At 55.3% G+C, this 69996-nt stretch overlaps 1 long non-coding RNA gene across 2 annotated transcripts; it reads left to right on the forward strand.

Moving 5' to 3' along the window:
- Positions 1–8065: 8065 nt before the first annotated feature.
- On the forward strand, positions 8066–48194 carry LOC149523482 (uncharacterized). 2 transcript variants are annotated; one of them, XR_016347067.1, is made up of 3 exons: positions 8066–10578; positions 10871–11716; positions 42423–48194. It is a non-coding gene; the product is annotated as an uncharacterized LOC149523482 (long non-coding RNA). The 2 variants fall into 2 exon arrangements; XR_016347066.1 differs by having other exon boundaries at positions 8066–11716.
- The last annotated feature ends 21802 nt before the right edge of the window (positions 48195–69996 follow it).

Consider the following 69996-nt stretch of genomic DNA (forward strand, 5'->3'; position numbering starts at 1 on the left):
GTGTGGAGAGGGCAGATAAAGAAAAGTTATTTATTAGTTCCCATAATAGAAGAACTAGAGGACACCAAATGAAATTAACGGGTAACAGGTTTAAAACTAATAAATGAAAGTTCTTCTTCACGCAGCATGTAGTCAACCTGTGGAACTCCTTGCCAGAGGAGGCTGTGAAGGCTAGCACTATAACAGAGTTTAAAGAGAAGCTAGATAATTTCATGGAGGTTAGGTCCATAAATGGCTATTAGCCAGGGGATACAATGGTGTCCTTGGCCTCTGTCTGTCAGAGGCTGGAGAAGGATGGCAGGAGACAAATGGCTTGATCATTGTCTTTGGTCCACCCTCTCCGGGGCACCTGGTGCTGGCCACTGTCGGCAGACAGGCTATTGGGCTAGATGGACCTTTGGTCTGATCCAGTACGTCCGTTCTTACGTAGATGGTATCCTGAGTCCACGAAAGCTCATGATCCTAGCTACATTGTTTGTTAGTCTATAAAGTGGTACCAGACCAGTTGTTGTTGTTGTTTTGTTTTATTTCCAGATGCTATGAACTAGCATCCCGTGGTTACCTGCCACCTCTTCAGTCATTTCAGCATTTTAGTGTTTAAGACGGTATTATCTAGGGTTATTTTTAGTTACATATGCTTAAGGCTTTTTACGCCTTGTGTCTTTATTTGGCTCGAGTACAGTCTTCGATACAGGCTCATTGCATTATTGCCTTAATTTATAAGCATCACCTAGCAAATACTTAGTCCTGCAGGCACCAGGTATTTCACTTGCGACCCCTCTCCCCCCGGCTGTGAAGAGCGGCAGGGAGGCGGAAGGCAGCTGCCAGAAAGCCGCACAGCGTGGCCGGGGCCATGGGGCTCCAGGAGCGTGGCTCAGCTACAGGAGGAGGCAAGGCAGCGGGAGAGTGGGATGCGGAGCAGAAAAGAGGCACAGAGGAGAAAGAGATGGGGGAAAGGAGCCTGCAGGGGGGAGGGTGTTAAGGACTGCACGTGCCATGAAGGAACCCCAGGAGGGCAAGGAGTCTGGTGAGAAGGGGGGAGGAAGCGACCCAGGGCAGTGAGGGTGGGTGGCCACACACATTCGTTTAGCATTTTAGGGGGTGGTGGTATCACGAATGTTGAGAACCCCTGCTGTAATCCATGTTCCAGCAATAACTTAATGAGTTGAACATCACGTTTTTATGTATGTTTTACCCTAGAAATACACAAGCCTTTTACTTTGGAAATAAATCTAAATGCCTGGTGTTCTGTTCATATTCTTTTGCACGGGTGTTGCAGTTTATTCATATTTAAGAGCTTCTGTTTTAATGTATTGCTCACCATTTTAGAGTTAGATGTTATCACTGACTTTTTAGCTGTTCTGTTCCCAGCACTTATCAGCTCAGCGGTATTGCTCGCTGCTGGCTGGTTAGGGGCTAAACTCTCCACACCAGATTTAGTGGTTTTCTCTTGGAATGTCAAGGTACAGACGACTACACGATTAACCAATAAGCCTCAAGTTATTGGTCAATCCTGTCGATTACACGCATTCTCCCCTCTTACCCGCTGTCTGTCAGAGGCAGCAAGGAGGGAGGAGGTGTGAGCTGATACCTGTGGGAAGCCAGCTTTTAAGTCAGCTTGTCGCAAGAGGGCGCGGTTGTACAGTTGATCAGCTCCCCACAAGCGTTGGATCGGCCTGTTCCCCCACCTCTGTGCTGCTGCCTCTGATACAGAGGAAGCAGTATGGTGGAAGGAGGCAGGCGGGAGCTGATATGCATGAGCACTGTGTGTGGTGGCTTCATGGACCCACCTGTCAAACCCCTTGCTGCCTCTTCTAGAGGCAAGAGGGGGAGACAGGAGCTGGTGCTGGCTTCGCAGAGCTGCCTGCCTGCCTGCCTGCCTGCCCACGCTGCTGCCTGTGCCTGAGGAGTGTGCAGAGAGGGGGCATGACAGTCAGACGGGGCCATGGCAGCGCGTTCCTGCATGGAAGCATTTGGCGCGGCGTGTGGCTTTTGCAGGGGCACGTGTTCGTGACGTATTCCAGTCAGACGGTGTCCTGGCTGCAGTGCCAGGCAGATCCTAGGGTCCCACTCCTGGAGAGCAACACCCCTCCCCTCCCCAGCCAGAGCCTGCAATGGCCCAGACAGTCTGAGAGGGCCAGAGGGAAGAGGCAGGCGGGACAGGGACTCGGGCTCAGGGCCCCACCCGTGACTGCAGCGGGAGCTGGCAGACACTGAGATGGACACGCGCCCTCTCAGGGGGTCTCTTGTTTTGACAGTTCACACCTGGCAACCCCACTCGGTCTCCCATGATGCACTGATGTGGGCGGGGGGATTGTAACTCCTTGGCGCGTTCTGGCACGAGGCAGGAGCTGTGCGTCTCACATCCCTCGCGGGGCAACAAACAGCAGTCACGTGGGCGCTGTGAGCTCTCACAATGTAGCGTCGTGCCGGCACGTGTGGCGCGGTGGACGCCCGCGCCCCGTCCCACGGACCGGAAGTGACGTTTGCTCGGTCCACGGCCTGACAGCAACCGACTGGGAACCGTGACCGGAAGGTGTCCAGGTACGTGCTCCAATCGCGCCCCCGGGAACAGGGCTCGGAGTCGATTGGGGGGGATTTGAGAGCAGCCTTCAACCTCCTGAAGGGAGGTTCCAAAGAGGCTGCAGAAAGGCTGTTCTCAGTGGTGACAGATGGCAGAACAAGGAGCAAAGGTCTCAAGTTGCGGTGGGAGAGGTCCAGGTTGGATATTAGGAAAAACTATTTCCCTAGGCGGGTGGGGAAACACTGGGATGGGTTCCCTAGGGAGGCAGTGGAGTCTCCATCCCTAGAGGTGTTTAAGTATCGGCTTGACACAGCCCTGGCCAGGTTGATTTAGTTGGGATTGGTCCTGCCTAGCGCAGGGGCTGGACTTGACCTTCTGAGGTCTCTTCCAGCTCTGTGGTTCTAGGATTCTGAGAGCGCGTCTGCACTGGCATGTGCTTTTACGCAAGAGCATCCGTGCCAGTGTGGACGCTCTCTTGCGCAATAAACTCCGATGGCCGTTTTAACCGTCGGCCTTTCTTGCGCAAGAAATTCCTGTTACCTGTCCGCACTGGCCTGTGCCGGAAGGGCTCTTGCGCAAGAGGCTTCTTCCTGAGCAGGAGCATCCTAGTTCTTGCGCCAGGAGCCCTGGTTGTACACAGGAGAAGGTCAGTTTCCTTGCGCAAGCACACACGGCCAGTGTAGACAGGCAGCAAGTTTCCGCGCAAGAGCGGCCGTTTTGGCGCGAGATGGCGCCAGTGCAGACACAGCCTCAGTGTGTTCAAACCGGACGCAGCCGAGGCAGCCCCCCCCAACCCGCCTCACGCTGCCCCGCTGCACTTTGTAAGGCAGCAGCAGCATCTGCCTGTCCCACACAAGCCCGCTGGGCAGTTGGGTGTGTGTGTGGGGGGGGGGGTATTTGGTGGGGGGAGCTGACTGCTGGGGGTAGGGAGGAGCAGAGTGGGGGGTTGGGGAGGAGCAGACTGAATGAAGAGTTTGGTGGGGGGAGCAGAGTGGGGGGGTTGGGGAGGAGCAGACTGAATGAAGAGTTTGGTGGGGGAGCAGAGTGGGAGGGTTTGGTGGTGCTGGAGTAGACTGCAGGGGGGGTTGGGGTGGAATAGAGTGCAGGGGGGGCAGAGTGGGGGAGTTTGGTGGGGGGCAGAGTGGGGGGGTTGGGGTGGAGTAGAGTGCGGGGGGCAGAGTGGTGGGGGGAGCTGACTGCTGGGGGTAGGGAGGAGCAGAGTGGGGGGTTGGGGAGGAGCAGACTGAATGAAGAGTTTGGTGGGGGGAGCAGAATAGGGGGGTTGGGGAGGAGCAGACTGAATGAAGAGTTTGGTGGGGGAGCAGAGTGGGGGGGTTTGGTGGTGCTGGAGTAGACTGCAGGGGGGGTTGGGGTGGAGTAGAGTGCAGGGGGGGCAGAGTGGGGAGTTGGGGGGCAGAGTGGGGGGTTGGGAGGCAGACTACAGGGGGGTTTGGTGGGGGGGCAGACTACAGGGGGGTTGGTGGGGGGCAGAGTGGGGGGGTTTAGTGGTGCTGGAGTAGACTGCGGGGGTTGGGGTGGAGTAGAGTGCGGGGGGGCAGAGTGGGGGGTTGGGGGGCAGACTACAGGGGGTTTGGTGGGGGGGCAGAGTGGGGGGTTGGGGGGCAGAGTGGGGGGTTTGGGGGCACTACAGGGGGTTTGGTGGGGGGGGCAAAGAGGGGGGTTTAGTGGGGGGCAGAGTGGGGGGTTGGGGGCAGACTACAGGGGGGTTTGGTGGGGGGGCAGAGTGGGGGGTTGGGGGGCAGACTACAGGGGGTTTGGTGGGGGGGCAGAGTGGGGGGCTGGGGGCAGAGTGGGGGGTTGGGGGGCAGACTACAGGGGGTTTGGTGGGGGGCAGAGTGGGGGGTTGGGGGGCAGAGTGGGGGGTTTGGGGGGCACTACAGGGAGGTTTGGTGGGGGGGCAGAGTGGGGGGTTGGGGGGCAGACTACAGGGGGGTTTGGTGGGGGGCAGAGTGGGGGGCGGGGGGGCAGAGTGGGGGGTTGGGGAGCAGACTACAGGGGGGTTTGGTGGGGGGCAGAGTGGGGGGCTGGGGGGCAGAGTGGGGGGCTGGGGGGCAGACTACAGGGGGTTTGGTGGGGGGGCAGAGTGGGGGGTTGGGGGGCAGACTACAGGGGGGTTTGGTGGGGGGGCAGAGTGGGGGGCTGGGGGGCAGAGTGGGGGGTTGGGGGGCAGACTACAGGGGGTTTGGTGGGGGGCAGAGTGGGGGGTTGGGGGGCAGACTACAGGGGGGTTTGGTGGGGGGGCAGAGTGGGGGGTTGGGGGGCAGACTACAGGGAGGTTTGGGGGGGCAGAGTGGGGGGGTTGGGGGTCAGAGTGGGGGGCTGGGGGGCAGACTACAGGGGGGTTTGGTGGGGGGCAGAGTGGGGGGTTGGCAGGTCCTGACGTCACAGGACAAGCCGGCTGGGCAGTTTGGGGGGGGGGCTCTCTGAGGCGGGGGGGGCCGAGGGGAGCAGGGAAAGTAGCCGCGGTGGCTTGTGGGAAACGTTCCGTGCCCCAATCCGCAGCTCCCATGGGCTGTCCGATTGGGCGGGAGCAGCGGAAGTGACATCACAATCCAGCCGCTGATCCAGGGGTTGGTCTCGCGCGGTGTTACGCCCAGCGTGAGCGATGCATCCTGGGAGTTGTAGTTCCCACAGTGCGGCCTCCCGGGGCGTGTCTAAGTCCGCCCCGCTCCAATCATAGCCACGCCCCTCCCGCCCCGGCCGTCATAGCCACGCCCAGCGTGTTCCAGCCTCTCCCCGCCCCCAACTGTATCGTAGGGCGCCCCCGCAGCGCTACTCAGGCCCCGCCCCTGTCTGCCCCCGCCCCGCGATCCTCAGCCCCCCCCCTCTGCACAGCCCACCCCCCCGCTCTGCACAGCCCCCCCCCCCCGAGCTGCATCCCCCTCCCCCACCTTCCACCCCACCTGCATCAACTGCTCCATTCTACACCCCCCCCCCAACCTGCACCTGTTACCCCCCCAGGCCATTCTACACCCCCCCCCCCAACCTGCACCTGTTACCCCCCCCAGGCCATTCTACACCCCCCCCAACCTGCACCTGTTACCCCCCCAGGCCATTCTACACCCCCCCCCAACCTGCACCTGTTACCCCCCCAGGCCATTCTACACCCCCCCCCAACCTGCACCTGTTACCCCCCCAGGCCATTCTACACCCCCCCAACCTGCACCTGTTACCCCCCCAGGCCATTCTACACCCCCCCCCCAACCTGCACCTGTTACCCCCCCAGGCCATTCTACACCCCCCCAACCTGCCCCTGTTACCCCCCCCTGCCATTCTACACCCCCCCCCCAACCTGCCCCTGTTACCCCCCCGGCCATTCTACCCCCCCCCCCAACCTGCACCTGTTACCCCCCCAGGCCATTCTACACCCCCCCCAACCTGCACCTGTTACCCCCCCCAGGCCATTCTACACCCCCACCCAACCTGCACCTGTTACCCCCCCCCAGGCCATTCTACACCCCCACCCAACCTGCACCTGTTACCCCCCCCCAGGCCATTCTACACCCCCACCCAACCTGCACCTGTTACCCCCCCCCCAGGCCATTCTACACCCCCCACCCAACCTGCACCTGTTACCCCCCCGGGCCATTCTACACCCCCCACCCAACCTGCACCTGTTACCCCCCCAGGCCATTCTACACCCCCCACCCAACCTGCACCTGTTACCCCCCCGGGCCATTCTACACCCCCCACCCAACCTGCACCTGTTACCCCCCCGGGCCATTCTACACCCCCCACCCAACCTGCACCTGTTACCCCCCCGGGCCATTCTACACCCCCCACCCAACCTGCACCTGTTACCCCCCCGGGCCATTCTACACCCCCCACCCAACCTGCACCTGTTATCCCCCCCCAGTCCTTTCAACACCCCCCTCTCAACCTGCAAGCCCCTCCCCCGGCCCCCAGGCCATTCTACACCCCCCACTCCAGTGCATGCTGAACCTCCCCTCCCCTGCCCTCCAGTCCATTCTACACCCGCCACCCAATCTGCACCCCCTCCCCCAGTCCTTTCAACACTCCCAGCGCAACCTGCACCCCTCTTCCCCAGTCCATTCAATACCCCCCTGCCCAGCCTGCACCCCCGTTACCCTACCCCCAGTTTATTCAATATCCTTAGCTCAACCTGCACCCTCCTCACACTCCCTGTGCACTCTACACCTCAACCCAACCTGCACCCCCATTCTTCTCACTCTTCACTCCATTCAGCACCCCTAGTCCAACGTACACCCCCATTCCCCCGCTTCCCAGTCCAACCTGCATCCCTAGCCCGACCTGCCCCTCTTCCTCTGCCCCCAGTGCTTCCCACACCCCCTTTCACTCCACCCCCAATCTATCACACCCCCAGTCCATCAGCACCCCCACTCCTCCTACCGCAGCCTATCCTGCCCCCCCATTATCTGTGCTGCAGCCGAACCGGCACCTCCCTTCCCTCACTTCCCCAGTGCATTACAACACCCCCAAGCCAATCTTATCCCCCATGAGTGCCCTCGCTCGCTTCAACCATATTTTTATCCTTCGGGTCCCTCGCTTTCCTTCCTCTCCACAACGCCCAAACCAACATGTCCCCTCTAGCCCCTTTCTCCATTCATGGGGTCTATCGGTCCCCCATTTTGCTCCCTGCAACACCCCCAAGCTCACCCCGACCTGCGCCCTCTTCCTGCCCATCCCCCGTACGTGGGACCTCTCAGCTCCCTGTTGGCTTCCTTCCCAACCCACACACCCTCCTCGCACACCCCTGTCTCGCCAGGTCTGCGACCTTCCAGCCTCCCTTCTTCCTTCCTTCCCAACCCACACACCCTGTCTCGCCAGGCCTGGAACCTGTCAGCCTCTGTTATTCCTTCGTCCGCGCCCTCAAGTTGCACTCCTACCCCCTCAGTCCTCCTTCTTCCCAACACTGGCAGCCTGCCATATCCTTCCCTAATCTGCTCCCCGCACCGGTTCTCCCTCCATTCATGGGATCCCTTAAGCCCCAGCTCTCCCCAGTTCCAATTATTGTTCCCCATGAACTTGCTGAGTTGACTTTGCCCGCCAACCAAGGGCCCTCAAACACTCCTCCATGCTATTCTTCAACTCTGGGGCCTCTAAATCCCCCAAACTGTCAGTGTCCCTGGGATCCTCAGACCTCTCCCCTCCACAGTGCAGCCCCCAATACCACGTATTCAAGACAGTCACACTTAGGGGCTGCGTCTAGACTGGCATGATTTTGTGAAATACTTTTAACGGAAAAGTTCTTCCGTTAAAAGTATTTCCGCAAAAGAGCGTCTAGATTGGCAGGGATGCTTTTGCACAAAAAGTGCTTTTGCGCAAGAAAGCTCCGATAGCCATTTTAGCCATCGGGGCTTTCTTGCAGAAAAAATGACGGTGCCTGTCTACACTGGCCTTGTTGTGCGAGTATTCCTGCGCAAGAGGGCTTATCCCTGAGCGGGAGTGTCAAAGTGTTTGCGCAAGAAGGACTGAATTCTTCCATTAGAACGTCAGTGCTCTTGCGCAAATTCAAGCGGCCAGTGTAGACAGCTGGGAAGTTTTTGCACAAGCGGCCGCTTTTGCGCAAAATCTTGCTAGTCTAGATGCGCCCACGTAGAGACCAAAATAGGAAATGAACTTCTCCACTGATCAGCCCCTTTGAGACTCTATTCTTCGCAGTGCTGCTGTCTCCATCCACAGGACATGGGCAGGTCTGCTGGGTGAACATCTCCACAGATGTGGTCTTGGGAGCCTTCAAAAAAGTAGGGGACAACTAGCAGTCGGTTTCATCACAGGCCATGAGCTTCCTTTTGGGTACGAAGAATTCTGCTGGGTATGCTCTGTAAGGAGACTATTTGGATGTGGGCTCAAAGCGCTCTTCTCCACTGGTATTTCTGCAGTGCCAGGGAGAGGCGGAGTGGGAGGGTGGAAGACAGCAGCATAATTTAGATGTGAGAAGAGGTTACGCGACATTACGGACTGACATGCCAACGTATTCCCTTTTACGTTGTCAGGTGTACTGGTTTCCCTGGTACAGAGAGACTGAAAAGTAAGTTGCTTGGTTTGATTTCCCCCTTTGCTGGGTTGGGTAGCGAGCGATAGGAAGTCAACCCTCCCGGTGTCCTCCCGTCTGGGGACGGAACAGAAACGAGAACAGCGAGCTCTGGAGCTTGGTCGAAGCGAGGAGAGAACCGTGCGGCTGGGAGCGGAGCAGCCGTCACTGTCACGGAGATAAGTGTCAGGTCTGGAAATCTCTCGGCTTACGGCCCACTCGTCCCTAGGAAGGGAAGTCACGTTTTCTTAGACAGCGAGTCCGAGCGGAGGTTCGCGAGGTGCTTCCTTGGTGGTGGGAGAAACAGGGCTCCCGTGGGTCAGGGGTGCTGGTTTCTCTGGAACACGGTGTCCTTTTCAGCAGACGCTTGGCTCGAGGAGGAAGATGCAGGGTGGTAAGGTTGCTGGCTCCCTCTCATGTGTTTCTCTCTTGTTGCTCTCTAGTATTGGCCAATACGTTCTGTCTGTCTGTTTCTGTCTGTGTCTTTGTCCTTGCTCTGCTTCTGCCGTGTCCTTGTACAGCACACTTGCAGGCATTCCAGGTGAGCATCTCCAAGGGTTAAGGGCTCACGAGCCAACGGGAATTCTGCAGGTACGCAAGTCGCGCAAGGGAGAGCGGTGGTGCGTCATGGCTGACCTGACTCAGTGTTCTTGTAGAGGACCCGATACATAGGCGAGAGGGGGGGAAAGGGCTAAAGGATAGAATTCCCAGAGCCACAGACCTTAGTGAGTGAGAGCTCACGCTGGGGTTTTTCTTCCGCGCTTGCAGACGAATCGGCGCGGGGCCGTGTCCGGAGAAGAAACCGTCCGAGATGGACTGGAGCTGCCTGGACGTGATTTTTGGAACACAGGAGGGGTTCTTAGCGTTCGGCCTTCCTATGGCTCTGCGTGAGTAGGAGACGGGTGCTCTGAAATCTTCAAGCGTCCTGGCAGTAGGTTTCTTCTGAGGCAGAGAGCTTCCTGCTGGGGCACGGAGCCTGGTGGCTTGGGGACTGGGGAACGGGCAGTAGTCGGTTCAACAGAGCGTGGATAGAGATTCAAGGCCTCCTTTCTCTCCGTGTTTCTACAGTTGCAGCGGGAGGGGGTGGCTGCGGTGGGTTATAGGGGAGGAAAAGCGATGCCGCGGACTGAAGGGCTAAGTTTGTTTTTTCCCTCTTTGCTGGGTTCGGTAGCAAGCGATAAGAAGTCAGTCGTCCCGGTGTCCTCCCGTCTGGGGATGGAACGAAAAGGAGAACAGCGAGCTCGGGAGCTTGGTCGAAGCGAGGCGAGAACCGTCCGGCTGGGAGCGGAGCAGCCATCGCTGTCACGGAGATAAGTGTCGGGTCTGGAAATCTCTCGGCTTACGGCCCGCTCGGTTCTAGGAAGGGAAGTCACGTTTTCTGAGACAGCGAGTCCGAGCGGAGGTTTCCGAGGTGCTGCCTTGGTTGTGGGAGAAAGAGCTCTCCCGTTTGTCAGTGGTGCTGGTTTCTCTGGACCACGGTGTCCTTCTCAGCAGACGCTCGGCTCGAGGAGGGAGACGCAAGGTGGTAAGGTTTCTGGCTGCCTCTCGTGTGTTTCTCTCTTGTTGCTCTCCCGTATTGGCCAATACGTTCTGTCTGTCTGTTTCTGTCTGTGTCTCTGTCCTTGTTCTGCTTCTGCCGTGTCCTTCTACGGGACACTTGCAGGCATTCCAGGTGAGCATCTCCACGGGTTAAGGGCTCCGGAGACAACGGGAATCATGCAGGTACGCAAGGTAGAGCAAGGGAAAGTGGTGGTGCATCAGGGGTGACTGACTCAGTGTTCTTGTAGCGGTCCCGATAGAGAGGGGAGGGAGGGGCAAGGTCTAAAGGATAGAAGTCCCGCAGCCAGAGACCTTAGTGAGTGAGAGCTCACGCTGGGGTTTTTCTTCCGCGCTTGCAGACGAATCGGCGCGGGGCCGTGTCCGGAGAAGAGACCGTCCGAGATGAACTGGAGCTGCCTGGACGTGATTTTTGGGACACAGGAGGGGTTCTTAGCGTTCGGCCTTCCCATGGCTCTGCGTGAGTAGGAGATGGGTGCTTTGAAATCTTCAAGCGTCCTGGCAGTAGGTTTCTTCTGAGGCAGAGAGCTTCCTGCTGGGGCACGGAGCCTGGTGGCTTGGGGACTGGGGAAGGGGCAGTAGTCGGTTCAACAGAGCGTGGATAGAGATTCAAGGCCTCCTTTCTCTCCGTGTTTCTACAGTTGCAGCGGGAGGGGGTGGCTGCGGTGGGTTATAGGGGAGGAAAAGCGATGCCGCGTCCTTGCGGACTGAAGGGCTAAGTTTGTTTTTGCCCTCTTTGCTGGGTTCGGTAGCAAGCGATAAGAAGTCAGTCGTCCCGGTGTCCTCCCGTCTGGGGATGGAACGAAAAGGAGAACAGCGAGCTCGGGAGCTTGGTCGAAGCGAGGCGAGAACCGTCCGGCTGGGAGCGGAGCAGCCATCGCTGTCACGGAGATAAGTGTCGGGTCTGGAAATCTCTCGGCTTACGGCCCGCTCAGTTCTAGGAAGGGAAGTCACATTTTCTGAGACAGCGAGTCCGAGCGGAGGTTTCCGAGGTGCTGCCTTGGTTGTGGGAGAAAGAGCTCTCCCGTTTGTCAGTGGTGCTGGTTTCTCTGGACCACCGTGTCCTTCTCAGCAGACGCTCGGCTCGAGGAGGGAGACGCAAGGTGGTAAGGTTTCTGGCTGCGCCTCGTGTGTTTCTCTCTTGTTGCTCTCCCGTATTGGCCAATAGGTTCTGTCTGTCTGTTTCTGTCTGTGTCTCTGTCCTTGCTCTGCTTCTTCGGTGTCCTTCTACGGGACACTTGCAGGCATTCCAGGTGAGCATCTCCATGGGTTAAGGGCTCCGGAGCCAACGGGAATCATGCAGGTACGCAAGGTAGAGCAAGGGAAAGTGGTGGTGCATCAGGGGTGACTGACTCAGTGTTCTTGTAGCGGTCCCGATAGAGAGGGGAGGGAGGGGCAAGGTCTAAAGGATAGAAGTCCCGCAGCCAGAGACCTTAGTGAGTGAGAGCTCACGCTGGGGTTTTTCTTCCGCGCTTGCAGACGAATCGGCGCGGGGCCGTGTCCGGAGAAGAGACCGTCCGAGATGGACTGGAGCTGCCTGGACGTGATTTTTGGGACACAGGAGGGGTTCTTAGCGTTCGGCCTTCCCATGGCTCTGCGTGAGCAGGAGATGGGTGCTTTGAAATCTTCAAGCGTCCTGGCAGTAGGTTTCTTCTGAGGCAGAGAGCTTCCTGCTGGGGCACGGAGCCTGGTGGCTTGGGGACTGGGGAAGGGGCAGTAGGCGGTTCAACAGAGCGTGGATAGAGATTCAAGGCCTCCTTTCTCTCACGTTTGCTGAGACAGCGAGTCCGAACGGAGGTTCCACTCCCGCAGTACATTTCAACATCCCCCTCACACAAGCTGCACCCCCACCAGTGCTCTTCCCTAGCCCATACCCCCTATTCCTGGTGTCCCTCAGTTTCCCTTCTTCTCTCCACAGACTCAGAGCAACGTGTAACCCCAGAGCATCCCTCCCTTCACGGGGCCCATCAGCCCCTCTTTTTCCTCCCTAGAACACTCCCCCATCCCGCAGTCTATCCCTATCCCTACCTTTCCCCCGTCTATAGGACCCTTAAACCCCGTTTCTTTCCTTCCCAACCCACAGTCCCTCCCCCCACACTCCCATCCCGCGTGCCATGTGACCCCCATCACTACCTTCCCCCCAGGCCTCCTTCCACACGTAAGGACTCCCTCAACCACTCTCCTCTTCCTCCTCAACAAGCCCCCATCCCAAGCCATCCCACACTCCAGACCCTTCCAATCCATGCTCCCATCCATTGGGTCCCACCCCCCTTCTCTTCCTTTCTACACCCACATCCCATAGCAACCTGCACTCCTAACGCTGCCCTTCCTCCATCCATGCCTACACCCATACACGGTATGCGTGCTTTAGTTTGTTTTGATAAACAACAGCAATCTCTCAACTGTAAAAGCTAGATTTTAATTAAACAAATGTAGTTTGTGTAATTTCTAACAGCAGGAGGGGAGCGGGAGAAGTTGTGCGTATGTTACTCCTCATTGAGGGGATGGGCAAACGTATGAGCTTGCATTGTAGTGATTTCTCTCCCGCGTCAGATAATATTATTTTGGGTGTACTTTCCGGAGGGGAACTGCAATTGAGTGCTGGACGATTTTCTAGGTAAGCCTTACGGTATAGAGCTGTTTGCAGACTCTGTGTTTCTACACTTGGTGCTTCCCAACCTGTGTGGGCTCCCAGAGGCCAGAGAGCCTAAGTCAGCAAAACAGGGAGAGGCAGCCAAGGCTAGTGGAGCAAGTAGTCTCAGTGAAATCCCAGCACATCCGGTGGCATCCCAGAAGGAGGACCAAACCCATCAGAAGCTGGGCCTTTGAAAAAAGGTCTCTCCATGTACTGGGTAAGCTTGGAGGCCTCTCAAGGCGTACCTGCTCCCGGCAATGCACTTACTGCGTTACAGAAATGCTAACAGTGACACTCGGTGAATGGGATGTTAGCGTATAGTCGTGTATAGGATTAACTGATAAGCCTGGGCTTATCGGTTAATCCTGACAACTACACACGCTTCCCTCCCCCTTGCTGTCTCTAATACAGAGTCAGCAAGGGCTGGGGGGAGGTGAGAGCCTGTGCGCGTGGGGAGCTGGCTTTTAAGTCATCGCCCCAGAAGCACCAGATCCCGCGGAGCTACGTGCTCCGTATCCATGGGTGCACTTCTGATACTGATAAGAACATAAGAATGGCTATACTGGGTCAGACCAAAGGGCCATCTAGCCCAGTAGCCTGTCTGCCAACAGTGGCCAGTGCCAGGTGCCCCAGAGGGGGTGGACCGAAGACAGTGATCAAGCAATTTGTCTCCTGCCATCCTTCTCCAGCCTCTGACAAACAGAGGCCAGGGGCACCATTTCTTCCTTCCCCCAGGCTAATAGCCTTTTATGGACCTAACCTCCATGAATTTATCTAGTTGTTTTTTAAACTCTGTTATAGTCCTAGCCTTCACAGCATCCTCTGGCAAGGAGTTCCACAGGTTGACTGTGCACTGTGTGAAGACCTTTCTTGTATTAGGTTTAAGCCTGCTACCCATTAATTTCATTTGGTGTCCTCTAGTTCTTATATTATGGGAACAAGTAAAGAACTTTTCTATATTCACCCTCTCCACACCACTCATGATTTTATAGACCTCTGTCATATCCCCCTCAGTCTCCTCTTTTCTAAGCTGAAAAGTCCCAGTCTCTTTAGCCTCTCTTCATATGGGACCTGCTCCAAACCCCTAATCATTGTAGTTGCCCTTTTCTGAACCCTTTCCAAGGCCAAAATATCTTTTTTGAGGTGAGGAGACCACATCTGTACACAGTACTGAAGATATGGCGTACCATAGTTTTATACTTCCCCTCCTTCCCCTGGCTTCCCCCTTCCAGCTCCCTCCTCCTCCTTCCCCTGGCTTCCCTCTTCCAGCTCCCTCCTCCCAGGTTTCCACCTCCCCTCTCTCACCACCTTTTACCAGTCTCCCCAGAGGTTAATCCCCACCCCTCAGTTTTCAAAAATAGAAACTCTCTTTATTTAACAACACACGTGTCATTTATTTTTTACATCAGGAAGGGTAAGTGGAAGGAGGTTAGGGAGGAATGGGGCATGAGCCCCCGATGGGGAGGACTGGGGTGGCTCTACGGGCTCCTCGGGGTGGAAGCTCTCCTGCAGGGCCTCCTGGATCCTGACAGCCTCCCAATTGATCCCCTTGGATGGCAGCCTGCGGCAAGTGCAGCCGGGCTGATGGCTAAGTGCTTTGATGTGCCGAGTGTGGGCACTCCAAGACACGACTGCTTTGCTGTCCCTTATCGAGGTAGACAAGCAAGCGGGGAACCCTGAGAACTGTCTGTCCGGGGTGGGGGTCGGGTTTCTTTAAACACAACTCTCGGCTAGACGGAGGCAGCAGCTCCACACTCTAAGTCCTAACCTGATGCCCTGCAGGCACTGGTTCTGGCCAGCCTTAACTTCGGTTCAGGGTCCACTCAATGTGGATACGCTATTTCCAATTAGCAAAATGCTAATTCGAATTAGTTTTTAGGTCTAGATGCACTAATTCGAATTAGCTTAGGGTATGTCTACACTGCAGCACTAATTTGAACTAAGGGTGTGTCTACACTGTACCATTTTTCTGGAATAAGGGACATTATTCTGGCAGAACAACAGTAGCATCCACACAGCAATTGCATTATTTCAAAAGAAAATGGAAACAATTGAAACAATGGAGGGCTTATTCCTCATGGAATGAGGTTTATCAGTGTCGGAAAAACTTGTTTGATCAAGAGCGTGTTGGGCTGGGGGCCGTTAAGGACCCCCTCACCCACCCTCCTCTTCCTCCCTATGTGTTGAAAGATGACTGGGGAGAAGGTAGGGTGAGGGTTGAGGTGAGCTGGGAAGGTGGCTCTGACGGACCGAGCCAGGTCTTGGCACAGCTGAGGGCGTCCGCTCAGGGCGAATTGCTCAAAACTCGGGGCTCCTTACAGCCCCAGACTGGAAGCCTTTCCCAAATAGGCCATACACCGGTCACACTGAGTGCTTTAGCTGCCAATCTGGCCAGCCAGAAGCCTCAGGAGCAAAACCCCTCAGACACCCCAGCTCTCCCTGTGCCACAATTAGCCCCGGGCCTGCACACAGGTGAGGGGGTTGTAGAACCCAATCTCACCTTCCCCGAACGGGTCTTTCCGGTCCCAAAGAACCAGCCACAAATCCCCGGTCAGTTTACACTTTGGATCTTACCCACAAGATCACGCAGGGCCAATCCTTTAGAATCTAAAATCTAAAGGTTTATTAATAGAAGAAAGAAAAGCATGGATTGATATTTTGGGATTCTTGGGTCTATGGAAATAGCCAAACATTACAGCTACAATGTAATGCTTGGCTATGTTCACACTGGGGAATTATTTCAAATAAGGTATTTTGGGGGTTAAAGTATTTGAAAATATTTTTCAAAATAGTGTGTTCCCACAACAGGGAAGCATCAACATTTGAGAGAGGTAGGCTCCCTTAGTAAGGACATGCTACTTTGTAATGGGGAAATGCTAAAACAAGTGTGTAGTGTAGACATACTTTATGCTATTCTGAAATTGAGTCATTCTATTTCAGAATACAAGGCTTCTCAGATATTTTGGCTGGTTTTAATTACTCTGAGGCAGGCTTCCCTAAAGTGGCTGTGCTACCTTGACTTAGAGCCCCAGGAAACACTAGAGCGTAATTACTTTAATGGCCCTGGGAAGGAGCTATTTGTAAATAGCGACAGTGGAGCACACACAATATTGCTATTTAAAAAGAGCAATTTCTACAATGGCATTATTCTGGAACAATAAACTCTCATGTCACAAAAAATAAGAAGCCTGTTATTCTGAAATACATCACTTTAGAAAAGTGATAACGTGAGCATCCACAAGGCAAGCCCGTTATTTCGAACGTCTTATAGAGGTGCGGTTAGTTACTCCCCAGTGCTTCCCGGGACTCCATTGGGAGTGACTGCGGGGAGTACGTACTTTGTAAGGCTTGTGCTGTGGAACATTTCCATTGAAATACCATTTCCTGTGTGACATGGATTCAGTGTCTGTGCTCAGAGGGTCTTAGTTCGGAATGGGGCATTTCTACCCTAAGGACAATCTTTTTTATTTGGAAATAACGGCCCTTAGCAGAGCAACAGTGCCGCTCGGTGGTCTTTGCCGGTAATGCACGTGTAATTCCGAAGCGCCTCCACAGTGCCACTCGGTGGTCATTGCGGGTAATAAGTATCAGAGGGGTAGCCGTGTTAGTCTGAATCTGCAAAAGCGACGAGGAGTCCTGTGGCACCTTATAGACTAACTGAAGTGTAGGAGCATAAGCTTTCGTGGGCAAAGACCCACTTCGTCACATGCATCTGACGAAGTGGGTCTTTGCCCACGAAAGCTTATGCTCCTACACTTCAGTTAGTCTATAAGGTGCCACAGGACTCCTCGTCGCTATTGCGGGTAATGCACGTGTAATTCCGAAGCGCCTCCACAGTGCCACTCGGTGGTCATTGCGGGTAATGCACGTGTAATTCCGTAGCGCCTCCACAGTGCCCCTCGGTGGTCATTGCGGGTAATGCACGTGTAATTCCGTAGCGCCTCCACAGTGCCACTCGGTGGTCATTGCCGGTAATGCACGTGTAATTCCGTAGCGCCTCCACAGTGCCGCTCGGTGGTCATTGCGGGTAATGCACGTGTAATTCCGAAGCGCCTCCACAGTGCCACTCGGTGGTCATTGCGGGTAATGCACGTGTAATTCCGAAGCGCCTCCACAGTGCCGCTCGGTGGTCATTGCCGGTAATGCACGTGTAATTCCATCGCCCCCAGCTGCTGTCCCTCCTTCGCACCCCACGTGGCCCCAGTCTTGCCCTTTTACAGCAGGCAAAGTAAGAAGCTCGTTATTTCCAGGCTCTGCGCAGCCCTCTCCCCTCCTGCCTCCGGCCCCCTCATCCCGCACTCCAGGCTCCGCGCAGCCCTCTCCCCCCCTGCCCACGGCCCCCTCATCCCGCACTCCAGGCTCCGCGCAGCCCTCTCCCCTCCTGCCCACGGCCCCCTCATCCCGCACTCCAGGCTCCGCGCAGCCCTCTCCCCTCCTGCCCCCGGCCCCCTCATCCCACACACCAGGCTCCGCGCAGCTCTCTCCCCTCCTGCCCACGGCCCCCTCATCCCGCACTCCAGGCTCCGCGCAGCCCTCTCCCCTGCTGCCCACGGCCCCCTCATCCCACACACCAGGCTCCGCGCAGCCCTCTCCCCTCCTGCCCACGGCCCCCTCATCCCGCACTCCAGGCTCCATGCAGCCCTTTCCCCTCCTGCCCACGGCCCCCTCATCCCGCACTCCAGGCTCCGCGCAGCCCTCTCCCCTCCTGCCCACGGCCCCCTCATCCCACACTCCAGGCTCCGCGCAGTCCTCTCCCCTCCTGCCCACGGCCCCCTCATCCCGCACTCCAGGCTCCGCGCAGCCCCCTCCCCTCCTGCTTCCTCACCCCAGCCTGCACCCCGTCCATACTCTTATCCTGGGGCCCTTCCTCACCCCAGTCTGCACCCCCATTCATGGGAGCCATCAGTCCACCTTTTCCCTGCACCACATTCAGTAAAGTGTCTGATCAGGGTATGAGAGCAGCCCTGAGCCTTTGTCTCCACTCAGCAGGTTGCACCACACAGGATATGTGGATGGTCCTGGGCTCTGTACAGCACTCCAGACTGACCCCGGGCACGGCTTCTGGGTCCTAGACCTTTGCTGTCACTCCTGCCCGAGGGCTTTGCTGGCTCCAGACTGGGTAACAGCTGGGAAACTGGCTGGGCAGGGGGCTAATGACAGGGAGCAGAAGTCTTCCCAATCAGCATTGAGACTTGATGGGAGGCTGAGAGGTCACAGCAGATGTCCTAAAGGATGGGCCAGCTCACCATCTGAGGGGATCAGTCTCAGAGCAATTCCAACCCTGCCTCTTTGGGAGAGCCTCCCACAAAGCCATAAGGCGGGGTCTCTGAGGTTGCCCCCACCTTGCACCTCTGTCCCGTGTGTCTGATGTCAGGATCTCTCTACGAGGTCACCGCCTCCCCATCGCCTTTCCCCAATAGACTGAGATTCTACAACAGGCCTTTGAGATGTCATCGCCCCCCCCACCCCAACCGTCTCCTGCAAGGATGGCGTTCTGCCCCTAGTCCGCCCCTGCCCCTCGGGACACACTGACTGATAAGAATACAGTACTCTCAGATAGACATGGAAAGGGGTAACGGGTTAATGAGCGCTGGAGCAATTCCACCCACAGGATCCTGCTCAACCTTAACTTAGTGATTTCTATGCCTAGAGCTCAGGTGGATCAGACAGAACAGGCTCCAAACCTCTCTGCGGCTCTTACCTTCTGAACAGGTAACATCAACTCCGTGGGTAGGGAAGGAGAAAACTCTGACGAGATTCCTCCTCGTGCTCCCATAATTAATCCTAATTCTTTCTCCGCCCTCGACGAGAGACCTTGAGAAGGAGCCTTGCTGCTGCAAAGCCATTAGAATCTCTGAGCTTGTCCCTGCCTTGCACCTCTCTTCTGATTGGCTGATGTCAGGTTAGGGTCTCTCTGTGAGGTCACCACCGACCTATCACTATCTCCCAGTAGGCTGAGATCCTGCAACAGGCCTTTGTGATGTCACTACCCCCTTCCATCCCCTGCAACGCTGGTTTCCTGGCGCTGGTGAGCCTCTTTGGATGTGTGAGTGGGATGATGTAGGGCAGTGGTCTCCAACCTTTTTACACCCAAGATCACTTTTTAAATGACAGAACAAGCCAAGATCTACCGTCTTGCCCCTTCCTTGAAGCCTTGCCCTCTCTATTCTCCTCCTCTCCATCACTTGCTATCCCCAACCCTTATACTGCTGCTTTTTTTTTTTTCAATTCTTCTGTAGGAAGAGGTTTTTCCAACATTTGGCCTGTCTAGACTGGACCAAATGTCAGAAAAAACCCTTCTTTTGGAAGCTCCCTTATTCCTCGTGGAAAGAGGAATATAGGGGTGACCAAAAGAGCATGTTTGCTCTTCCACTAAAAAAAGCAGAAGAACAAATGCATCCCTGGATGCAGAAGAGTTTTTCTGGGATATTTCCAGAATCCTGAAAAACTCCTGGGCTGTGTCTAGACTGGCAAGTTTTTCCGCAAAATCATCTGCTTTTGCGGAAAAACTTGCCAGCTGTCTACACTGGCTGCTTGAATTTCCGCAAGAACACTGACGCTCTCATGTAAGATCGTCGGTGTCCTTGCGGAAATACTGTGCTGCTCCCGTTCGGGCAAACGCCCTCTTGCACAAATCATTTGTGCAAGAGGGCCAGTGTAGACAGCACAGTACTGTTTTGCGCAAAAAAGCCCCGATGGCTAAGATGGCGATTGGGGCTTTTTTGCGCAAAACCACGTCTAGATTGGCCACGGACACTTTTCTGCAAAAAGTGCTTTTTCGGAAAAGCGTCCTGCCAATCTAGACGCGCTTTTCCGAAAATGCTTTTAACGGAAAACTCTTCCGTTAAAAGCATTTCTGGAAAATCATGCCCGTGTAGACGTAGCCCTGCAGTCTAGCCGTACACTTGCTGGGTTGAGACAGGGTGTGTAGGATTTGAGTGTGGGAAGGGGTGAGAGGTGCAAGCTCTGGGAGGAAATCTGGACGCAGGAGGAGGTGGAGAAGGGGACGCTGGCTCGGGGAGGGGGCTCTAGGCCGGACGGTGTTGGGGTCAGATGGAGGGTTGGGGTACTAAGCAAGCTACAGGCTTGTGGATGTGAGGGTTCAGGAATTTGGTTTGGGGTATATGAGGGGCTCAGGGCAGGGGGTTTCAGTGTATGATTGGCTCAGATCTGGGGTCTGGTGGAAGGGGGAGTGCAGGAGTGTTATGATGCTGTGGCCAAATGGGGGCATGGCCCCAGTTGGGGGCTTGACAGTATTTTATTTAAAAATGAAGCCTGGCCAACAAACACAAAAACTTTCTGCGTTGTCTTTATTTCTGAGAAGGGCAGGGAACCTGTTTTGAGTCAGGGGTCACTGACCCAAGAAAAGTCAGTTGGGGCCACCCAAGTGAGATGCAAAGAAAACCTCCTCCAACACTCCCCCCCCCCCCAGCTTCACTAATGTGGCCCCAACTGTGTTGGTGGGAGCAGGGGACATAGTACTGGGAAGGGTGGTAGTGGGTGCTTTGGCAGGGGACAGGGTGCCAGTGGGGACAGAGTTCTGCGGCTGGGGGTAGGGGAGAGGGAACAGGGTGCTGGGAGGACAGAGGACGGTTCTGCAGCAGGGGACAGAGTTCCAGTGGGACAGAGTTCTGTGGCTCGGGACAGAGGAGTGGGGACAGAGTTCGGGGAGTGGGGATGGGAATGGGGACAGAGTTCTATGGCAGGAGAGTGGGGACAGAGTTCTGTGGCTGGGGAGAGGGGAGTGGGGACAGGGTGCCAGTGGAGACAGAGAGTCCCCTGCATCTGCCTCCTCCCAGGATTCCTCCCCCTGAGGGAAGCCAGCACGTGCCTCCTCCGGGCCCGACTCCCCTTCCCCCCCCCGCGGCGCAGGGAAACCCCCGCACACGCCTGCCCCGGGGCCGAAACCCCCGCGCGCGCCTGCCCCAGGGCCGACTCCTCCCTCCTGCGCCGGTGCAGGGAAGTGGCTGTGCTCCTCCTCCGGGGCCGACGCCCCCTCCCACAGTGTGCCCGGCAGAGCAGCCAGTGAACTTCCGGAACCCCCGGAAGTGGCGCTAAGCTGCGGGACTTCCGTCCACCTGCGGGGAGCTGGCACTACCTCCATTTTCGCTGGCGGTAGGTAGTGGGGCTCCTCGGGGGTGGGAGGAAAAAGGGGGGGCGGTCTGCGTGCTTCATGATCGACTGGTCGAGGCCTCGTGATCGACCTGTTGGTGACCACGGCCCTAACCCTCTGGTTGCCAGAATCTGGGATTTGATTGTGGGATGCATCATTGACTGCCTGGATTGTTAATTCCCTCTGAAGTATCGAGCACTAGTCACTGCTGCAAGACAGGATACAAGACTGGAGCAATCATTAGTCTGATCCAGTAGAGCCGTTCTAAGTACCATATGTCTTAAAGCTGCCCCAATGCCAAGCTATCCCTGCACACTTCTACCCATGCCTGGGCTTTTTTGTGTGTCGGCTCCTCTTGATGTTGGTGATACTCTGTATGACATCCCCTCCCCCATATAGCCCTTCATCTGGCTGGTGAAGGCCAAAATCTGCATTGACTGAGAGGCTTAAAGGGAACTCTCTCCCTACAAGCAGCTGATAGGCAGGATGGGAACAATATGGCTGTATCCCCTCTAGCCCACCTGGATGCCATGGCTGGAGCTGAATTGGCTGTCACTTCCACACCCTCCCGTGAAGTGGTCTGGTTTCAGACACCAGTGTGTTAGGGGGATACATTTTTAAAAGGATTGCACAACTGAGGGATGGTGCCAAGACTGTTTTAGGACTGAAAAGCTGTTTGAACAGATGGCTGCACCGAGGTACGGTGGAGATAATGACCAGTAAGAACCTGATAGAAAATGCAGTGGAGAAAGTTTATTGCTCATCCGCCCTGGCAGTCACTTCTCCCCAGTTGGTCCCAAGAGCCTCTGGACAGAAACTCTCAAGGAGCAGCCAAGCACCCTGGCATGGCCACACCCAACTGCAGAAATGTATAGACCAGGTCTGGGCAAAGTACAGCTACGGTTCGGACAATCCAGTATTTTTGCCGCCTGTCTGGTAAAAAAATTCAGAAAATACCGGACACCTAAAATGTCTGGTATTTTCTGATTTTTTGATCTGAGGAAGTGGGTCTGGCCCACGAAAGCTCATCATCTAATAAACCATCTTGTTAGTCTTTAAAGTGCTACATTGTCCTGCATTTTGCTTCTCCAGTAACAGTCTGCGGGGGGAGGTTTTTGCCATTCCAGGCTATGACAAGGGGGTGGCGGAAGAGGACGTGACATCAGCAGTCTGGATGCCAAGCCTGGGTCGCTAGGGGCTTGGTCTCGTTGTGCGTGAGTCACTCCCTGCATGAGCGGTGCATGCCGGGAGTTGTAGTTTTGACAATGCTGGTTCCTCGGGTCCGACGTCACTAGTGTGTTGCAGCCCCCACCCCACCCAGCATGACAGCCCAGCCCTGCCCACAAACTGCATCACAGGCTGGCTCCATCCGACCCCTCCCTTCCTTAGCCAACCCCAGCCCAGCCTGCATCCCAATCCCCCCCTCTTCTCCAGTCCATTTCTAATAACCCCCAGCCCGCCTGCACCCACATCAGTGTCCTTCCCTCCAGTCCATACTCTTATCCCAGGGGCCCCTCAGTTTCCCTTCCTCTCCACAACACCCAGCCCCACATGCACCCCCAGTCCATGCCCCCATTTGTGGGGTCCATCAGCCCTTTTCCTCCCTACGACATCCCCCAGCTCACCTTAACCTGCACCCTAGCTCTGTCCCTACGTTTCCCCTGTTCGTAGGACCCCCTTGGTCTAATTTGCTTCTTTCCCAACCCACAGTCCCTCCTCCCACGCTCCTATCCTACCAGCCATGGGACCTGTCAGCCTCCCTTATTCATTCTGTTCCTAGCACCCTGAACTTCCCCCCTCAGTCCTCCTCTTCCTCCCTGACATCCTCCAGCCTGCCATATCCTTCCCTAATCTGCCTCTAGTGGATCCCTCCATTCATGGGATCCCTTAACCCCCAACACTCCCCAATTCTTGTTCCCCCTTGCCAAGTTCACCTTCCCTGCCAATGTGGGGTCCTCAAACACTCCTCCACCCTGCCCTTCATCATGGGGCCTCTAAATCACCCCAATCCCTCAGTGCCCTTGTGTACTTAGATCCTTCCACGCAACAGTATAGCCGCCAATACAGGCAGTCCCCGGGCTACGTACAAGATAAGGACTGTAGGTTTGTTCTTACATACAGATTCAACTTAAGTCGGAACTGGCATCCAGATTCAGCCGCTGAATCTGGACACCAGTTCTGACTTACATACAGATTCAACTTAAGAGCCCCAGGCGTCCCCAAGTCAGCTGCTGCTGAAACTGATCAGCAGCTGATTCCAGGAAGCCCAGGGCAGAGCAACTCTGCCTCGGGCTTCCTGTAGTCAGCCGCTGGTCAGTTTCAGCAGCGGCTAACTTGGGGACGCCTGGGGCAGAGCAGCTCTGGTGCTGCTGGGTTGGTCCAGTAGCGTGGCCGCACCTCGGCGCTACTGGACCAACCCAGCAGCACCCCAGCTGCTCTGCCCCAGGCGTCCTGATTCAGCCGCTGCTGAAACTGATCAGCAGCGGCTGAATCAGGACTCCTGGGGCTGAGCAGCTGGGGTGCTGCCGGGTTGGTCCAGTAGCGCCAAGGAGCGGTGCTGCGGGACCAACCGGCAGCGTCCCACCTGCTCTACCACAGGCCCCGGGCTTTGCTCCACATCTCCCTGGTCTGCTGGGGGGGGGCACTAGCTGTGTCCCCCCCCCAGCAGACCAGGGAGACGCGGAGCAAAGCGGCGGAGGACCCGGGCCGGACCGTGGCGCTCCCCGTGAGAAAATCCCCGTTCGACATAAGTCGGATCCGCGTAACTCGGGGACTGCCTGTATCATAAATTCAAGATAGACATATTGATGTGGGGAACCTAAATTGCTTATTGAATGTCTCCATTGTTCAGCCCAGCTAAGACTCTCCCCTTTCCTGTCCTGCTGTCTCCCTCCACAGAACAGGGGGGAGTTTGCTTGGCATGCATTCCCCACAGAGGTGGTCTCAGGAACCACAAAAAAGTAGGGCACACCTGGCAGTAGATGTCTTCACAGGCCATGAGCTTCTTTTATGGCATGGGGCCCTGTGGCATTGAGGCTGGGAAAGGGACAGTAGTCTACTCTGTAGAGTCACTGTTTTGGATACCGGCTCAATGTAGTCTACTCTAGCGTTACTAATTTGGATACCTTTCTACTCTAGCTGTATTCCTGCAGTGGCCATGAAAGGGCATGGCTGGTGGTAGGAGTCTGTGATACCTTATATGCGAGAAGAAGAGGTTATGCACCATTGCTGACTGAGCTGCTAACTTGTTTGTTCTTTCCTCCTTGTGCTGACTTCAATATCAAGGCATAAGAAGTCAGCCATTCGAGTCTCTTCCCATCACACGAAGGAAAGACAGCATGAATGAGAGCAGTAAGGTTGGGAGAATGATGAATGGGAGGCAAGAACTGTCCAGTTGAGAGCAGAGCTACCACCGCTGTCACTGAGATAAGTGTTTAATTTAGAGAAATCTGAGCTTATGGCCCACCTGGATGCAGGTAGTGACGTGCTGTTTGCTTAGGAAGCCAGCCCTAGCTGAGGTTCCCGACTAGCAACTTTGGTTATGAGAGAAACGGGGTTTCCATTTGTAGGTGCTGCTCATTTCTTTGGGGAACAGTGTGTCCACCTTAGCAGAGACTTGGATTGAGGATGATGATGCTCAGTGGTGAGTTGTTTGCCTTCCTCCCACGTGTTTCTCTCTCCTCGTTCTGTTGTGTTGGCCAGCAAGTTCTGTCTGTCTGTCTCTGTCTGTGTCTGTGTCTTTGTCCTTGCTCTGCTTCTGCCGTGTCCTTGTACGGGACACTTGCAGGCATTCCAGGTGAGCATCTCCACGGGTTAAGGGCTCAGGAGCCAACGGGAATTCTGCAGGTACGCTAGTCGCGCAAGGGAGAGCGGTGGTGCGTCATGGCTGACTGACTCAGTGTTCTTGTAGAGGGCCCTATACATAGGCGAGGGGGGGGGAAGGGCTAAAGGATAGAATTCCCACAGCCACAGACCTTAGTGAGTGAGAGGTCTCTTCAGTCACGCCGCTCTCGGGTCTCGCTGCAGGGAGGGATTCTGGCGCCGCTCTCTGGTCGTGCAGCTTGGGGGTGTCTCTAGCGCCGCTCTCGGGTCTCGCTGCTGGGGGGGAGGGGTCTTTGGGGCCACTCTCAGGTCGTGCTTGCAGATGATACCAAACTGGGTGGGGTTGCGACTTCTTTGGAGGATAGGGACATAATTCAAAATGACCTTAGCAAGTTAGAGAAATGGTCAGAGGTAAACAGGATGAGGTTTAATAAAGAGAAATGCAAAGTGCTCCACTTAGGAAGGAACAATCAGTTCCATACATACAAGATGGGAAGCGACTGTCTAGGAAGGAGCATGGTGGAAAGGGATCTAGGGGTCATAGTGGACCACTAGTTGAATATGAGTCAACAGTGTGATGCTGTTGCAAAAAAAGCAAATATGGTTCTAGGTTGTATCAACAGGTGTGTTGTAAGCAAAACTCGTGAAGTCATTCTGCCGCTCTACTCTGCACTAGTTAGGCCTCAGCTGGAGTACTGTGTCCAGTTCTGGGCGCCACATTTCAAGAAAGATGTGGAGAAATTGGAAAGGGTACAGAGAAGAGCGACAAGAATGATTAAAGGTCTAGAGAACATGACCTATGAAGCCAGGCTTCATGAACTGGGCTTGTTTAGTTTGGAAAAAAGAAGATTAAGGGGGGACATGATAGCGGTTTTCAAATATCTAAAAGGGTGTCACAAGGAGGAAGGAGAAAATTTGTTCCTCTTGGTTTCTGAGGACAGGACAAGGAGTAATGGGCTTAAAGTGCAGCAGGGGAGGTTTAGATTGGACATTAGGAAAAAATTCCTAACTGTCAGGGTGGTCAAATATTGGAATAAATTGCCAAGGGAGGTGGTGGAATCTCCCTCTCTGGAGATATTTAAGAACAGGTTAGATAGACATCTGTCAGGGATGGTGTAGACGGAGCTTGGTCCTGCCTTGAGGGCGGGGGGCTAGACTCGATGACCTCTCGAGGTCCCTTCCAGTCCTATTATTCTATGAGGGAGTCTGGCGCCTCTCTCGGGTCGTGCTGCTGGGCGCTGTCTCTGGCGCCTCTCACGGGTCGTGCTGCTGGGGGGGGTCTCTGGCGCCGCTCTCGGGTCGCGCTGCTGGGGGGTCTCTGGCGCCTCTCTCGGGTTGCGCTGCTGGGGGGTCTCTGGTGCCGCTCTCGGGTCGCGCTGCTGGGGGGTCTCTGGTGCCGCTCTCGGGTCATGCTGCTGGGCGCCGTCTCTGGCGCCTCGCTGGGGTGATGCTGCTGGGGATGACTCTGGCGCCTCTATTGGGTCCTGCTGCTGGGGGGGGGGGGTCTCTGGCTCCGCTATCCGGTCGTGCTGCCGGCGGGGGTCTCCGTCACCACTCTCGGGTCATGCTGCTGTGGGGAATCTCTGGCGCCGCTCTCGAGTCACGCTGCTGGGGGGGGTCTCCGGCGTCGCTCTCGAGTCGCGGTGCTGGGGGGGTCTCCGGCGCCTCCTTGGGATCATGCTGCTGGGGGGGTCTCTGGCTTCGCTCTCCGGTCGTGCTGCTGGGGGTGGGGTCTCTGTCTCCAGTCTCGGGTCGCGCTGCTGGGGGGGTCTCTGGTACCGCTCTCGGGTCGCGCTCTTGGGGGGGTCTCTGGCGCCGCTCTCGGGTCGCGCTACTGGGGGTGGTCTCTGGAGCCTCTCTCCGGTCGCGCTGCAGAGGGGGGGTGTCACTGGCCCCGCTATCAGGTGATGCTGCTGCGGGGGGTCTCTGGCACCTCTCTCGGGTTTTGCTGCTGGGTGGGTGTCTGGGACCACTCGCGGGTCGCGCTGCTGTGGGGGGGGTCTCTGGCGCCGCTCTCGGGTCGCGCTGCTGGGGGGGGGGGGGTCTCTGGCGCCGCTCTCGGGTGATGCTGCTCGGGGAGGTCTCTGGCGCCGCTCTCGGGTGATGCTGCTCGGGGAGGTCTCTGGCGCCGCTCTCAGGTGATGCTGCTCGGGGAGGTCTCTGGCGCCGCTCTCGGGTGATGCTGCTCGGGGAGGTCTCTGGCGCCGCTCTCGGGTGATGCTGCTCGGGGAGGTCTCTGGCGCCGCTCTCGGGTGATGCTGTTCGGGGAGGTCTCTGGCGCCGCTCTCGGGTGATGCTGCTCGGGGAGGTCTCTGGTGCTGCTCTCCGGTAGCGGTGCTGGGGGTGGGGTTTCTGTCTCCACTCTCAGGTAATGCTTCTGGGGGGGTCTCTGGCGCCGCTCTCGGGTGATGCTGCTCGGGGAGGTCCCTGGCGCCGCTCTCGGGTGATGCTGCTCGGGGAGGTCTCTGGCGCCGCTCTCGGGTGATGCTGCTCGGGGAGGTCTCTGGCGCCGCTCTCGGGTGATGCTGTTCGGGGAGGTCTCTGGCGCCGCTCTCTGGTGATGCTGCTCGGGGAGGTCTCTGGTGCCGCTCTCCGGTAGCGGTGCTGGGGGTGGGGTTTCTGTCTCCACTCTCAGGTAATGCTTCTGGGGGGGTCTCTGGCGCCGCTCTCAGGTCGCGCTCCTTGGAGGTGGGGTCTCTGTCGCCACTTTCAGCTCATGCTGCTGGGGGGGCCTCTGGTGCCGCTTTCGGGTGATGCTGCTGGGCGGGGTCTCTGGCACCGTTTTCGGGTCACTCTGCTGGGGGGGGTCTCTGGTGCCGCCCTCGGGACTTGCTGCTCGGGGGTCTCTGGCGCCGCCCTCAGGTCGCAATGCTGGGGGGGTTCTTTCGCTTTGCTCTCCGGTCGCGCTGCTGGGGGGGGACTTTGCAAGCGGGGCCGGGTACTAAAGGCACCAAGCAGCTGGCGGAATCACTGAGAACAAGGGTCATGGGGTTGGGGGTTGGTTGAGACCCTTTGGACCAGAGGCAGGGGGTCCAGGCTGCCAAATGTGTCGCGGAGAACCTCCATCTATCGGAAGCGGCTTCCTCTCCGCGCTTGCAGAACCGAGCAGCTAAAAGTGTTAGAAGCCAAATCAGAGCGGCTCGTGTGTGTGTCAGAAACGGCTACGGGGAGCCAATTGCGACCGCAGCTGTTTGTGACGTCACACCGGCCCCGGGACTGCGGCGTCATCGAGTAGCCGCTGAGAATTCAGGAGTCCATCGGCTGCTCTGTGAACCGACATGGACCGGCCTCAGCCCCACCAGCTCTGCTTTCCCTGGCTCTCCCCCCCGTGCCTCAGTTTCCTCCTCTGCAATCACCTCATCCCCTCCCCTGGACCTGGCACCTGCCTCTCGCTCCCCAGTGGGGCCCAGGCTGCGCTTCAGCCCGGCCGGCCACTGCCGCCCGTCACCCGCAGGACCAGCCGCGGCCCCGCCCCCTAAACTGCGCCGTGGCCGGTGGTCCTGCCCAGCTCCAACCAGTCAATCTTAACGGACTGCTCTGTCAGCAAATGGGCTGTGATTAAAGGGCGCGTCCTTTATCTGAGGCGACCAATAAGCTGACCCGGGAATGATCTTAAAGGACACCTTTTGGTTGCACTGGCACCTGACGCCTTCTTCAGCCCTTTGTTGCTGCATTCTCAGGCTGGCACCTCTCAGAACCATTCATTCATCGTCCAAGCACTCTCTCTCTTACGTACATTCCCGAAGTAATGTTTCCCATACAGTATTTTGCATAATAATACAAGAGTTGTAGTTACAAAAAGTTACAAAAGTTTCTGGGTGGCATTTCTTAAAACATTCTCTCTCTGAGTGCTGAGTTAGTTATAGTTACAATGCTTCACTTTGCGATTAGGGTTAAGTGCTTCACAATGCTTTGAAGAGAACGGTTGTCAATTGTGTAACAATAAGTTTGAGCGTGCCCTGGCACACAGCGAGGGGAGCTGTTTCTGGCTACATTGTTAAAAATATACTACTGTTTGAAGTTACATGACCTAATATTACATTCCTAACCAATTATATTCTAGAGGGGCAAAAATGTTTAGATTTATAATTAAACAATCCTAACATTATTATTATTATTTAAGTGTTTAGATTTAGTGTTACCAAGCTTGATAACACTAAATCTAAACACTTTCACAAGAATAAATCTAAACACTTCTATGCTTCTTCTACTTAACAAACTTCTCCTCCTTAGACTTTTAGTTGTGGGGAACAAATTCTGGGGAGTCACTTCCACTTGGGGAATCATGTTTAATACGTGACTATGTTATCCCTACACTAAGGCTGGCCGAGAGACTGTCCCGGACTGATCGTAACAGACTGTTCTGTCCGCGAATGGGCTGAGAGTACAGGGCGTGTTCGGAATCTGTGGCGGCCAATCTGAGGCTGTCCGAGGTGAATCTTAACGGACTGCTCCGTGCGCCAATGGGCGGTGACTAACGGCGTGTTCTGGGGCTGCTGGCGACCAATAGGTTGTCCGGGGTGGATTATAACAGACTCTTCTGTCCGCGAATGGGCTGTGACTAAGGGGCGTGTTCTGAATCAGAGGCACCCAATAGGCTGACCCGGCTGCATCTTAACGGACAGCTCTGTCTGCGAATGCGGTGTGACTAGGGGGAATGACCTGCCACTGCTCTCGACCAATAGGCTGTCCGGGGTGGATCTTAATGGACTGCTCTGTCCTCGAATTGTCTGTGACTTAGGGGTGGTTCCTGGCTGTGTGCCAGCCAATGGGCTTTCGGAAGACAGCCTTGGCGGAGGATAGTATCGCCCAATGGGCTGTCAGCAAAGGGGATCCTGCCTCTGGTTCGGCCAATGGGCTGTCGCAGGGGGGCGTGGTCTGACTGGGCGGCCGGCGCCGCCATGACAGGAAGGTCCGAGGAGCGCGCGGGGGCGCGAGCGAATCCTGGGTCCGAGTGCGAAGCTGCCCCGCCCCCAGCCCGCCCCTTGTTGGTGTCTGGCCCGGGGGGGGAGGGGGCGCGAGGGAAGGTGGGGGAGCGGGCTGGGGGAGGGGTGTCTGGCCCGGGGGAGGAGGGGGCGCGAGGGAAGGTGGGGGAGCGGGCTGGGGGAGGGGTGTCTGGCCCGGGGGAGGAGGAGGGGGCGCGAGGGAAGGTGGGGGAGCGGGCTGGGGGAGGGGTGTCTGGCCCGGGGGAGGAGGAGGGGGCGCGAGGGAAGGTGGGGGAGCGGGCTGGGGGAGGGGCGTCTGGGCCGGGGGAGGAGGAGGGGGCGCGAGGGAAGGTGGGGGAGCGGGCTGGGGGAGGGGTGTCTGGCCCGGGGGAGGAGGAGGGGGCGCGAGGGAAGGTGGGGGAGCGGGCTGGGGGAGGGGGGCGTCTGGGCCGGGGGGGGGAGGGGGCGCGAGGGAAGGTGGGGGAGCGGGCTGGGGGAGGGGCGTCTGGCCCGGGGGAGGAGGAGGGGGCGCGAGGGAAGGTGGGGGAGCGGGCTGGGGGTGGGGTGTCTAGCCCGGGGGAGGAGGGGGCGCGAGGGAAGGTGGGGGAGCGGGCTGGGGGAGGGGTGTCTGGCCCGGGGGAGGAGGAGGGGGCGCGAGGGAAGGTGGGGGAGCGGGCTGGGGGTGGGGTGTCTGGCCCGGGGGGGAGGAGGGGGGGGCGCGAGGGAAGGTGGGGGAGCGGGCTGGGGGAGGGGCGTCTGGCCTGGGGGAGGAGGAGGGGGCGCGAGGGAAGGTGGGGGAGCGGGCTGGGGGTGGGGTGTCTGGACAGGGGTGAGGTGTAGGAGCAGGCTGGGTGTGAGGGGTCTCAGTGGAGGGTGTGTGTGAGCAGGCTGGGGGCGTGGGGTCTCAGCCTGGGTGAGTGAGGGGCCACTAACTTCTTTCACAGTGCTGCCAGCACCATGGCCCAGGATCAGCCTCCCGCTGCTCCCATTGGCAGGATATTGGCAAATGGGAGTAGCAGGAAAATCCTCCAGGAAGCGGGTCCATGCCCTGCTGTGGGAGGGGGAGGAGGAAGGGAAGCAGCAGTGTGCGGAGCCGATTCTAGCTCCGCTTCTTCCTTGCAAGTTGGATCCGGCAGGGAGCCTTGGGGCTTTTCCCCCACCCCCGCCCTTTCATCTCCCCTGCGGGGGGAGGGGGGGATAGCCACTCACCGCCCCAGGTTCCAGCACAGCCGCTAGCCTCCGGGCGGGGGAGCGCTCACCGCCCAGTTCCTGCCCAGCCTCAGGAAGGGGCAGGGGCGTGAGCACAGGAGGGAGGGGCGGGGGCACAGGTGGCTCTCCATGGCACTGGCTCCCATTCCCCCCACTTTACTGCTGATAGAGAGGCGTGGCGCGGAGGGTGTGGGGGGCAGACGGAGCCGGTACCTCCACGAAGCTTTCCAGCCAGCTCCCCGCATGTGCCAGCTATCGCAGGCAGCAGTGGCAGGCGGGGTGGGGGTCGCCAGGGCTCACTGCGGACGGAGGCAGCTGCGTGAGATGCCGGGGCAGCGTCAAAGGAAGCAGTCCGTGCTGGGGGTGGGGGGGCTTCCTGGGAGTGGGGGCTGGGAGCGCACTGGCTGCCGGCCCCACCTCAGGAGACTATCGAATAGTCGTGGAACCGACAGTATTTTGTGCGCTTCCAGGACTATTCACTTCATGGCTGCCTAACGTCCCTGCTTGCCTTGCGGTCAGCGCGGGCTGGGGATTTGGATGGGGAGGGTTTGAAGGGGATATGCTGGTAGGGGTCCTGGATTTCATTTCTGTTGCTATTGGGTTGGAAATAGCAGAGTAAATATGCCTTATCAAGGTAACGTCACAGCCAGATCCCAAGGGAAGTATGGTTCTGAGGCTAGCTAGACCATCGGGTCTGACTTCGGTAGCAGGCAAGTTAGTTGAAACAATAGTAAAGAATAAAATTGTGAGGCATGTAGACGAACCTAGTTTGTTGGACAAAAGTCAACATGGTTTCTGTAAAGGGAAATCATGTCTTATTAATCTATTAGTGTTCTCTGAAGGGGTTAACAAACATGCAGACAAGGGGGATCCAGTAGTAGTTCTTCGCGTAGTGTCCCAGTGGGTGCTCCACTGTAGGTGAAGGGTCGCCCTGAGCCTCAGATCGGAGCTTTGTATAGCAGTTTCCCCTGTTGAGCCACGCATGCCCAGGAGGCGTCTCGAGCCCTTCCCGCCTCCTGAGGTTCCTCACAAGGTTCCTCACCAAAGGCTCTTGTGTCAATTCCATGGCCATGGGAGAAGAGGGAAGGTCCTTTCTTGGATTGAGAACTGGTTAAAAGGCAGGAAACAAAGGGTAGGAAGAAATGGTAAATTTTCAGAATGGAGAGGGGTAACTAGTGGTGTCCCCCAAGGGTCAGTCCTGGGACCAATCCTTTTCAACTTATTCGTAAATGATCTGGAGAAAGGGGTAAGGAGTGAGGTGGTAAAGTTTGCAGATGATACCAAACTGTTCAGGATAGTCAAGACAGAAGCAGACTGTGAGAGACTCCAAAAAGATCTCACCAAACGGAGTGATTGGGCAACAAAATGGCAAATGAAATTTCATGTGGATAAGTGTAAAGTAATGCACATCGGGAAAAATAACCCCAACTATACGTACAGAATGACGGGGGCTACTTTGGCTATGACAAATCAGGAAAGAGATCTTGGAGTTATCGTGGACAGTTCTTTGAAAACTTCCACACGGTGTGCAACGGCGGCCAAAAAGGCAAATAGGATGCTAGGAATTACTAGGAAAGGGATAGAAAATAAGACCCAGAATCTCTTACTGCCCCTGTATAAAACTATGGTACACCCACATCTTGAATACTGTGTACAGATGTGGTCTCCTCACCTCAAAAAAGATATTTTGGCCTTGGAAAGGGTCCAGAAAAGGGCAACTAAAATGATGAGGGGTTTGGAACGGGTCCCATATGAAGAGAGGTTAAAGCGATTGGGACTTTTCAGTTTAGAAAAGAGGAGACCGAGGGGGGATATGATAGAGGTCTATAAAGTCATGAGTGGTGTGGAGAGGGCAGATAAAGAAAAGTTATTTATTAGTTCCCATAATAGAAGAACTAGAGGACACCAAATGAAATTAACGGGTAACAGGTTTAAAACTAATAAATGAAAGTTCTTCTTCACGCAGCATGTAGTCAACCTGTGGAACTCCTTGCCAGAGGAGGCTGTGAAGGCTAGCACTATAACAGAGTTTAAAGAGAAGCTAGATAATTTCATGGAGGTTAGGTCCATAAATGGCTATTAGCCAGGGGATACAATGGTGTCCTTGGCCTCTGTCTGTCAGAGGCTGGAGAAGGATGGCAGGAGACAAATGGCTTGATCATTGTCTTTGGTCCACCCTCTCCGGGGCACCTGGTGCTGGCCACTGTCGGCAGACAGGCTATTGGGCTAGATGGACCTTTGGTCTGATCCAGTACGGCCGTTCTTACGTAGATGGTATCCTGAGTCCACGAAAGCTCATGATCCTAGCTACATTGTTTGTTAGTCTATAAAGTGGTACCAGACCAGTTGTTGTTGTTGTTTTGTTTTATTTCCAGATGCTATGAACTAGCATCCCGTGGCTACCTGCCACCTCTTCAGTCATTTCAGCATTTTAGTGTTTAAGACGGTATTATCTAGGGTTATTTTTAGTTACATATGCTTAAGGCTTTTTACGCCTTGTGTCTTTATTTGGCTCGAGTACAGTCTTCGATACAGGCTCATTGCATTATTGCCTTAATTTATAAGCATCACCTAGCAAATACTTAGTCCTGCAGGCACCAGGTATTTCACTTGCGACCCCTCTCCCCCCGGCTGTGAAGAGCGGCAGGGAGGCGGAAGGCAGCTGCCAGAAAGCCGCACAGCGTGGCCGGGGCCATGGGGCTCCAGGAGCGTGGCTCAGCTACAGGAGGAGGCAAGGCAGCGGGAGAGTGGGATGCGGAGCAGAAAAGAGGCACAGAGGAGAAAGAGATGGGGGAAAGGAGCCTGCAGGGGGGAGGGTGTTAAGGACTGCACGTGCCATGAAGGAACCCCAGGAGGGCAAGGAGTCTGGTGAGAAGGGGGGGAGGAAGCGACCCAGGGCAGTGAGGGTGGGTGGCCACACACATTCGTTTAGCATTTTAGGGGGTGGTGGTATCACGAATGTTGAGAACCCCTGCTGTAATCCATGTTCCAGCAATAACTTAATGAGTTGAACATCACGTTTTTATGTATGTTTTACCCTAGAAATACACAAGCCTTTTACTTTGGAAATAAATCTAAATGCCTGGTGTTCTGTTCATATTCTTTTGCACGGGTGTTGCAGTTTATTCATATTTAAGAGCTTCTGTTTTAATGTATTGCTCACCATTTTAGAGTTAGATGTTATCACTGACTTTTTAGCTGTTCTGTTCCCAGCACTTATCAGCTCAGCGGTATTGCTCGCTGCTGGCTGGTTAGGGGCTAAACTCTCCACACCAGATTTAGTGGTTTTCTCTTGGAATGTCAAGGTACAGACGACTACACGATTAACCAATAAGCCTCAAGTTATTGGTCAATCCTGTCGATTACACGCATTCTCCCCTCTTACCCGCTGTCTGTCAGAGGCAGCAAGGAGGGAGGAGGTGTGAGCTGATACCTGTGGGAAGCCAGCTTTTAAGTCAGCTTGTCGCAAGAGGGCGCGGTTGTACAGTTGATCAGCTCCCCACAAGCGTTGGATCGGCCTGTTCCCCCACCTCTGTGCTGCTGCCTCTGATACAGAGGAAGCAGTATGGTGGAAGGAGGCAGGCGGGAGCTGATATGCATGAGCACTGTGTGTGGTGGCTTCATGGACCCACCTGTCAAACCCCTTGCTGCCTCTTCTAGAGGCAAGAGGGGGAGACAGGAGCTGGTGCTGGCTTCGCAGAGCTGCCTGCCTGCCTGCCCACGCTGCTGCCTGTGCCTGAGGAGTGTGCAGAGAGGGGGCATGACAGTCAGACGGGGCCATGGCAGCGCGTTCCTGCATGGAAGCATTTGGCGCGGCGTGTGGCTTTTGCAGGGGCACGTGTTCGTGACGTATTCCAGTCAGACGGTGTCCTGGCTGCAGTGCCAGGCAGATCCTAGGGTCCCACTCCTGGAGAGCAACACCCCTCCCCTCCCCAGCCAGAGCCTGCAATGGCCCAGACAGTCTGAGAGGGCCAGAGGGAAGAGGCAGGCGGGACAGGGACTCGGGCTCAGGGCCCCACCCGTGACTGCAGCGGGAGCTGGCAGACACTGAGATGGACACGCGCCCTCTCAGGGGGTCTCTTGTTTTGACAGTTCACACCTGGCAACCCCACTCGGTCTCCCATGATGCACTGATGTGGGCGGGGGGATTGTAACTCCTTGGCGCGTTCTGGCACGAGGCAGGAGCTGTGCGTCTCACATCCCTCGCGGGGCAACAAACAGCAGTCACGTGGGCGCTGTGAGCTCTCACAATGTAGCGTCGTGCCGGCACGTGTGGCGCGGTGGACGCCCGCGCCCCGTCCCACGGACCGGAAGTGACGTTTGCTCGGTCCACGGCCTGACAGCAACCGACTGGGAACCGTGACCGGAAGGTGTCCAGGTACGTGCTCCAATCGCGCCCCCCGGGAACAGGGCTCGGAGTCGATTGGGGGGGATTTGAGAGCAGCCTTCAACCTCCTGAAGGGAGGTTCCAAAGAGGCTGCAGAAAGGCTGTTCTCAGTGGTGACAGATGGCAGAACAAGGAGCAAAGGTCTCAAGTTGCGGTGGGAGAGGTCCAGGTTGGATATTAGGAAAAACTATTTCCCTAGGCGGGTGGGGAAACACTGGGATGGGTTCCCTAGGGAGGCAGTGGAGTCTCCATCCCTAGAGGTGTTTAAGTGTCGGCTTGACACAGCCCTGGCCGGGTTGATTTAGTTGGGATTGGTCCTGCCTAGCGCAGGGGGCTGGACTTGACCTTCTGAGGTCTCTTCCAGCTCTGTGGTTCTAGGATTCTGAGAGCGCGTCTGCACTGGCATGTGCTTTTACGCAAGAGCATCCGTGCCAGTGTGGACGCTCTCTTGCGCAATAAACTCCGATGGCCGTTTTAACCGTCGGCCTTTCTTGCGCAAGAAATTCCTGTTACCTGTCCGCACTGGCCTGTGCCGGAAGGGCTCTTGCGCAAGAGGCTTCTTCCTGAGCAGGAGCATCCTAGTTCTTGCGCCAGGAGCCCTGGTTGTACACAGGAGAAGGTCAGTTTCCTTGCGCAAGCACACACGGCCAGTGTAGACAGGCAGCAAGTTTCCGCGCAAGAGCGGCCGTTTTGGCGCGAGATGGCGCCAGTGCAGACACAGCCTCAGTGTTTTCAAACCGGACGCAGCCGAGGCAGCCCCCCCCAACCCGCCTCACGCTGCCCCGCTGCACTTTGTAAGGCAGCAGCAGCATCTGCCTGTCCCACACAAGCCCGCTGGGCAGTTGGGTGTGTGTGTGGGGGGGGGGGGTATTTGGTGGGGGGAGCTGACTGCTGGGGGTAGGGAGGAGCAGAGTGGGGGGTTGGGGAGGAGCAGACTGAATGAAGAGTTTGGTGGGGGGAGCAGAGTGGGGGGGTTGGGGAGGAGCAGACTGAATGAAGAGTTTGGTGGGGGAGCAGAGTGGGAGGGTTTGGTGGTGCTGGAGTAGACTGCAGGGGGGGTTGGGGTGGAATAGAGTGCAGGGGGGGCAGAGTGGGGGAGTTTGGTGGGGGGCAGAGTGGGGGGGTTGGGGTGGAGTAGAGTGCGGGGGGCAGAGTGGTGGGGGGAGCTGACTGCTGGGGGTAGGGAGGAGCAGAGTGGGGGGTTGGGGAGGAGCAGACTGAATGAAGAGTTTGGTGGGGGGAGCAGAATAGGGGGGTTGGGGAGGAGCAGACTGAATGAAGAGTTTGGTGGGGGAGCAGAGTGGGGGGGTTTGGTGGTGCTGGAGTAGACTGCAGGGGGGGTTGGGGTGGAGTAGAGTGCAGGGGGGGCAGAGTGGGGAGTTGGGGGGCAGAGTGGGGGGTTGGGGGGGGGCAGGGGGGGGTTGGTGGGGGGCAGACTACAGGGGGGTTTGGTGGGGGGGTGGGGGGGCAGAGGGGGGGTGGGGGGGAGCAGGGGGTTGGGGGGCAGACTACAGGGGGGTTTGGTGGGGGGCAGAGTGGGGGGTTGGGGGGCAGACTACAGGGGGGTTTGGTGGGGGGGCAGTGGGGGGTGGGGGGCAGACTACAGGGGGTTTGGTGGGGGGCAGAGTGGGGGGTTGGGGGGCAGACTACAGGGAGGTTTGGTGGGGGGGCGGGGGGGGTTGGGGTGGGGGGTTTGGTGGGGGGGCAGAGTGGGGGGCGGGGGGGCAGAGTGCGGGGGGGGGTGGGGGGGCAGAGTGGGGGGTTGGGGGGCAGACTACAGGGGGTTTGGTGGGGGGCAGAGTGGGGGGTTTGGGGGGCACTACAGGGGGTTTGGTGGGGGGGCAAAGAGGGGGGTTGGGGGGCAGACTACAGGGGGGTTTAGTGGGGGGCAGAGTGGGGGGCTGGGGGGCAGAGTGGGGGGTTGGGGAGCAGACTACAGGGGGTTTTGGTGGGGGGGCAGAGTGGGGGGCTGGGGGGCAGAGTGGGGGGTTGGGGGGCAGACTACAGGGGGTTTGGTGGGGGGCAGAGTGGGGGGTTGGGGGGCAGAGTGGGGGGTTTGGGGGGCACTACAGGGAGGTTTGGTGGGGGGGCAGAGTGGGGGGCTGGGGGGCAGAGTGGGGGGTTGGGGGGCAGACTACAGGGGGTTTGGTGGGGGGGCAGAGTGGGGGGTTGGGGGGCAGACTACAGGGGGTTTGGTGGGGGGGCAGAGTGGGGGGTTGGGGGGCACTACAGGGGGTTTGGTGGGGGGGCAGAGTGGGGGGTTGGGGGGCAGACTACAGGGGGGTTTAGTGGGGGGCAGAGTGGGGGGCTGGGGGGCAGAGTGGGGGGTTGGGGGGCAGACTACAGGGGGGTTTGGTGGGGGGTTGGGGGGCAGACTACAGGGGGGTTTGGTGGGGGGCAGAGTGGGGGGCTGGGGGGCAGACTACAGGGGGTTTGGTGGGGGGCAGAGTGGGGGGTTGGGGGGCAGAGTGGGGGGTTTGGGGGGCACTACAGGGAGGTTTGGTGGGGGGGCAGAGTGGGGGGTTGGGGGGCAGACTACAGGGGGGTTTGGTGGGGGGGCAGAGTGGGGGGCGGGGGGGCAGAGTGGGGGGTTGGGGGGCAGACTACAGGGGGGTTTGGTGGGGGGCAGAGTGGGGGGTTGGGGGGCAGACTACAGGGGGTTTGGTGGGGGGCAGAGTGGGGGGCTGGGGGGCAGAGTGGGGGGTTGGGGGGCAGACTACAGGGGGTTTGGTGGGGGGCAGAGTGGGGGGTTGGGGGGCAGAGTGGGGGGTTTGGGGGGCACTACAGGGAGGTTTGGTGGGGGGGCAGAGTGGGGGGTTGGGGGGCAGACTACAGGGGGGTTTGGTGGGGGGGCAGAGTGGGGGGCGGGGGGGCAGAGTGGGGGGCGGGGAGCAGACTACAGGGGGGTTTGGTGGGGGGCAGAGTGGGGGGCTGGGGGGCAGACTACAGGGGGTTTGGTGGGGGGCAGAGTGGGGGGTTGGGGGGCAGACTACAGGGGGGTTTGGTGGGGGGGCAGAGTGGGGGGCTGGGGGGCAGAGTGGGGGGTTGGGGGGCAGACTACAGGGGGTTTGGTGGGGGGGCAGAGTGGGGGGTTGGGGGGCAGACTACAGGGGGGTTTGGTGGGGGGGGCAGAGTGGGGGGCTGGGGGGCAGACTACAGGGGGTTTGGTGGGGGGCAGAGTGGGGGGTTGGCAGGTCCTGACGTCACAGGACAAGCCGGCTGGGCAGTTTGGGGGGGGGGTCTCTGAGGCGGAGGGGCCGAGGGGAGCAGGGAAAGTAGCCGCGGTGGCTTGTGGGAAACGTTCCGTGCCCCAATCCGCAGCTCCCATGGGCTGTTCGATTGGGCGGGAGCAGCGGAAGTGACATCACAATCCAGCCGCTGATCCAGGGGTTGGTCTCGCGCGGTGTTACGCCCACGCGGTGTTACGCCCAGCGTGAGCGATGCATCCTGGGAGTTGTAGTTCCCACAGTGCGGCCTCCCGGGGCGTGTCTAAGTCCGCCCCGCCCCAATCATAGCCACGCCCCTCCCGCCCCGGCCGTCATAGCCACGCCCAGCGTGTTCCAGCCTCTCCCCGCCCCCAACTGTATCGTAGGGCGCCCCCGCAGCGCTACTCAGGCCCCGCCCCTGTCTGCCCCCCCCCCGCTCTGCACAGCCCCCCCCCGCTCTGCACAGCCCCCCCCCCCGAGCTGCATCCCCCTCCCCCACCCCCCCCCTGCTCCCCCTGCTCCCCCCCACAGCCCCCCCCCCCCCCCCCCGAGCTGCATCCCCCTCCCCCCCCCCACCTTCCACCCCCCCCCCACCTGCACCTCCCCCCCCCAACTGCTCCCCCCCCCCACCACCCCCCCCCCCAGGCCATTCTACACCCCCCCCAACCTGCACCTGTTACCCCCCCCCAGTCCTTTCAACACCCCCCTCTCAACCTGCAAGCCCCTCCCCCGGCCCCCAGGCCATTCTACACCCCCCACTCCAGTGCATGCTGAACCTCCCCTCCCCTGCCCTCCAGTCCATTCTACACCCGCCACCCAATCTGCACCCCCTCCCCCAGTCCTTTCAACACTCCCAGCGCAACCTGCACCCCTCTTCCCCAGTCCATTCAATACCCCCCTGCCCAGCCTGCACCCCCGTTACCCTACCCCCAGTTTATTCAATATCCTTAGCTCAACCTGCACTCTCCTCACACTCCCTGTGCACTCTACACCTCAACCCAACCTGCACCCCCATTCTTCTCACTCTTCACTCCATTCAGCACCCCTAGTCCAACGTACACCCCCATTCCCCCGCTTCCCAGTCCAACCTGCATCCCTAGCCCGAACTGCCCCTCTTCCTCTGCCCCCAGTGCTTCCCACACCCCCTTTCACTCCACCCCCAGTCCAACAGCACCCCTACTCCTCCTACCGCAGCCTAACCTGCCCCCCCATTATCTGTGCTGCAGCCGAACCGGCACCTCCCTTCCCTCACTTCCCCAGTGCATTACAACACCCCCAAGCCAATCTTATCCCCCATGAGTGCCCTCGCTCGCTTCAACCATATTTTTATCCTTCGGGTCCCTCGCTTTCCTTCCTCTCCACAACGCCCAAACCAACATGTCCCCTCTAGCCCCTTTCTCCATTCATGGGGTCTATCGGTCCCCCATTTTGCTCCCTGCAACACCCCCAAGCTCACCCCGACCTGCGCCCTATTCCTGCCCATCCCCCGTACGTGGGACCTCTCAGCTCCCTGTTGGCTTCCTTCCCAACCCACACACCCTCCTCGCACACCCCTGTCTCGCCAGGTCTGCGACCTTCCAGCCTCCCTTCTTCCTTCCTTCCCAACCCACACACCCCTGTCTCGCCAGGCCTGGAACCTGTCAGCCTCTGTTATTCCTTCGTCCGCGCCCTCAAGTTGCACTCCTACCCCCTCAGTCCTCCTTCTTCCCAACACTGGCAGCCTGCCATATCGTTCCCTAATCTGCTCCCCGCACCGGTTCTCCCTCCATTCATGGGATCCCTTAAGCCCCAGCTCTCCCCAGTTCCAATTATTGTTCCCCATGAACTTGCTGAGTTGACTTTGCCCGCCAACCAAGGGCCCTCAAACACTCCTCCATGCTATTCTTCAACTCTGGGGCCTCTAAATCCCCCAAACTGTCAGTGTCCCTGGGATCCTCAGACCTCTCCCCTCCACAGTGCAGCCCCCAATACCATGTATTCAAGACAGTCACACTTAGGGGCTGCGTCTAGACTGGCATGATTTTGTGAAATACTTTTAACGGAAAAGTTCTTCCGTTAAAAGTATTTCCGCAAAAGAGCGTCTAGATTGGCAGGGATGCTTTTGCACAAAAAGTGCTTTTGCGCAAGAAAGCTCCGATAGCCATTTTAGCCATCGGGGCTTTCTTGCAGAAAAAATGACGGTGCCTGTCTACACTGGCCTTGTTGTGCGAGTATTCCTGCGCAAGAGGGCTTATCCCTGAGCGGGAGCGTCAAAGTGTTTGCGCAAGAAGGACTGAATTCTTCCATTAGAACGTCAGTGCTCTTGCGCAAATTCAAGCGGCCAGTGTAGACAGCTGGGAAGTTTTTGCACAAGCGGCCGCTTTTGCGCAAAATCTTGCTAGTCTAGATGCGCCCACGTAGAGACCAAAATAGGAAATGAACTTCTCCACTGATCAGCCCCTTTGAGACTCTATTCTTCGCAGTGCTGCTGTCTCCATCCACAGGACATGGGCAGGTCTGCTGGGTGAACATCTCCACAGATGTGGTCTTGGGAGCCTTCAAAAAAGTAGGGGACAACTAGCAGTCGGTTTCATCACAGGCCATGAGCTTCCTTTTGGGTACGAAGAATTCTGCTGGGTATGCTCTGTAAGGAGACTATTTGGATGTGGGCTCAAAGCGCTCTTCTCCACTGGTATTTCTGCAGTGCCAGGGAGAGGCGGAGTGGGAGGGTGGAAGACAGCAGCATAATTTAGATGTGAGAAGAGGTTACGCGACATTACGGACTGACATGCCAACGTATTCCCTTTTACATTGTCAGGTGTACTGGTTTCCCTGGTACAGAGAGACTGAAAAGTAAGTTGCTTGGTTTGATTTCCCCCTTTGCTGGGTTGGGTAGCGAGCGATAGGAAGTCAACCCTCCCGGTGTCCTCCCGTCTGGGGACGGAACAGAAACGAGAACAGCGAGCTCTGGAGCTTGGTCGAAGCGAGGAGAGAACCGTGCAGCTGGGAGCGGAGCAGCCGTCACTGTCACGGAGATAAGTGTCAGGTCTGGAAATCTCTCGGCTTACGGCCCACTCGTCCCTAGGAAGGGAAGTCACGTTTTCTTAGACAGCGAGTCCGAGCGGAGGTTCGCGAGGTGCTTCCTTGGTGGTGGGAGAAACAGGGCTCCCGTGGGTCAGGGGTGCTGGTTTCTCTGGAACACGGTGTCCTTTTCAGCAGACGCTTGGCTCGAGGAGGAAGATGCAGGGTGGTAAGGTTGCTGGCTCCCTCTCATGTGTTTCTCTCTTGTTGCTCTCTAGTATTGGCCAATACGTTCTGTCTGTCTGTTTCTGTCTGTGTCTTTGTCCTTGCTCTGCTTCTGCCGTGTCCTTGTACAGCACACTTGCAGGCATTCCAGGTGAGCATCTCCAAGGGTTAAGGGCTCACGAGCCAACGGGAATTCTGCAGGTACGCAAGTCGCGCAAGGGAGAGCGGTGGTGCGTCATGGCTGACCTGACTCAGTGTTCTTGTAGAGGACCCGATACATAGGCGAGAGGGGGGGAAAAGGGCTAAAGGATAGAATTCCCAGAGCCACAGACCTTAGTGAGTGAGAGCTCACGCTGGGGTTTTTCTTCCGCGCTTGCAGACGAATCGGCGCGGGGCCGTGTCCGGAGAAGAAACCGTCCGAGATGGACTGGAGCTGCCTGGACGTGATTTTTGGAACACAGGAGGGGTTCTTAGCGTTCGGCCTTCCTATGGCTCTGCGTGAGTAGGAGACGGGTGCTCTGAAATCTTCAAGCGTCCTGGCAGTAGGTTTCTTCTGAGGCAGAGAGCTTCCTGCTGGGGCATGGAGCCTGGTGGCTTGGGGACTGGGGAACGGGCAGTAGTCGGTTCAACAGAGCGTGGATAGAGATTCAAGGCCTCCTTTCTCTCCGTGTTTCTACAGTTGCAGCGGGAGGGGGTGGCTGCGGTGGGTTATAGGGGAGGAAAAGCGATGCCGCGGACTGAAGGGCTAAGTTTGTTTTTTCCCTCTTTGCTGGGTTCGGTAGCAAGCGATAAGAAGTCAGTCGTCCCGGTGTCCTCCCGTCTGGGGATGGAACGAAAAGGAGAACAGCGAGCTCGGGAGCTTGGTCGAAGCGAGGCGAGAACCGTCCGGCTGGTAGCGGAGCAGCCATCGCTGACCGGGAGATAAGTGTCGGGTCTGGAAATCTCTCGGCTTACGGCCCGCTCGGGTCTAGGAAGGGAAGTCGCGTTTTCTGAGACAGCGAGTCCGAGCGGAGGTTTCCGAGGTGCTGCCTTGGTTGTGGGAGAAAGAGCTCTCCCGTTTGTCAGTGGTGCTGGTTTCTCTGGACCACGGTGTCCTTCTCAGCAGACGCTCGGCTCGAGGAGGGAGACGCAAGGTGGTAAGGTTTCTGGCTGCCTCTCGTGTGTTTCTCTCTTGTTGCTCTCTCGTATTGGCCAATACGTTCTGTCTGTCTGTTTCTGTCTGTGTCTCTGTCCTTGTTCTGCTTCTGCCGTGTCCTTCTACGGGACACTTGCAGGCATTCCAGGTGAGCATCTCCACGGGTTAAGGGCTCCAGAGCCAACGGGAATCATGCAGGTACGCAAGGTAGAGCAAGGGAAAGTGGTGGTGCATCAGGGGTGACTGACTCAGTGTTCTTGTAGCGGTCCCGATAGAGAGGGGAGGGAGGGGCAAGGTCTAAAGGATAGAAGTCCCGCAGCCAGAGACCTTAGTGAGTGAGAGCTCACGCTGGGGTTTTTCTTCCGCGCTTGCAGACGAATCGGCGCGGGGCCGTGTCCGGAGAAGAGACCGTACGAGATGGACTGGGGCTGCCTGGACGTGATTTTTGGGACACAGGAGGGGTTCTTAGCGTTCGGCCTTCCCATGGCTCTGCGTGAGTAGGAGATGGGTGCTTTGAAATCTTCAAGCGTCCTGGCAGTAGGTTTCTTCTGAGGCAGAGAGCTTCCTGCTGGGGCACGGAGCCTGGTGGCTTGGGGACTGGGGAAGGGGCAGTAGTCGGTTCAACAGAGCGTGGATAGAGATTCAAGGCCTCCTTTCTCTCCGTGTTTCTACAGTTGCAGCGGGAGGGGGTGGCTGCGGTGGGTTATAGGGGAGGAAAAGCGATGCCGCGGACTGAAGGGCTAAGTTTGTTTTTTCCCTCTTTGCTGGGTTCGGTAGCAAGCGATAAGAAGTCAGTCGTCCCGCTGTCCTCCCGTCTGGGGATGGAATGAAAAGGAGAACAGCGAGCTCGGGAGCTTGGTCGAAGCGAGGCGAGAACCGTCCGGCTGGGAGCGGAGCAGCCATCAATGTCGCGGAGATAAGTGTCGGGTCTGGAAATCTCTCGGCTTACGGCCTGCTCGGTTCTAGGAAGGGAAGTCGCGTTTTCTGAGACAGCGAGTCCGAGCGGAGGTTTCCGAGGTGCTGCCTTGGTTGTGGGAGAAAGAGGTCTCCCGTTTGTCAGTGGTGCTGGTTTCTCTGGACCACGGTGTCCTTCTCAGCAGACGCTCGGCTCGAGGAGGGAGACGCAAGGTGGTAAGGTTTCTGGCTGCCTCTCGTGTGTTTCTCTCTTGTTGCTCTCTCGTATTGGCCAATACGTTCTGTCTGTCTGTTTTTGTCTGTGTCTCTGTCCTTGTTCTTCTTCTTCGGTGTCCTTCTACGGGACACTTGCAGGCATTACAGATAAGTGTCGGGTCTGGAAATCTCTTGGCTTACGGCCCGCTCGGTTCTAGGAAGGGAAGTCACGTTTTCTGAGACAGCGAGTCCGAGCGGAGGTTTCCGAGGTGCTGCCTTGGTTGTGGGAGAAAGAGCTCTCCCATTTGTCAGTGGTGCTGGTTTCTCTGGACCACGGTGTCCTTCTCAGCAGACGCTCGGCTCGAGGAGGGAGACGCAAGGTGGTAAGGTTTCTGGCTGCCTCTCGTGTGTTTCTCTCTTGTTGCTCTCCCGTATTGGCCAATACGTTCTGTCTGTCTGTTTCTGTCTGTGTCTCTGTCCTTGTTCTGCTTCTGCCGTGTCCTTCTACGGGACACTTGCAGTCATTCCAGGTGAGCATCTCCACGGGTTAAGGGCTCCGGAGCCAACGGGAATCATGCAGGTACGCAAGGTAGAGCAAGGGAAAGTGGTGGTGCATCAGGGGTGACTGACTCAGTGTTCTTGTAGCGGTCCCGATAGAGAGGGGAGGGAGGGGCAAGGTCTAAAGGATAGAAGTCCCGCAGCCAGAGACCTTAGTGAGTGAGAGCTCACGCTGGGGTTTTTCTTCCGCGCTTGCAGACGAATCGGCGCGGGGCCGTGTCCGGAGAAGAGACCGTACGAGATGGACTGGGGCTGCCTGGACGTGATTTTTGGGACACAGGAGGGGTTCTTAGCGTTCGGCCTTCCCATGGCTCTGCGTGAGTAGGAGATGGGTGCTTTGAAATCTTCAAGCGTCCTGGCAGTAGGTTTCTTCTGAGGCAGAGAGCTTCCTGCTGGGGCACGGAGCCTGGTGGCTTGGGGACTGGGGAAGGGGCAGTAGTCGGTTCAACAGAGCGTGGATAGAGATTCAAGGCCTCCTTTCTCTCCGTGTTTCTACAGTTGCAGCGGGAGGGGGTGGCTGCGGTGGGTTATAGGGGAGGAAAAGCGATGCCGCGGACTGAAGGGCTAAGTTTGTTTTTTCCCTCTTTGCTGGGTTCGGTAGCAAGCGATAAGAAGTCAGTCGTCCCGCTGTCCTCCCGTCTGGGGATGGAATGAAAAGGAGAACAGCGAGCTCGGGAGCTTGGTCGAAGCGAGGCGAGAACCGTCCGGCTGGGAGCGGAGCAGCCATCAATGTCGCGGAGATAAGTGTCGGGTCTGGAAATCTCTCGGCTTACGGCCTGCTCGGTTCTAGGAAGGGAAGTCGCGTTTTCTGAGACAGCGAGTCCGAGCGGAGGTTTCCGAGGTGCTGCCTTGGTTGTGGGAGAAAGAGGTCTCCCGTTTGTCAGTGGTGCTGGTTTCTCTGGACCACGGTGTCCTTCTCAGCAGACGCTCGGCTCGAGGAGGGAGACGCAAGGTGGTAAGGTTTCTGGCTGCCTCTCGTGTGTTTCTCTCTTGTTGCTCTCTCGTATTGGCCAATACGTTCTGTCTGTCTGTTTCTGTCTGTGTCTCTGTCCTTTCTCTGCTTCTTCCGTGTCCTTCTACGGGACACTTGCAGGCATTCCAGGTGAGCATCTCCACGGGTTAAGGGCTCCGGAGCCAACGGGAATCATGCAGGTACGCAAAGTAGAGCAAGGGAAAGTGGTGGTGCATCAGGGGTGACTGACTGAGTGTTCTTGTAGCGGTCCCGATAGAGAGGGGAGGGAGGGGCAAGGTCTAAAGGATAGAAGTCCCGCAGCCAGAGACCTTAGTGAGTGAGAGCTCACGCTGGGGTTTTTCTTCCGCGCTTGCAGACGAATCGGCGCGGGGCCGTGTCTGGAGAAGAGACCGTCCGAGATGGACTGGAGCTGCCTGGACGTGATTTTTGGGACACAGGAGGGGTTCTTAGCGTTCGGCCTTCCCATGGCTCTGCGTGAGTACGAGATGGGTGCTTTGAAATCTTCAAGCGTCCTGGCAGTAGGTTTCTTCTGAGGCAGAGAACTTCCTGCTGGGGCACGGAGCCTGGTGGCTTGGGGACTGGGGAAGGGGCAGTAGTCGGTTCAACAGAGCGTGGATAGAGATTCAAGGCCTCCTTTCTCTCTGTGTTTCTACAGTTGCAGCGGGAGGGGGTGGCTGCGGTGGGTTATAGGGGAGGAAAAGCGATGCCGCGGACTGAAGGGCTACGTTTGTTTTTTCCCTCTTTGCTGGGTTCGGTAGCAAGCGATAAGAAGTCAGTCGTCCCGGTGTCCTCCTGTCTGGGGATGGAACGAAAAGGAGAACAGCGAGCTCGGGAGCTTGGTCGAAGCGAGGCGAGAACCGTCCGGCTGGGAGCGGAGCAGCCATCGCTGTCACGGAGATAAGTGTCGGGTCTGGAAATCTCTCGGCTTACGGCCCGCTCGGTTCTAGGAAGGGAAGTCACGTTTTCTGAGACAGCGAGTCCGAGCGGAGGTTTCCGAGGTGCTGCCTTGGTTGTGGGAGAAAGAGGTCTCCCGTTTGTCAGTGGTGCTGGTTTCTCTGGACCACGGTGTCCTTCTCAGCAGACGCTCGGCTCGAGGAGGGAGACGCAAGGTGGTAAGGTTTCTGGCTGCCTCTCGTATGTTTCTCTCTTGTTGCTCTCTCGTATTGGCCAATACGTTCTGTCTGTCTGTTTCTGTCTGTGTCTCTGTCCTTGCTCTGCTTCTTCCGTGTCCTTCTACGGGACACTTGCAGGCATTCCAGGTGAGCATCTCCACGGGTTAAGGGCTCCGGAGCCAACGGGAATCATGCAGGTACGCAAGGTACAGCAAGGGAAAGTGGTGGTGCATCAGGGGTGACTGACTCAGTGTTCTTGTAGCGGTCCCGATAGAGAGGGGAGGGAGGGGCAAGGTCTAAAGGATAGAAGTCCCGCAGCCAGAGACCTTAGTGAGTGAGAGCTCACGCTGGGGTTTTTCTTCCGCGCTTGCAGACGAATCGGCGCGGGGCAGTGTCCGCAGAAGAAACCGTCCGAGATGGACTGGAGCTGCCTGGACGTGATTTTTGGGACACAGCAGGGGTTCTTAGCGTTCGGCCTTCCCATGGCTCTGCGTGAGTAGGAGATGGGTGCTTTGAAATCTTCAAGCGTCCTGGCAGTAGGTTTCTTCTGAGGCAGAGAGCTTCCTGCTGGGGCACGGAGCCTGGTGGCTTGGGGACTGGGGAAGTAGGCGGTTCAACAGAGCGTGGATAGAGATTCAAGGCCTCCTTTCTCCCGCGTTTCAGTAGTGGCAGCGGGAGGGGGTGGCCGATGGTGGGAGGCTGTGGCGCGATGGTGGGAGAAGAAGCGATGCCGCGTCCTTGCGGACTGAAACGCTAAGTTGTTTGTTTGTTTGTTCGTTCCCCCTCTGCTGTGTTCGGTAGCGAGCGATAAGAAGTCAACCCTCCCGGTGTCCTCCCGTCTGGGGAGGGAACGGAAACAAGAACAGCGAGGTCAGGAGCTTGGTCGAAGCGAGGCGAGAACCGTCCGGCTGGGAGCGGAGCAGCCATCGCTGACACGGAGATAAGTGTCGGGTCTGGAAATCTCTCGGCTTACGGCCCACTCGGGTCTAGGAAGGGAAGTCACGTTTGCTGAGACAGCGAGTCCGAGCGGAGGTTCCACTCCCGCAGTACATTTCAACATCCCCCTCACAGAAGCTGCACCCCCACCAGTGCTCTTCCCTAGCCCATACCCCCTATTCCTGGTGTCCCTCAGTTTCCCTTCTTCTCTCCACAGACTCAGAGCAATGTGCAACCCCAGAGCATCCCTCCCTTCACGGGGCCCATCAGCCCCTCTTTTTCCTCCCTAGAACACTCCCCCATCCCGCAGTCTATCCCTATCCCTACCTTTCCCCCGTCTATAGGACCCTTAAACCCCGTTTCTTTCCTTCCCAACCCACAGTCCCTCCCCCCACACTCGCATCCCGCCTGCCATGTGACCCCCATCACTACCTTGCCCCCAGGCCTCCTTCCACACGTAAGGACTCCCTCAACCACTCTCCTCTTCCTCCTCAACAAGCCCCCATCCCAAGCCATCCCACACTCCAGACCCTTCCAATCCATGCTCCCATCCATTGGGTCCCACCCCCCTTCTCTTCCTTTCTACACCCACATCCCATAGCAACCTGCACTCCTAACGCTGCCCTTCCTCCATCCATGCCTACACCCATACACGGTATGCGTGCTTTAGTTTGTTTTGATAAACAACAGCAATCTCTCAACTGTAAAAGCTAGATTTTAATTAAACAAATGTAGTTTGTGTAATTTCTAACAGCAGGAGGAGAGCGGGAGAAGTTGTGCGTATGTTACTCCTCATTGAGGGGATGGGCAAACGTATGAGCTTGCATTGTAGTGATTTCTCTCTTGCGTCAGATAATATTATTTTGGGTGTACTTTCCGGAGGGGAACTGCAATTGAGTGCTGGACGATTTTCTAGCTAAGCCTTACGGTATAGAGCTGTTTGCAGACTCTGTGTTTCTACACTTGGTGCTTCCCAAGCTGTGTGGGCTCCCAGAGGCCAGAGAGCCTAAGTCAGCAAAACAGGGAGAGGCAGCCAAGGGTAGTGGAGCAAGTAGTCTCAGTGAAATCCCAGCACATCCGGTGGCATCCCAGAAGGAGGACCAAACCCATCAGAAGCTGGGCCTTTGAAAAAAGGTCTCTCCATGTACTGGGTAAGCTTGGAGGCCTCTCAAGGCGTACCTGCTCCCGGCAATGCACTTACTGCGTTACAGAAATGCTAACAGTGACACTCGGTGAATGGGATGTTAGCGTATAGTCGTGTATATGATTAACTGATAAGCCTGGGCTTATCGGTTAATCCTGACAACTACACACGCTTCCCTCCCCCTTGCTGTCTCTAATACAGAGTCAGCAAGGGCTGGGGGGAGGTGAGAGTCTGTGCGCGTGGGGAGCTGGCTTTTAAGTCATCGCCCCAGAAGCACCAGATCCCGCGGAGCTACGTGCTCCGTATCCATGGGTGCACTTCTGATACTGATAAGAACATAAGAATGGCTATACTGGGTCAGACCAAAGGGCCATCTAGCCCAGTAGCCTGTCTGCCAACAGTGGCCAGTGCCAGGTGCCCCAGAGGGGGTGGACCGAAGACAGTGATCAAGCAATTTGTCTCCTGCCATCCTTCTCCAGCCTCTGACAAACAGAGGCCAGGGGCACCATTTCTTCCTTCCCCCAGGCTAATAGCCTTTTATGGACCTAACCTCCATGAATTTATCTAGTTGTTTTTTAAACTCTGTTATAGTCCTAGCCTTCACAGCATCCTCTGGCAAGGAGTTCCACAGGTTGACTGTGCGCTGTGTGAAGACCTTTCTTGTATTAGGTTTAAGCCTGCTACCCATTAATTTCATTTGGTGTCCTCTAGTTCTTATATTATGGGAACAAGTAAAGAACTTTTCTATATTCACCCTCTCCACACCACTCATGATTTTATAGACCTCTGTCATATCCCCCTCAGTCTCCTCTTTTCTAAGCTGAAAAGTCCCAGTCTCTTTAGCCTCTCTTCATATGGGACCTGCTCCAAACCCCTAATCATTGTAGTTGCCCTTTTCTGAACCCTTTCCAAGGCCAAAATATCTTTTTTGAGGTGAGGAGACCACATCTGTACACAGTACTGAAGATATGGCGTACCATAGTTTTATACTTCCCCTCCTTCCCCTGGCTTCCCCCTTCCAGCTCCCTCCTCCCAGGTTTCCACCTCCCCTCTCTCTTCCCCTCTCCCACCACCTTTTACCAGTCTCCCCAGAGGTTAATCCCCACCCCTCAGTTTTCAAAAATAGAAACTCTCTTTATTTAACAACACACGTGTCATTTATTTTTTACATCAGGAAGGGGGCTAGGGAAGGGTAAGTGGAAGGAGGTTAGGGAGGAATGGGGCATGAGCCCCCGATGGGGAGGACTGGGGTGGCTCTGCGGGCTCCTTGGGATGGAAGCTCTCCTGCAGGGCCTCCTGGATCCTGACAGCCTCCCAATTGATCCCCTTGGATGGCAGCCTGCGGCAAGTGCAGCCGGGCTGATGGCCAAGTGCTTTGATGTGCCGAGTGTGGGCACTCCAAGACAGGACTGTCCCTTATCTGTCCCTTATCTGTCCCTTTGCTGTCCCTTATCGAGGTAGACAAGCAAGCGGGGAACCCTGAGAACTGTCTGTCCGGGGTGGGGGTCGGGTTCCTTTAAGCACAGCCCTCGGCTAGACGGAGGCAGCAGCTCCACACTCTAAGTCCTAACCTGATGCCCTGCAGGCACTGGTTCTGGCCAGCCTTAACTTCGGTTCAGGGTCCACTCAATGTGGATACGCTATTTCCAATTAGCAAAATGCTAATTCGAATTAGTTTTTAGGTCTAGATGCACTAATTCGAATTAGCTTAGGGTATGTCTACACTGCAGCACTAATTTGAACTAAGGGTGTGTCTACACTGTACCATTTTTCTGGAATAAGGGACATTATTCTGGCAGAACAACAGTAGCATCCACACAGCAATTGCATTATTTCAAAAGAAAATGGAAACAATTGAAACAATGGAGGGCTTATTCCTCATGGAATGAGGTTTATCAGTGTCGGAAAAACTTGTTTGATCAAGAGCGTGTTGGGCTGGGGGCCGTTAAGGACCCCCTCACCCACCCTCCTCTTCCTCCCTATGTGTTGAAAGATGACTGGGGAGAAGGTAGGGTGAGGGTTGAGGTGAGCTGGGAAGGTGGCTCTGACGGACCGAGCCAGGTCTTGGCACAGCTGAGGGCGTCCGCTCAGGGCGAATTGCTCAAAACTCGGGGCTCCTTACAGCCCCAGACTGGAAGCCTTTCCCAAATAGGCCATACACCGGTCACACTGAGTGCTTTAGCTGCCAATCTGGCCAGCCAGAAGCCTCAGGAGCAAAACCCCTCAGACACCCCAGCTCTCCCTGTGCCACAATTAGCCCCGGGCCTGCACACAGGTGAGGGGGTTGTAGAACCCAATCTCACCTTCCCCGAACGGGTCTTTCCGGTCCCAAAGAACCAGCCACAAATCCCCGGTCAGTTTACACTTTGGATCTTACCCACAAGATCACGCAGGGCCAATCCTTTAGAATCTAAAATCTAAAGGTTTATTAATAGAAGAAAGAAAAGCATGGATTGATATTTTGGGATTCTTGGGTCTATGGAAATAGCCAAACATTACAGCTACAATGTAATGCTTGGCTATGTTCACACTGGGGAATTATTTCAAATAAGGTATTTTGGGGGTTAAAGTATTTGAAAATATTTTTCAAAATAGTGTGTTCCCACAACAGGGAAGCATCAACATTTGTGAGAGGTAGGCTCCCTTAGTAAGGACATGCTACTTTGTAATGGGGAAATGCTAAAACAAGTGTGTAGTGTAGACATACTTTATGCTATTCTGAAATTGAGTCATTCTATTTCAGAATACAAGGCTTCTCAGATATTTTGGCTGGTTTTAATTACTCTGAGGCAGGCTTCCCTAAAGTGGCTGTGCTACCTTGACTTAGAGCCCCAGGAAACACTAGAGCGTAATTACTTTAATGGCCCTGGGAAGGAGCTATTTGTAAATAGCGACAGTGGAGCACACACAATATTGCTATTTAAAAAGAGCAATTTCTACAATGGCATTATTCTGGAACAATAAACTCTCATGTCACAAAAAATAAGAAGCCTGTTATTCTGAAATACATCACTTTAGAAAAGTGATAACGTGAGCATCCACAAGGCAAGCCCGTTATTTCGAACGTCTTATAGAGGTGCGGTTAGTTACTCCCCAGTGCTTCCCGGGACTCCATTGGGAGTGACTGCGGGGAGTACGTACTTTGTAAGGCTTGTGCTGTGGAACATTTCCATTGAAATACCATTTCCTGTGTGACATGGATTCAGTGTCTGTGCTCAGAGGGTCTTAGTTCGGAATGGGGCATTTCTACCCTCAGAACAATCTTTTTTATTTGGAAATAACGGCCCTTAGCAGAGCAACAGTGCCACTCGGTGGTCATTGCCGGTAATGCACGTGTAATTCCGAAGCGCCTCCACAGTGCCGCTCGGTGGTCATTGCCGGTAATGCACGTGTAATTCCGAAGCGCCTCCACAGTGCCACTCGGTGGTCATTGCCGGTAATGCACGTGTAATTCCATCGCCCCCAGCTGCTGTCCCTCCTCCGCACCCCACGTGGCCCCAGTCTTGCCCTTTTACAGCAGGCAAAGTAAGAAGCTCGTTATTTCCAGGCTCCGCGCAGCCCCCTCCCCTCCTGCCCCCGGCTCCCTCATCCCGCACACCAGGCTCTGCGCAGCCCTCTCCCCTGCTGCCCACGGCCCCCTCATCCCGCACTCCAGGCTCCGCGCAGCCCTCTCCCCTCCTGCCCACGGCCCCCTCATCCCGCACTCCAGGCTCCGCGCAGCCCTCTCCCCTCCTGCCCACGGCCCCCTCATCCCGCACTCCAGGCTCCGCGCAGCCCCCTCCCCTCCTGCTTCCTCACCCCAGCCTGCACCCCGTCCATACTCTTATCCCGGGGCCCTTCCTCTCCCCAGCCTGCACCCCCATCCATATTCTTATCCTGGGGCCCTTCCTCACCCCAGTCTGCACCCCCATTCATGGGAGCCATCAGTCCACCTTTTCCCTGCACCACATTCAGTAAAGTGTCTGATCAGGGTATGAGAGCAGCCCTGAGCCTTTGTCTCCACTCAGCAGGTTGCACCACACAGGATATGTGGATGGTCCTGGGCTCTGTACAGCACTCCAGACTGACCCCGGGCACGGCTTCTGGGTCCTAGCCCTTTGCTGTCACTCCTGCCCGAGGGCTTTGCTGGCTCCAGACTGGGTAACAGCTGGGAAACTGGCTGGGCAGGGGGCTAATGACAGGGAGCAGAAGTCTTCCCAATCAGCATTGAGACTTGATGGGAGGCTGAGAGGTCACAGCAGATGTCCTAAAGGATGGGCCAGCTCACCATCTGAGGGGATCAGTCTCAGAGCAATTCCAGCCCTGCCTCTTTGGGAGAGCCTCCCACAAAGCCATAAGGCGGGGTCTCTGAGGTTGCCCCCACCTTGCACCTCTGTCCCGTGTGTCTGATGTCAGGATCTCTCTACGAGGTCACCGCCTCCCCATCGCCTTTCCCCAATAGACTGAGATTCTACAACAGGCCTTTGAGATGTCATCGCCCCCCCCACCCCAACCGTCTCCTGCAAGGATGGCGTTCTGCCCCTAGTCCGCCCCTGCCCCTCGGGACACACTGACTGATAAGAATACAGTACTCTCAGATAGACATGGAAAGGGGTAACGGGTTAATGAGCGCTGGAGCAATTCCACCCACAGGATCCTGCTCAACCTTAACTTAGTGATTTCTATGCCTAGAGCTCAGGTGGATCAGACAGAACAGGCTCCAAACCTCTCTGCGGCTCTTACCTTCTGAACAGGTAACATCAACTCCGTGGGTAGGGAAGGAGAAAACTCTGACGAGATTCCTCCTCGTGCTCCCATAATTAATCCTAATTCTTTCTCCGCCCTCGACGAGAGACCTTGAGAAGGAGCCTTGCTGCTGCAAAGCCATTAGAATCTCTGAGCTTGTCCCTGCCTTGCACCTCTCTTCTGATTGGCTGATGTCAGGTTAGGGTCTCTCTGTGAGGTCACCACCGACCTATCACTATCTCCCAGTAGGCTGAGATCCTGCAACAGGCCTTTGTGATGTCACTACCCCCTTCCATCCCCTGCAACGCTGGTTTCCTGGCGCTGGTGAGCCTCTTTGGATGTGTGAGTGGGATGATGTAGGGCAGTGGTCTCCAACCTTTTTACACCCAAGATCACTTTTTAAATGACAGAACAAGCCAAGATCTACCGTCTTGCCCCTTCCTTGAAGCCTTGCCCTCTCTATTCTCCTCCTCTCCATCACTTGCTATCCCCAACCCTTATACTGCTGCTTTTTTTTTTTTCAATTCTTCTGTAGGAAGAGGTTTTTCCAACATTTGGCCTGTCTAGACTGGACCAAATGTCAGAAAAAACCCTTCTTTTGGAAGCTCCCTTATTCCTCGTGGAAAGAGGAATATAGGGGTGACCAAAAGAGCATGTTTGCTCTTCCACTAAAAAAAGCAGAAGAACAAATGCATCCCTGGATGCAGAAGAGTTTTTCTGGGATATTTCCAGAATCCTGAAAAACTCCTGGGCTGTGTCTAGACTGGCAAGTTTTTCCGCAAAATCATCTGCTTTTGAGGAAAAACTTGCCAGCTGTCTACACTGGCTGCTTGAATTTCCGCAAGAACACTGACGCTCTCATGTAAGATCGTCGGTGTCCTTGCGGAAATACTGTGCTGCTCCCGTTCGGGCAAACGCCCTCTTGCACAAATCATTTGTGCAAGAGGGCCAGTGTAGACAGCACAGTACTGTTTTGCGCAAAAAAGCCCCGATGGCTAAGATGGCGATTGGGGCTTTTTTGCGCAAAACCACGTCTAGATTGGCCACGGACACTTTTCTGCAAAAAGTGCTTTTTCGGAAAAGCGTCCTGCCAATCTAGACGCGCTTTTCCGAAAATGCTTTTAACGGAAAACTCTTCCGTTAAAAGCATTTCTGGAAAATCATGCCCGTGTAGACGTAGCCCTGCAGTCTAGCCGTACACTTGCTGGGTTGAGACAGGGTGTGTAGGATTTGAGTGTGGGAAGGGGTTAGAGGTGCAAGCTCTGGGAGGAAATCTGGACGCAGGAGGAGGTGGAGAAGGGGACGCTGGCTCGGGGAGGGGGCTCTAGGCCGGGCGGTGTTGGGGTCAGATGGAGGGTTGGGGTACTAAGCAAGCTACAGGCTTGTGGATGTGAGGGTTCAGGAATTTGGTTTGGGGTATATGAGGGGCTCAGGGCAGGGGGTTTCAGTGTATGATCGGCTCAGATCTGGGGTCTGGTGGAAGGGGGAGTGCAGGAGTGTTATGATGCTGTGGCCAAATGGGGGCATGGCCCCAGTTGGGGGCTTGACAGTATTTTATTTAAAAATGAAACCTGGCCAACAAACACAAAAACTTTCTGCGTTGTCTTTATTTCTGAGAAGGGCAGGGAACCTGTTTTGAGTCAGGGGTCACTGACCCAAGAAAAGTCAGTTGGGGCCACCCAAGTGAGATGCAAAGAAAACCTCCTCCAACACTCCCCCTCCCCCAGCTTCACTAATGTGGCCCCAACTGTGTTGGTGGGAGCAGGGGACATAGTACTGGGAAGGGTGGTAGTGGGTGCTTTGGCAGGGGACAGGGTGCCAGTGGGGACAGAGTTCTGCGGCTGGGGGTAGGGGAGAGGGAACAGGGTGCTGGGAGGACAGAGGACGGTTCTGCAGCAGGGGACAGAGTTCCAGTGGGACAGAGTTCTGTGGCTCGGGACAGAGGAGTGGGGACAGAGTTCGGGGAGTGGGGATGGGAATGGGGACAGAGTTCTGTGGCTGGGGAGAGGGGAGTGGGGACAGGGTGCCAGTGGAGACAGAGAGTCCCCTGCATCTGCCTCCTCCCAGGATTCCTCCCCCTGAGGGAAGCCAGCACGTGCCTCCTCCGGGCCCGACTCCCCTTCCCCCCCCGCGGCGCAGGGAAACCCCCGCACACGCCTGCCCCGGGGCCGAAACCCCCGCGCGCGCCTGCCCCAGGGCCGACTCCTCCCTCCTGCGCCGGTGCAGGGAAGTGGCTGTGCTCCTCCTCCGGGGCCGACGCCCCCTCCCACAGTGTGCCCGGCAGAGCAGCCAGTGAACTTCCGGAACCCCCGGAAGTGGCGCTAAGCTGCGGGACTTCCGTCCACCTGCGGGGAGCTGGCACTACCTCCATTTTCGCTGGCGGTAGGTAGTGGGGCTCCTCGGGGGTGGGAGGAAAAAGGGGGGGCGGTCTGCGTGCTTCATGATCGACTGGTCGAGGCCTCGTGATCGACCTGTTGGTGACCACGGCCCTAACCCTCTGGTTGCCAGAATCTGGGATTTGATTGTGGGATGCATCATTGACTGCCTGGATTGTTAATTCCCTCTGAAGTATCGAGCACTAGTCACTGCTGCAAGACAGGATACAAGACTGGAGCAATCATTAGTCTGATCCAGTAGAGCCGTTCTAAGTACCATATGTCTTAAAGCTGCCCCAATGCCAAGCTATCCCTGCACACTTCTACCCATGCCTGGGCTTTTTTGTGTGTCGGCTCCTCTTGATGTTGGTGATACTCTGTATGACATCCCCTCCCCCATATAGCCCTTCATCTGGCTGGTGAAGGCCAAAATCTGCATTGACTGAGAGGCTTAAAGGGAACTCTCTCCCTACAAGCAGCTGATAGGCAGGATGGGAACAATATGGCTGTATCCCCTCTAGCCCACCTGGATGCCATGGCTGGAGCTGAATTGGCTGTCACTTCCACACCCTCCCGTGAAGTGGTCTGGTTTCAGACACCAGTGTGTTAGGGGGATACATTTTTAAAAGGATTGCACAACTGAGGGATGGTGCCAAGACTGTTTTAGGACTGAAAAGCTGTTTGAACAGATGGCTGCACCGAGGTACGGTGGAGATAATGACCAGTAAGAACCTGATAGAAAATGCAGTGGAGAAAGTTTATTGCTCATCCGCCCTGGCAGTCACTTCTCCCCAGTTGGTCCCAAGAGCCTCTGGACAGAAACTCTCAAGGAGCAGCCAAGCACCCTGGCATGGCCACACCCAACTGCAGAAATGTATAGACCAGGTCTGGGCAAAGTACAGCTACGGTTCGGACAATCCAGTATTTTTGCCGCCTGTCTGGTAAAAAAATTCAGAAAATACCGGACACCTAAAATGTCTGGTATTTTCTGATTTTTTGATCTGAGGAAGTGGGTCTGGCCCACGAAAGCTCATCATCTAATAAACCATCTTGTTAGTCTTTAAAGTGCTACATTGTCCTGCATTTTGCTTCTCCAGTAACAGTCTGCGGGGGGAGGTTTTTGCCATTCCAGGCTATGACAAGGGGGTGGCGGAAGAGGACGTGACATCAGCAGTCTGGATGCCAAGCCTGGGTCGCTAGGGGCTTGGTCTCGTTGTGCGTGAGTCACTCCCTGCATGAGCGGTGCATGCCGGGAGTTGTAGTTTTGACAATGCTGGTTCCTCGGGTCCGACGTCACTAGTGTGTTGCAGCCCCCACCCCACCCAGCATGACAGCCCAGCCCTGCCCACAAACTGCATCACAGGCTGGCTCCATCCGACCCCTCCCTTCCTTAGCCAACCCCAGCCCAGCCTGCATCCCAATCCCCCCCTCTTCTCCAGTCCATTTCTAATAACCCCCAGTCCCGCCTGCACCCACATCAGTGTCCTTCCCTCCAGTCCATACTCTTATCCCAGGGGCCCCTCAGTTTCCCTTCCTCTCCACAACACCCAGCCCCACATGCACCCCCAGTCCATGCCCCCATTTGTGGGGTCCATCAGCCCTTTTCCTCCCTACGACATCCCCCAGCTCACCTTAACCTGCACCCTAGCTCTGTCCCTACGTTTCCCCTGTTCGTAGGACCCCCTTGGTCTAATTTGCTTCTTTCCCAACCCACAGTCCCTCCTCCCACGCTCCTATCCTACCAGCCATGGGACCTGTCAGCCTCCCTTATTCATTCTGTTCCTAGCACCCTGAACTTCCCCCCTCAGTCCTCCTCTTCCTCCCGGACATCCTCCAGCCTGCCATATCCTTCCCTAATCTGCCTCTAGTGGATCCCTCCATTCATGGGATCCCTTAACCCCCAACACTCCCCAATTCTTGTTCCCCCTTGCCAAGTTCACCTTCCCTGCCAATGTGGGGTCCTCAAACACTCCTCCACCCTGCCCTTCATCATGGGGCCTCTAAATCACCCCAATCCCTCAGTGCCCTTGTGTACTTAGATCCTTCCACGCAACAGTATAGCCGCCAATACAGGCAGTCCCCGGGCTACGTACAAGATAAGGACTGTAGGTTTGTTCTTACATACAGATTCAACTTAAGTCGGAACTGGCATCCAGATTCAGCCGCTGAATCTGGACACCAGTTCTGACTTACATACAGATTCAACTTAAGAGCCCCAGGCGTCCCCAAGTCAGCTGCTGCTGAAACTGATCAGCAGCTGATTCCAGGAAGCCCAGGGCAGAGCAACTCTGCCTCGGGCTTCCTGTAGTCAGCCGCTGGTCAGTTTCAGCAGCGGCTAACTTGGGGACGCCTGGGGCAGAGCAGCTCTGGTGCTGCTGGGTTGGTCCAGTAGCGTGGCCGCACCTCGGCGCTACTGGACCAACCCAGCAGCACCCCAGCTGCTCTGCCCCAGGCGTCCTGATTCAGCCGCTGCTGAAACTGATCAGCAGCGGCTGAATCAGGACTCCTGGGGCTGAGCAGCTGGGGTGCTGCCGGGTTGGTCCAGTAGCGCCAAGGAGCGGTGCTGCGGGACCAACCGGCAGCGTCCCACCTGCTCTACCACAGGCCCCGGGCTTTGCTCCACATCTCCCTGGTCTGCTGGGGGGGGGCACTAGCTGTGTCCCCCCCCCAGCAGACCAGGGAGACGCGGAGCAAAGCGGCGGAGGACCCGGGCCGGACCGTGGCGCTCCCCGTGAGAAAATCCCCGTTCGACATAAGTCGGATCCGCGTAACTCGGGGACTGCCTGTATCATAAATTCAAGATAGACATATTGATGTGGGGAACCTAAATTGCTTATTGAATGTCTCCATTGTTCAGCCCAGCTAAGACTCTCCCCTTTCCTGTCCTGCTGTCTCCCTCCACAGAACAGGGGGGAGTTTGCTTGGCATGCATTCCCCACAGAGGTGGTCTCAGGAACCACAAAAAAGTAGGGCACACCTGGCAGTAGATGTCTTCACAGGCCATGAGCTTCTTTTATGGCATGGGGCCCTGTGGCATTGAGGCTGGGAAAGGGACAGTAGTCTACTCTGTAGAGTCACTGTTTTGGATACCGGCTCAATGTAGTCTACTCTAGCGTTACTAATTTGGATACCTTTCTACTCTAGCTGTATTCCTGCAGTGGCCATGAAAGGGCATGGCTGGTGGTAGGAGTCTGTGATACCTTATATGCGAGAAGAAGAGGTTATGCACCATTGCTGACTGAGCTGCTAACTTGTTTGTTCTTTCCCCCTTGTGCTGACTTCAATATCAAGGCATAAGAAGTCAGCCATTCGAGTCTCTTCCCATCACGCGAAGGAAAGACAGCATGAATGAGAGCAGTAAGGTTGGGAGAATGATGAATGGGAGGCAAGAACTGTCCAGTTGAGAGCAGAGCTACCACCGCTGTCACTGAGATAAGTGTTTAATTTAGAGAAATCTGAGCTTATGGCCCACCTGGATGCAGGTAGTGACGTGCTGTTTGCTTAGGAAGCCAGCCCTAGCTGAGGTTCCCGACTAGCAACTTTGGTTATGAGAGAAACGGGGTTTCCATTTGTAGGTGCTGCTCATTTCTTTGGGGAACAGTGTGTCCACCTTAGCAGAGACTTGGATTGAGGATGATGATGCTCAGTGGTGAGTTGTTTGCCTTCCTCCCACGTGTTTCTCTCTCCTCGTTCTGTTGTGTTGGCCAGCAAGTTCTGTCTGTCTGTCTCTGTCTGTGTCTTTGTCCTTGCTCTGCTTCTGCCGTGTCCTTGTACGGGACACTTGCAGGCATTCCAGGTGAGCATCTCCACGGGTTAAGGGCTCAGGAGCCAACGGGAATTCTGCAGGTACGCCAGTCGCGCAAGGGAGAGCGGTGGTGCGTCATGGCTGACTGACTCAGTGTTCTTGTAGAGGGCCCTATACATAGGCGAGGGGGGGGGGAAGGGCTAAAGGATAGAATTCCCACAGCCACAGACCTTAGTGAGTGAGAGGTCTCTTCAGTCACGCCGCTCTCGGGTCTCGCTGCAGGGAGGGATTCTGGCGCCGCTCTCTGGTCGTGCAGCTTGGGGGTGTCTCTAGCGCTGCTCTCGGGTCTCGCTGCAGGGAGGGATTCTGGCGCCGCTCTCGGGTCGTGCAGCTTGGGGGTGTCTCTAGCGCCGCTCTCGGGTCTCGCTGCTGGGGGGGAGGGGTCTTTGGGGCCACTCTCAGGTCGTGCTTGCAGATGATACCAAACTGGGTGGGGTTGCAACTTCTTTGGAGGATAGGGACATAATTCAAAATGACCTTAGCAAGTTAGAGAAATGGTCAGAGGTAAACAGGATGAGGTTTAATAAAGAGAAATGCAAAGTGCTCCACTTAGGAAGGAACAATCAGTTCCATACATACAAGATGGGAAGCGACTGTCTAGGAAGGAGCATGGTGGAAAGGGATCTAGGGGTCATAGTGGACCACTAGTTGAATATGAGTCAACAGTGTGATGCTGTTGCAAAAAAAGCAAATATGGTTCTAGGTTGTATCAACAGGTGTGTTGTAAGCAAAACTCGTGAAGTCATTCTGCCGCTCTACTCTGCACTAGTTAGGCCTCAGCTGGAGTACTGTGTCCAGTTCTGGGCGCCACATTTCAAGAAAGATGTGGAGAAATTGGAAAGGGTACAGAGAAGAGCGACAAGAATGATTAAAGGTCTAGAGAACATGACCTATGAAGCCAGGCTTCATGAACTGGGTTTGTTTAGTTTGGAAAAAAGAAGATTAAGGGGGGACATGATAGCGGTTTTCAAATATCTAAAAGGGTGTCACAAGGAGGAAGGAGAAAATTTGTTCCTCTTGGTTTCTGAGGACAGGACAAGGAGTAATGGGCTTAAAGTGCAGCAGGGGAGGTTTAGATTGGACATTAGGAAAAAATTCCTAACTGTCAGGGTGGTCAAATATTGGAATAAATTGCCAAGGGAGGTGGTGGAATCTCCCTCTCTGGAGATATTTAAGAACAGGTTAGATAGACATCTGTCAGGGATGGTGTAGACGGAGCTTGGTCCTGCCTTGAGGGCGGGGGGCTGGACTCGATGACCTCTCGAGGTCCCTTCCAGTCCTATTATTCTATGATTCTATGAGGGAGTCTGGCGCCTCTCTCGGGTCGTGCTGCTGGGCGCTGTCTCTGGCGCCTCTCACGGGTCGTGCTGCTGGGGGGGGGTCTCTGGTGCCGCTCTCGGGTCGCGCTGCTGGGGGGTCTCTGGCGCCTCTCTCGGGTTGCGCTGCTGGGGGGTCTCTGGTGCCGCTCTCGGGTCGCGCTGCTGGGGGGTCTCTGGCGCCTCTCTCGGGTTGCGCTGCTGGGGGGTCTCTGTCGCCACTTTCAGCTCATGCTGCTGGGGGGGTCTCTGGTGCCGCTCTCGGGTCATGCTGCTGGGCGGGGTCTCTGGCACCGTTTTCGGGTCACTCTGCTGGGGGGGGTCTCTGGTGCCGCCCTCGGGACTTGCTGCTCGGGGGTCTCTGGCGCCGCCCTCAGGTCGCAATGCTGGGGGGGTTCTTTCGCTTTGCTCTCCGGTCGCGCTGCTGGGGGGGGACTTTGCAAGCGGGGCCGGGTACTAAAGGCACCAAGCAGCTGGCGGAATCACTGAGAACAAGGGTCATGGGGTCGGGGGTTGGTTGAGACCCTTTGGACCAGAGGCAGGGGGTCCAGGCTGCCAAATGTGTCGTGGAGAACCTCCATCTATCGGACGCGGCTTCCTCTCCGCGCTTGCAGAACCGAGCAGCTAAAAGTGTTAGAAGCCAAATCAGAGCGGCTCGTGTGTGTGTCAGAAACGGCTACGGGGAGCCAATTGCGACGGCAGCTGTTTGTGACGTCACACCGGCCCCGGGACTGCGGCGTCATCGAGTAGCCGCTGAGAATTCAGGAGTCCATCGGCTGCTCTGTGAACCGACATGGACCGGCCTCAGCCCCACCAGCTCTGCTTTCCCTGGCTCTCCCCCCCGTGCCTCAGTTTCCTCCTCTGCAATCACCTCATCCCCTCCCCTGGACCTGGCACCTGCCTCTCGCTCCCCAGTGGGGCCCAGGCTGCGCTTCAGCCCGGCCGGCCACTGCCGCCCGTCACCCGCAGGACCAGCCGCGGCCCCGCCCCCTAAACTGCGCCGTGGCCGGTGGTCCTGCCCAGCTCCAACCAGTCAATCTTAACGGACTGCTCTGTCAGCAAATGGGCTGTGATTAAAGGGCGTGTCCTTTATCTGAGGCGACCAATAAGCTGACCCGGGAATGATCTTAAAGGACACCTTTTGGTTGCACTGGCACCTGACGCCTTCTTCAGCCCTTTGTTGCTGCATTCTCAGGGTGGCACCTCTCAGAACCGTTCATTCATCGTCCAAGCACTCTCTCTCTTACGTACATTCCCGAAGTAATGTTTCCCATACAGTATTTTGCATAATAATACAAGAGTTGTAGTTACAAAAAGTTACAAAAGTTTCTGGGTGGCATTTCTTAAAACATTCTCTCTCTGAGCGCTGAGTTAGTTACTGTTATAGTTACAATGCTTCACTTTGCGATTAGGGTTAAGTGCTTCACAATGCGAACAGGTGATTGCTAACAGGGAGTTTTGAGAGGGAGTTCTCCAGGTGAAGGAGAAGCAGATACAGGACTCTTGAGGGAAGTGTGTTTTGTTATTGGGGCTTTCTCAGTGTGTGCAGAGCTTGTGTTTGGTGTGTGGTGGTTTGTGTGTTTTTTTTTTGTTTTTTTGTTTTTTTTTTTTCTTTCCCTCCTCCCCCCCTGTTTGAGTGAGGCTTTAGAGGGGGAGTTCTCCAGGTAGAGGAGAAGTAGATACAGGAGTCTTGGGAGAAGTGGGTGTTGTGCTTGGGGCTTTCTTGCTGTATGCTGAGCTTGTGTTTGTGAGTGAGGGTTGTGTGTTCTTGTTTGTTTGTTTGTTTATTTATTTATTTATTTATTTATTTATTTATTTTCCCCTGTGTTTGAGAGTGAGGCTTTTTTTTTTTTTTTTCCCTTCCCCCCCTCCCCTTGATAGAGTTTGTGCTGTGATTGGTAGGGGCTGTGATTGGCAGGTGGAAACTGTTGGCTTCAAATTAAAGTTTGAATTGTAGAAGCCTCTGCTGATTGGCTGAGCCTTGGTAGGGGGAGGGGCTTTATAAGGCAGTGGGCAAGCGACCAAGGAGCTTGCTAACAGGGAGTTTTGAGAGGGAGTTCTCCAGGTGAAGGAGAAGCAGATACAGGACTCTTGAGGGAAATGTGTTTTGTTATTGGGGCCTTCTCAGTGTGTGCAGAGCTTGTGTTTGGTGTGTGGTGGTTTGTGTGTTTTTTTTTTTTTTTCTTTCCCTCCTCCCCCCCTGTTTCAGTGAGGCTTTAGAGGGGGAGTTCTCCAGGTAGAGGAGAAGTAGATACAGGAGTCTTGGGAGAAGTGGGTGTTGTGCTTGGGGCTTTCTTGCTGTATGCTGAGCTTGTGTTTGTGAGTGAGGGTTGTGTGTTCTTTTTTGTTTGTTTGTTTGTTTGTTTGTTTGTTTATTTATTTATTTATTTATTTTCCCCTGTGTTTGAGAGTGAGGCTTTTTTTTTTTTTTCCCTTCCCCCCTCCCCTTGATAGAGTTTGTGCTGTGATTGGTAGGGGCTGTGATTGGCAGGTGGAAACTGTTGGCTTCAAATTAAAGTTTGAATTGTAGAAGCCTCTGCTGATTGGCTGAGCCTTGGTAGGGGGAGGGGCTTTATAAGGCAGTGGGCAAGCGACCAAGGAGCTTGCGAACAGGGAGTTTTGAGAGGGAGTTCTCCAGGTGAAGGAGAAGCAGATACAGGACTCTTGAGGGAAGTGTGTTTTGTTATTGGGGCTTTCTCAGTGTGTGCAGAGCTTGTGTTTGGTGTGTGGTGGTTTGTGTGGTTTTTTTTTTTTTTTTTTTTTTCTTTCCCTCCTCCCCCCCTGTTTGAGTGAGGCTTTAGAGGGGGAGTTCTCCAGGTAGAGGAGAAGTAGATACAGGAGTCTTGGGAGAAGTGGGTGTTGTGCTTGGGGCTTTCTTGCTGTATGCTGAGCTTGTGTTTGTGAGTGAGGGTTGTGTGTTCTTGTTTGTTTGTTTGTTTGTTTGTTTGTTTGTTTATTTATTTATTTATTTATTTATTTTCCCCTGTGTTTGAGAGTGAGGCTTTTTTTTTTTTCCCCTTCCCCCCTCCCCTTGATAGAGTTTGTGCTGTGATTGGTAGGGGCTGTGATTGGCAGGTGGAAACTGTTGGCTTCAAATTAAAGTTTGAATTGTAGAAGCCTCTGCTGATTGGCTGAGCCTTGGTAGGGGGAGGGGCTTTATAAGGCAGTGGGCAAGCGACCAAGGAGCTTGCTAACAGGGAGTTTTGAGAGGGAGTTCTGAAGGGGAGAGGGAAGGGCGGGAGGTTCTCTTGTCTTTCTTTTTAAATCCCTTCTCCAGGACAGCAGAGATGGTTGATGATGCGTCTGCTGCTGTTGTTACCTGCACGGCGTGTGCCATGTTTGTCTTCCTCCCGGAAGAAAGAACGGATTTCATCTGCACCAAGTGCAAGCTGGTCGAGATTTTGGAAGAAAAAATTAGAGGACTGGAGGCCCAAGTGTCGACCTTACGCTTGATCAGAGAGGATGAAGACTTCCTCGATAGAAGGCAGCAATTGATCCTTCAAGCACGGCAGGCAGAGGAGCCAGTGAGGGCAGTACGCGACCAAGAGGAGAACTGGCAGCATGTAACTTCTAGAAGGGGAAAAAGGCCAGCACGGGATTCCCCCGATGCTATAGAGGTAAGCAATCGCTTTCAAGCTCTCTCCACAGGCTCTGCAGTGCTGAATGCTCTGGAAGGGACCTCACAAGGTAGAAACCAGAAGGGAGTACCATCTACTGAAAGGCATGGGATGCGTAGTCCTAGGGATGGGGGTTCCACGGCCACCACCCCCAAAAGGAAACGACGGGTGGTGGTGGTCGGGGACTCCCTCCTAAGAGGGACTGAGCCATCCCTCTGCCGTCCGGACCTGGAATCTCGAGAGGTGTGCTGCTTACCGGGAGCTCGCATTCGGGATGTCACTGAGAGGCTTAGCAAGCTGATCAAACCTTCGGATCGCTACCCCTTCCTGCTTCTCCATGTAGGAACGAATGATACGGCCAAGAATGACCTTGAGCGGGTTGCTGCGGATTATGTAGCACTGGGAAGAAGGATCCAAGACTTTGGAGCGCAAGTGGTGTTCTCGTCCATCCTCCCTGTTGAAGGGAAAGGACTGGGCAGGGATCGTCGAATTGAGGACGTAAATGCGTGGTTGCGCAGGTGGTGTCGCAGAGAGGGCTTTGGTTTCTTCGACCATGGGACTCTGTTCCGGGCGGAAGGATTGTTAGGAAGAGATGGGATCCACCTAACCAAGAGAGGAAGGAGCATCTTCGCGGGCAGGCTTGCGAACCTAGTGAGGAGGGCTTTAAACTAGGTTCGTCGGGGGACGGTGACCAAAACCCTGAGGGGAGTGGGAAAGTCAGATACCGGGAAGAAATGCATAGAGCAAGGAGCGAGAAAGGAGGACCCCAGTTTCGAATGGAGAAGATAGTGCAATCAACTGGTTACCTGAAGTGTTTGTACACTAATGCGAGAAGCCTGGGCAACAAGCAGGAAGAGCTGGAGGCCCTGGCCCAGGCCAAGAAATATGATTTAATTGGGATAACAGAGACTTGGTGGGATGACTCGCATGACTGGAGCGCTGTCATGGAAGGGTATAGATTGTTCAGGAAGAATAGGCAGGGGAGAAAAGGAGGAGGAGTTGCACTATATGTAAGAGAGCACTATGATTGCTCTGAACTCCAGTATAAAGAGGGAGAAAAACTTGTTGAAAGTCTATGGGTCAGGTTTAAAGGAGCAAACAGCAGTGATGTTGTGGTTGGTGTCTGCTACAGGCCACCGAACCAGGTGGATGAGGTAGATGAGGCTTTCTTCGAACAACTGAGCGAAGCTTCCAGATCGCAGGCCCTGGTTCTCATGGGGGACTTTAATCACCCTGACATCTGTTGGGAAACCAATACAGCAGTACACAGGCAATCCAGGAAGTTTTTGGAGAATGTTGGGGATAACTTCTTGGTACAAGTGCTGAAGGATCCGACCAGGGGCCGTGCACAGCTTGACCTTCTCCTCACAAACAGGGAGGAACTAATAGGGGACGTAGAGGTGGGTGACAACCTGGGAAGCAGTGATCATGAGATGGTAGATTTCAGGATCCTGACCAAAGGAAGGAAAGAGAGTAGTAAAATACACACCTTGGACTTCAAAAAAGCAGATTTTGACCCCCTCAGAGATCTGATGGAAAGAATCCCCTGGGATGTTAACATGAAGGGGAAAGGAGTCCAGGACAGCTGGCAGTATTTTAAAGAAGCCTTATTGAAGGCACAGAAAGAAACCATCCCGACACGTAGCAAGAGAGGCAAACCTGGTAGGAGACCGGATTGGCTTACAGGGGAAATCCTTGGTGTACTTAAGCACAAAAAGGAAGCTTACAGAAAGTGGAAACTTGGACAAATGACTAGGGAGGAGCTTAAATGTATAGTTCGAGAATGCCGGGGGGTTATCAGGAAGGCGAAAGCGCAAATGGAGTTGCGACTGGCTAAGGATGTGAAGGATAACAAGAAAGGTTTCTACAGGCATGTCAACAAAAAGAAGGTGATTAGAGAGGGTGTGCAGTCCCTAATGGATGAAGGAGGTAACCTAGTGACAGAGGATGTAGGGAAAGCTGAAGTACTCAATGCTTTCTTTGCCTCTGTATTCACGGACAAGGTCGGCTCCTGGACTTCTGTGCTAAGCGACGCAGGATGGGAAGAAGATGGACAGCCCTTGGTGGGTAAAGAACAGGTTAGGAACTATTTAGAAAAACTAAACGTACACAAATCCATGGGTCCAGACTTAATGCACCCAAGGGTACTGAAGGAGTTGGCAAATGTCATTGAGGAGCCTTTGGCCATTATCTTTGAAAAGTCGTGGAGATCGGGTGAAATCCCGGATGATTGGAAAAGGGCAAATGTAGTGCCCATCTTCAAAAAAGGGAAGAAGGACGATCCAGGGAATTATAGGCTGGTCAGTCTTACCTCGGTTCCTGGAAAAATCATGGAAGGGATCCTAAAGGAATCCATTTTGAGACACTTGAATGAGAGGAAAGTGATCAGGAATAGTCAGCATGGATTCACAAAGGGCAAGTCGTGCTTGACCAATCTGATTGGCTTCTATGATGAGGTAACTGGCTCAGTGGACATGGGAAAGTCAGTGGATGTTGTGTACCTTGACTTTAGCAAGGCTTTTGATACGGTCTCCCACGATATTCTTGCCAGCAAGTTAAGGGAATGCGGATTGGATAAATGGACGGTAAGATGGATAGAAAGATGGCTAGAAGGACGGGCCCAGCGGGTAGTGATCAACGGTTCGATGTCAGGATGGTGGTCGGTTTCTAGTGGAGTGCCCCAAGGTTCTGTTCTAGGACCGGTTTTGTTCAATATCTTTATTAATGACCTGGATGAGGGGATAGATTGCACCCTCAGCAAGTTTGCAGATGACACTAAGCTAGGGGGAGAGGTAGATACGCTTAAGGGCAGAGATAGGGTCCAGAGTGACTTAGACAAATTGGAGGATTGGGCCACTAGAAATCTGATGAGATTCAACAAAGACAAGTGTAGAGTCCTGCACTTGGGACGGAAGAATCCCAAGCATAGTTACAGGCTGGGGACTGACGGAGAATTTAATCCGAGGGTTCGGATGGGGGCCCAAAACCCCTACCAAATCAATTCCAGACACCCTTCTTAAGCAACCAGCTTTATTCAGGAATGCATTCCAGGGCAAAAACCTCCAGGATACTCAGGAGAAAAAAAAAGTTTCTGCAAAGTTTCTGCAAATGCCCAAACAAAAGGCAAGGTCTTTTGTACTTTCTTACATGGTAATTACCCCCCTTTTACTGACCACTTACAATTGCATGCATATACAGGTCATGCCCCTTTGCACCAAATTCCCTCCAATCATCATTTGTCCCCTCACTGTCATTTTGCAGGCCTTACAACAGGTTCAAACCAGTTTCACCTGTCCCCTCCTTTTGTATACCTGTGCTCAAGCACGTATGATGTGTGTAATTACTGTGGTGGGTTTGGCCATTGGAAAAATGAATGCCGTAAAAGACGACAAAATAGATTTAACCAGGGCTCCAACAGACAGTCCGGACCATTGCCACAAGGACAGAGGTGGCCCAATACTAACCCCTTTCCAGCAGGTGCACCCAACAGAGACTACCCTCCGGAGGACCGACAAAGGATTAATCCGTTCTGACTATGCCCAGAGGTTATTGATAAAACATTGCAATGCTCTCTGTTACCTTCTGTCTCTCTTTCTGCTACACCTGATGCCTTAGTTTCATTTTCCGTTAATGGAAACAAACATGAATTTCTAATTGATACTGGTGCCTCTCTTTCCACAATAAGAGAGGATGAAGCTCCCAGTCTGGCCAGAACTGGAGAAATAGTAAATGCTGTGGGGGTTGGGGGAGTAACTATCCCCCATGCAATGAGTGAACCGTGTTCCTTAACCATTGGGCCTTTGACAGAGGAACATGCCTTTCTGTTATCTCCCAGTACGCCTGTAAACTTGATGGGTAGAGACCTGCTGTGTAAATTGAATGCTACAATTTATTGTTCCCCTGAAGGGGTCTTTGTTGATATACCCCATAATCAGGCACCAAATTTCCTCATGATGTTAACAACAGACGGACAAGGTATAAACCCAGACTCCAAACTGGAGAGTGTGGAGCTGGACCAGGTACCAACGTCTTTGTGGGCTTCTCACTCCAATGAAGTTGGGAAACTGTTAACAGCAGAGCCTGTACGGATCAGGTATAAACACGGCCGGCCTTACCCTCGAGTGTCTCAGTACCCCTTGTCCCAGGAAGCGGAGGAGGGCATAGCGCCTGTAATCTCCTCCCTGTTGGAACAAGGAGTGCTCATAAGAACGCAGTCTGTGTGTAATACCCCAATACTTCCAGTCAAAAAGGAGGGGAAATTTGATGATCAAGGGAGACAGATATATAGATTTTGCAGGCCTTACAACAGGTTCAAACCAGTTTCACCTGTCCCCTCCTTTTGTATACCTGTGCTCAAGCACGTACCTTTTTACAAAGACCAGACTTTAACAGCAGGGGTCATATTGACAAAAGTTAAGTTTATCCTTCATTCCCCCCTTTGATCCACTTGTGGATCACAATTAATCTGAAGCATCCTTTCCCATTCATCCTCAAACGTGCAAGTGTCTTTGTAGTCTTTCTTGGGAGGGTTCTGTACATTTAGCAGAAGCATCTGTTGTACTTTGCTTTCTGCTACATTTTCTATCTTTTGTAAGCACCTTTTAATACAGCATAAGGCTAGCTGTATCATTATGTATATAGAGCATATTAAGACAAGGAACATCAATATTCCTCCCACCACTTTCTTCATGAGTTCGCTTAACTCTATTCCCAACCAATTCAAAGGATTCCAGTCTTGCAACTGCTCTCTAAATGTTTTTGTCTGGACAGACAATGTTTGGATTTCCTTTATCCTTGTGGTTAGGTTTGAACTCACATCAGAAACTTTAACACAACACTCTGGGCCTATTAATCCATATACCCCTCCTTGAGCTGCTAGTAGATAGTCAAGAGCCAGTCTGTTTTGCTGGGTAAAGATTCGTAATTCATTTAAATTATCCTGTACCACACCTAATGCCCCTTCTGTGGTATTCATGAATTTTTCCATAAGCAAGGACATTGTTTTTAAATCATGATTTGTTTTTGCCTGCCCTACCCATGGAATGGTAGTTTCAGCTACTGCAAGGGCAGTTTGTTCTATCCAGTTCCATGCTTTCTCCCAAGACCCATCCCGCTTATTCCTGATATGCCCTGGTGGCAAAGTGTCAACAATTCTCATAGCTGGTGTCACAAGACCGAGGTAACAAAACCCCGAGGCATTCTGCGGAAGCCTTTTATAGGCAAATTTACCGCATATCCACCAATAATTATACATGTTCCACGAGTCAGACTGATATGTCATCATGGCTCGGTTCCCAAAGGTGGTGTTACCTTCCTTGCAAAGGTCTGTACTAGTGGTCCCTCCCCATATGGTTGTTATTTCTGGTTTGAATAGGGTGCACCAAAGGTTTGCGGTAGACATAGTGGAACCATTATGCCATACATGTGTCCCATTCAGCTTTGTTATAATGTGTGTGCAGCTTGATTTCCCGACAAAGGTGGTACCTGTAAGATTCCTACATAGGGGGCTTGTACCACTGAATGATAATTGGATGCACCCAGTCTGGTTGA

The sequence above is a fragment of the Pelodiscus sinensis genome, chromosome 17 (assembly GCF_052426305.1).
Source record: "Pelodiscus sinensis isolate ZL-2025 chromosome 17, ASM5242630v1, whole genome shotgun sequence".
Classification (NCBI taxonomy): Eukaryota; Metazoa; Chordata; order Testudines; family Trionychidae; genus Pelodiscus; species Pelodiscus sinensis.